Source organism: Schistocerca nitens, chromosome 6 (assembly GCF_023898315.1).
Source record: "Schistocerca nitens isolate TAMUIC-IGC-003100 chromosome 6, iqSchNite1.1, whole genome shotgun sequence".
Classification (NCBI taxonomy): domain Eukaryota; kingdom Metazoa; phylum Arthropoda; class Insecta; order Orthoptera; family Acrididae; genus Schistocerca; species Schistocerca nitens.
The window spans coordinates 40908310-40980398 of record NC_064619.1 but is presented as its reverse complement, the minus strand read 5'-3'; the positions used below and the strand labels follow the sequence as shown (position 1 = coordinate 40980398).

Below are 72089 nucleotides of genomic sequence, written 5' to 3'. Positions count from 1 at the left end.
ACGTTTTAATCTGCCAGGAAGTTTCATATCAGCGCACACTCCGCTGCAGAGTGAAAATCTCATTCTGGAAACATCCCCCAGGCTGTGGCTAAGCTATGTCTCCGCAGTATCCTTTCTTTCAGGATTGCTAGTTCTGCAAGGTTCGCAGGAGAGCTTCTGTAAAGTTTGGAAGGTAGGAGACGAGATAACTGGCACAAGTAAAGCTGTGAGGACCGGGCGTGAGTCGTGCTTCGGTAGCTCAGATTGTAGAGCACTTGCCCGCGAAAGGCAAAGGCCCCGAGTTCGAGTCTCGGTCGGGCACACAGTTTTAATCTGCCAGGAACTTTCACCTTTTCACATGTATCACGTGAGTGCAGATGACAGCTACACCAATGCACTGCCCTTTTATACCTTGTGGATGCGATACTACCGCCATCAGTATATGTGCATATCGTTTCTCATGACTTTTTCCCTCCTCAGATTACTGGAATACGTGCACCTAATATTCACAAATGAGACGCCATTACAAATGACATTTGCTACTGCCTCATACGAAAATAGAGTGTACTCTGTACTGTTCCAACCAAGCGAGCCCTTTCGGCAGCGTGCCAACAGATATTCGTATGTCTAACACGGCAGCTGACAATAAAAAGGGGGTCAACCATGGAGAATACTTATCACCAAAGCTACTGTCTTAAATCTGTGACTAAATTTTCAGACCCCAAAACTGACCGATTGATAGTGCCACGAGCTGTGCTGGATGCAGTGTGGAGTAGCAGTTAGTATAAGTGATTGCCGTGCTGTGGGTTGCCACTTCAAATCCGATAATCAGCAAGTGTTTGTTGTTTAGTATTTACCATTTCTAGAAGATTCTCAAAGTTTGTTCGTAATATTTGCAAATTACTGGGAATTCGACGTGTATGTAAACAGCACTACTTTTCGTCAACGACGCAGTTTTGTTCTGCCTGTATGTTGGTGTCCGTGACATGGAATATTTTAAGAGCTATATATTTTCAAATTGTTTACAAAACAGCCTGATCCACTTCAAAATACTCTCCATTACAACTAATACATTTTCCCCAGCGGCGCTTCCACTGCTCGAAACAAATTTTGTAGTTATCTTTAGAAATGGCTGACAGCTGCTCCCTTGAAACTTCCTGACAGATTAAAACTTTGTGCTGGACCGAGACTTGAACTCGGGACCGAGTTCGAGTCTCGGTCCGGCACACAGTTTTAATCTGTCAGGAAGTTTCATACCAGCGCACACTCCGCTGCAGAGTGAAAATCTCATTACAGCTCCTCCCTTGTTTTTTCCTTGACTTTTTCGATGTTGACAAATCGGTGTCCTTTCATGCCCCTTTTCATGCATGGAAATAAGAAGAAGTCCCACTGAGCCAGGTCAGGCGAGTAAGGTGCAATGAGCGGCGGAACCCTGCCACGTTTAGCTAAAAATTGTGTAACAGAGTTTGCTGTATATGCAGGTATGTTGTCGTGGTGGAAGAACCAGTCTCCTGTCTGCCAGGCGTTTTGACGAATACTGTTGCACAATCTTCTTAAAACTTCCAGATAGAATGTTCGATTAATGGTCTGACCTGGGGGAACAAAGCTCTCCAATTTTTTCAATACTTTTTCAATATTTTTTTTGTTTTGTGCAGTTGATGGACGTCCAGAACGAGGTTTTGTTAACAATCGACTCGTCGCCATTTTAAACTCGAGCAAACCACTGGTAAGCATGAGTTGTTCCCATAGCGTCATCTTGGTAAGCTGTTTTCAACATTACAACATTTCAGCAGAATTTTTACCGAGTAGAAAACAAAATTTCACAGCTGCACGTTGTTCCCTTAATCTTACAATCATAAAAAACGAACCAAGAATGAAACCAAGCTAGCACAAACAACCACTGCAGGTGAACAGAACAAGCTAACAAGCCAGGTCGACAACACAGGCTTAACTGAACCGCCAATTAGTTGAGCTATACAAGCCTAAGCGGCAGAAATGCGCCTACGGTAATGTCATTCCTTTTTTTTTTGGGGGGGGGGGGAGGTATCCCCTCATAAATGCGCTTTCAGTGCTATTACATGAAGCACCTTTCTCCTGTTGAGGACATCGTATTGTTAGCCCCCACTGCAAATAATTTTCAGAAAGTGATAGTAGAGATCATCGGAGTAAGTCTTAATGCAGGCTTTAACACCAATAGCAGTAGCTATAAAATAATGTGCAATGAACACAACATAAATAAAAAAGTTCAAACAAACAATTAAGTTACTGGGCTAGTTGGTACATTTTTTATTGAAGTCACTTGAAGACAAAAACTTGGTTACACACACAAAAAACTGTATTTTTAAATTATATTTTTAAAGTGTCTCAAAAGATAAGTCAACAAACAGCTTGTGATGTCAGTTTTGACTTATGGAAGTCACACATGGAGTTTTAATGCAAAAACCATTCAAAAATTTAGGTTTGCTCAGCGAGCAATGAGAATGCATGTCTTGTATAAGGAAGACAACCAGAAAAAAATGGTTCAGGGAACAGGCTGTATTGAAAGATGTACCTAAGACTACAACGATACACATTTAGTCTGTGGAATAAATGGTAAACAGTCCACAGAAATTCCTCACTCAGTTTCAGGATATAAAGAGATCAGAATGGAAGATGAAGGGGCCAGGCGTATGGATGGAATCACCCAACATGTTTATGAGAAGCAAGTCTTTCGCTACGCCACTGATATGTGAAACATTCTGTGTTTTCTTGCAACGTCAATTCGGGAAATTGACGCTGCAAGAAAACCGAGAATGTTTTACATATCCAACCGATTTGACTGAACAACTTGCAGTTGTGACGATCTGAGAGGGAGGCAAACTTGCCGGGGACATACATAACATGTTGAACAGTGAATTGTGGACACCACAAAGTGGCATGTATCTTGCTGTAATATCTGGCGGCTCTGTGAAGAACCACTGGGGGGCTGATCACCGAATACCAAGCTCTTCCAACACAACGATTGTGTGCTCATGTAAACTTTACTGGCAAAGGCCCTCTCACATCACGAGATGTGCGCGCATTTGCTCGGCCGACACATCGCAAGCGAGCAACGAATAATATTTCTATAAATATAAAAGAACCGTTAAGCTGAAAATTTATAAAAGTACATCGCAAAGCACCCAGTATGAAAGTTACTGTGCGAAAGGCAATATCCTCTAAATTCTCCGTGAAGAGGTTAGCAACAGCTGGAGCTGACAGACTTGCCATCGCAACGCCGTCCGTCCGATAGCAATAGTGGCCGTTGTATAGAAAAAAAGAAGACATAGGAGTGGTCGTAAATAGCTCGACTACGTTACTTACAAAGAACTGGAATACTAGGTCAAAACAGTCTTTTATATGCACATTTCGTAAACAGCGCCACCACATCAAAACTGACCATAATACCACTGTAACTAATTCGAAGACGTTCAATTCGGCTGATAAAATCTGCTGATTTTTTGATACGAAGCCTACAATGTCCAACATACTGAGGAAGGAGTTTGGCTAAATACTTCACCAGCTTCTATATTGATGAACCAATGGCGGATTCGATAAGCCAGAATGGCGTCCCATCCTTGTGGATCTTCGGTAAAGTATAAGGAGTAGTTCGTGTAATTTTAATCCTTTGACGCGGCTGCAAACCCCAGGAAATATTTATTCAGTGGCACCGCCGTGACACTCTCCATTCCATTACACCGTATTTCATGTTCACGTTCAAACGAGAATTAGTGGGCCCTGGTCACAGTTTGAAAAACACACTTAAAACATCTCCGAACCACCTCCGACTTGACTACACACTCCACACACTACTTCATACATCTTATTGAAACGTCTACGCAATCGACACCTTAATCATTTGGAACGAAGAAAAAACCCCAACTCGTCAGATCACACTATACAACTTCAGTTACTACGCAGATTCTGTGTTGTCTGGCCCGTTGAAGGCGTGCAAGAAAAATGTTAAAAGTGATTATATTATAAGGCAGCGGAAAAATATGTCCTGTACACGCTCCGAGATGTAAGAATTCTCGCATTCAACTTTTGTGGTAATATATTTCTGCTCCCTCTCACGGACATCTCTTTATTTTATGATGATGAATAATGCTGTGCATTCGGTATGGCTGATAGTCTTTGAGAGTAACTTAACGGTACTCTATTTTAGGTAATTTAACGTGAAATTTTCTGACATGTTATAGTGCTATGTGAAACTTTAACTTTGATAATGTAGCGTTCACGAGTAAAGCGATACGAACATTAGAGAAGGATGCTTTGTCTCATCAGTTTGTTAAACTGATATATAATCAGTAACACCTGAATGTTGCTTTCTACATTGGTTAATAATCTTAAAACAGTTGTAACGAAAAATATCCTTTCGGCACTATTAATACCTTTCAGTTCAATGCCAAAATTAAATACCAAATTAAGTATAGAAGGGTTCTGAGTTCACAACCTAGTTTAGTCAACCTACCCTTAATTACGTGCTGGTTTTTGAGATTAGAAATACTAACTTCAGCTTTCCTCATAAATGACTAAATGATTACGACTGAAAGGTGTAAGGAGGGGATGGAATGTTAGAACTACCCTAGACAGAGCGTTGTATTATTCAAAAGCAGCATGCAGACTGGCGACTATTCTACATGAGACAAAAATCCAGTTTGACATGTTTTCAGCGCCCATGTTTCATAAAATTATTACAGTTATTAAATGTTGTTTTATTCCTCAGAGATCGTAATTGAAATGAAGTAAGTTGACCGTGCACACAACCGGAGCAAATATGCTGACACCGAAATTGTATAAACTCTGCAATGACATGCAGTTCAATATAGTCACCATCAGTATTGTGATGTTAATGGGAGTTGTCATGACGTACAAGTTAATGAATCATTCTCGGTTGCCAGCCATTAAAATCCACTTTACTCCTCGTCTTGTAAGTTACTGTTACGGTGAAGCATGCCACAGCACCTACTGGTCCATAAGCGACAACGCCACTTGGGATCGGTGATTCGAAGCCCTCACTTTTATCGGCAACAATCAGGCTGAAAGCGGCTATTCGGCGATGCGCGCTCCATTACTTCGCAACTCCCCTGCCATCCGGAAAACTGCACCGTCGCACTCCATTCCATCGCTAACTGTCTCTGCTTCCTACCTCCCCCCTTCTGTAACGTCAAGACTGATGACTTGGCGTACCCTCCGTTCGCACACTCGAACCCACAGTCTGGCTTCTGTTTTCATAACACATCCCACCCAAGCTGCTAGTTCCTCGTTAGTTGAGGCAATGGACATAAGCTTAGGTCTTACACCGGTGTGTAAAATACAGTGGCAATTATGTGAAAGGAGACAACCGACACATATTACTTCTCAGATTATTCAGCTCTAGAACATTCTCTGAAACGTCGTCTCCCATGTGTTTCTTCAGGTTTTCTCGGTCAACACGAACCTCAACATCACATCCTTGTACATTTGACGTCGTGAATATTTCTGTTTATTTCTAGTCATGTAATCACACTACTTTTTATTAAAACTGAATATGAGAATTTTCCCCAGGTGTAGCATTAATTTTTCACATACCGCCAGTGATGTTTGGTTCCTGTGACTCAGTTCTTTACAATACAGGAGTTACGACAGACACGGTCAATTCGACAGATTTTAGCACTTGCATTTTCTTGTAAACCTTGTAGACAAACCAGTTGTTAAAACGGTAAACACTTGATGATTCTTCTGCCAAATACCACGCCCCTGGATGTTTTTGGAATGTCTACTATATTCGAACCTTGGTCTCCCACCACAATGTTCCCCTCCCCCCCCCCCCCCCCCTTACCAACATACATTTCACCTCTGTTACTAAACTGACAATTCCTTCCTGTCTCATGATGTACTGTTTCAGCGGATCCCTTTCTTTATTTAGAGTGTGCCATAAATTTCCTCTTTCTCCAATTTCGGTTAAATACCTCATCATTAGTCACTCGATCTATCCATCCAATCTTCAACAGTCTTGTGTGATACCACATAACAGAAGCTTCTATTATCTTCTTGTCGATTTGCGTACCGTCCTCGCTTCACTTCCGTGCATGACTACTGTCGAGACGAATACCTTCTGTAAGGACTTTTTCCGGTTTAAATTTATATTCCATGTTTACAAATATCTGTTAATCAGCAGTGCTTCTCTTGCAACTCTAAGCCTACATTTTATATCATCTCTACTTCGTGCATCATCAGTTATTTTACTATCCAAATAGCATAACTCATTTACCGCTTTTAGTGTTTCATTTCCTAATTTAATTGTCTCAGCATTGCCTGTTTTAATTCAACCATATTCCATCACTCTTGTTTCACTTTTGTTAATGTCCATCTTATAACTTCCTTTTAAGTCGCAGTCCATCCAGTTCAACTGCCCTTCCAGGTCCTTCACCATCTTTGATAATTAAAATTTCGTCAGAAAAACCTCGAATTGTTTTGTTTCTTCCCCATCAACTTTAATTTCATTGTCAAATTTCTTCTTGGTTTCCTTCATATCTTTCTCAGTGTACAGAGTGATTAACATCTGGGATAGGCAACACAGTATTTCGCTCCCTTTACCAACTACTGCTTCCGTTTTATTTCCTTCGACTCTTATAGTTGTAGTCTTATACAAGTTGTAGAGAACCTTTCGCTCCCTGTATTTTGCATCTTCATAGCTTCAGAGACTGTAGTCCTGTCAGCTGTGTCAAAAGCTGTCTCTAAAATCTACAAATGAATGTAACTTTACCTGTTTTCAGACTCTGTTCTAAGTCGTAAAGTCGGTATTGCGTCACGCGGCTCTATATTTCTCTGAGACTCAGACTGATCACCTTCGCGATCGGACTCAGTTTTTCTATTGCACTGTAAACTGTGTCAGCAGTTTGCGATCATGAATTGTTAAACTGATGGTTCGATAACATTCACACCTGTCGTATTTGCCTCCTTTAGAATTAGAAATGTTACATTTTTCCTGAAGTCTGAGGATATTTCGCCTATCTCATTTACCTTGTACACCACGTAGAATAATTTTGTCATGTCTGGCTCCCTCCATCTCCTCCAGAGGCCTCCTTTCGACTTACCATTAAGTGTCCCATTCTCTAACATTTTCCTAATATTGTCTTCAAGTTTATTTCCCTTGTGTGCCCCTTTTACATATTCATTCCACGTCACAGATTTCCATAATGCTCAGTACTGGCTTGCCATATGAGCTCTTGATATTCATGTAGCTGGTTTCCTTTTCTAGAAAGATCTCTCTAATTTTTCTGTGGGCGCATCTGTCTTTTTCATAGTTATAGAATCTTCTACAGCCTTGAATTTTTCGTCTAGCAATTACTGCTTAGCCACTGTCTTTTGTTCTCGTAGACGTCTGTATTCGTTTCGCCTTGCTTCATTTGCTGCCTTTTTTTATTTTCTTCTTCCGTCAATTAAATTCTACATTTCGGGTGTTATTAAAGGATTTCTACTAGATCTAGTCTTTTTCTCTATTTGATCCTCCGCTGTCTTCACTAGTTCATCTCTCAAAGTTTCGTTTTCATTTCATTCCTCTGGTTCTCTCGATCTTTATTTAATGCTCATTATGTAACTTTCGGCAATTTTTGGCTCTTCTATTTTGTGCAGATTTCATCTCCTTCGTGTTCTACCTTTTATGCAATATCTTCAGTGTGAGTCTGCCGTTGCTGACCAATAATTTACAGTCACAGTTCACATCTGCCCCCAGAAATGTTTTGCAGTCTAAAATCTGGTTTTCCCTTGCTTTCTGCTGTTCGCAGTTCCAACGTAATAAAGCGGTTCTGGCTGAATGTTACAAGGTTCAAAAATGGTTCAAATGGCTCTGAGCACTATGGGACTCAACTTCTGAGGTCATTAGTCTCCTAGAACTTAGAACTAGTTAAACCTAACTAACCTAAGGACATCACAAACATCCATGCCCGAGGCAGGATTCGAACCTGCGACCGTAGCGGTCCTGCGGTTCCAGACTGCAGCGCCTTTAACCGCACGGCCACTTCGGCCGGCTAATGTTACAAGACCTGATCAGTCAGTCGTTCAGACTGTTGTCCCTAAAACTATTGCAAGACGCTGGTGTCCTTCTTCAGAAGACTGGTCTGGCCTCATCACACATACGCCTCCGCTGTAGCTGCAACTCGGTGCAGTTGTCTCTCAGACACGCAAGCCATCCCACCTGGCAAGGTCAATGGTCTGTGGTACGGTAATGAGAAGCACTCTGCTGGGCTTATGTACACCTATATAAACTGAGCAGACAATTTCCACTACCGTACCTTTTCAATCCAATATCAGCACTCAATTGCAAAACTGTACATTTCATACGTCCCATGGTCCATCAGTTAACCTAACATTAAGATAAAGTGGAGTGAATGGCCATACATAAACAATAGCAGAAACAAAAGTAAGTGCTCATTCTAGATCCATTATTTGTAAAGAATGTACATTACTGGCCATTAAAATTGCTACACCACGATGATGACGTGCTACAGACGCGAAATTTAACCGACAGGAAGAAGATGCTGTCATATGCAAATGATTAGCTTTTCAGAGCATTCATACAAGGTTGGCGCCGGTGGCGACAACTACAACATCCTGACATGAGGAAATTTTCCAACCGATTTCTCATAAACAACCAGCAGTTGACCGGCGTTGCCCGCATCTCGTGGTCGAGCGGTAGCGTTCTCGTTTCCCACGCCCGGGTTCCCGGGTTCCCGGGTTCGATTCCCGGCGGGGTCAGGGATTTTCTCTGCCTCGTGATGGCTGGGTTTTGTGTGATATCCTTAGGTTAGTTAGGTTTAAGTAGTTCTAAGTTCTAGGGGACTGATGACCATAGATGTTAAGTCCCATAGTGCTCAGAGCCATTTGAACCATTTTTTGACCGGCGTTGCCTGGTGAAACGTTGTTGTGATGCCTCGAGTAAGGAGGAGAAATGCGTACCATCACGATTCCGACTTTGATAAAGGTCGGATACTAGCCTATCGCGATTGCGGTTTATCGTATCGCGACATTGCTGCTCGCGTTGGTCGAGGTCCAATGACTGTTAGCAGAATATGGAATCGGTGGGTTCAGGAGGGTAATACGGAACGCCGTGCTGGATCCCAACGGCCTCGTATCACTAGCAGTCGAGATGACAGGCACCTTTTTCGCTGTAACGGATCGTGCAGCCACGTCTCGATCCCTGAGTCAACAGATGGGACCGTTTGCAAGGCAACAACCATCTGCACGAACAGTTCGACGACGTTTGCAGCAGCATGGACTATCAACTCGGAGACCATGGCTGCGGTTACCCTTGACGTTACATCACAACAGGAGCGCCTGCGCTGGTGTACTCAACGACGAACCTGGGTGCACGAATGGCAAAACGTCAGTTTTTCGCATGAATCCAGGTTCTGTTTACAGCATCATGATGGTCGCATCTGTGTTTGGCGACATCGCGGTGAACGCACACTGGAAGCGTGTATTCGTCATCGCCATACTGTCGTATCACCCGGCGTGATGGTATGGGGTGCCATTGGTTACACGTCTCGGTCACCGGTTGTTCGCATTGTCGGCACTTCGAACAGTGGACGTTACATTTCAGATGTGTTACGACCCGTGGCTCTACCCTTCATTCGATCCCTGCGAAACCCTACATTTCAGCAGGATAATGCACGACCGCATGTTGCAGGTCCTGTACGGGCCTTTCTGGATTCAGAAGCCGGCCGGTGTGGCCGAGTGGTTCTAGGCGCTTCAGTCTGGAACAGCGCGACCGCTACGGTCGCAGGTTCGAATCCTGCCTCGGGCATGGATATGTGTGATGTCCTTAGGCTAGTTAGGTTTAAGTAGTGCTAAGCTCTAGGGGACTGATGACCTCAGATGTTAAGTCCCATAGTGCTCAGAGCCATTTGAACCATTTTTTGGATACAGAAAATGCTCGACTGCTGCCCTGGCCAGCACATTCTCCAGATCTTTCACGAATTGAAAACGTCAATGGTGGCTGAGCAACTGGCTCGTCACAATACGCCAGTCACTACTCTTGATGAACTGTGGTATCGTGCTGAAGCTGCATGGGAAGCTGTACCTGTACACGAAATCCAAGCTCTGTTTGACTCAATGCCCAGGCGTATCAAGGCCGTTATCATCGCCAGAGGTGGTTGTTCTGGGTACTGATTTCTCAGGATCTATGCACCCAAATTGCGTGAAAATGTAATCACTTGTCAGTTCTAGTATATTATATTTGTCCAATGAATACCCGTTTATCATCTGCATTTCTTCTTGGTGTAGCAATTGTAATGGCCAGTAGTATAAATAAGTAAATATTAAATGAAGCTGGATATGTTGTGGTCTAATGGAACACTGTGAATTTAAAAAAAATCTCTTTATTATCTGTTTAACACACTGAAGATGCTGTAAAGTATGTATGTAGAACTGTAAATGGATCCTAGCCAAGGCTTGACATACGTTACGTACCAAGAATATTGGAGATGCAACCCTTGTGCACAATTTCTGGTTAAGCCACCGCACAAGTACAATTATAAATTTAAAAATTACAGGGTCGCCACCAGCCCAAGCCCTTTCTAACAATTAAGAAAAGACCGAACTGGAAATTATCAGTTCGATTAAAGTAAGAATTTAATTATGAGAATGCAATTTTTTAAAGGCACTAACAAGATGAACAGAATTGTATGTGTACTATCAATGAGCTTGTTTAATTAAATTGATTTTTCCTCCCATGTTTGTTCATCACAAGGAAGCAGATTAACTTTTAAAAAATCAGGGAATAGAAAATTAATTTGAAACTGGCATCAATGTGAAAGATAAAGGACGCGGAGTTTATCTTTTACGTAGCACATTTATTCCATTACTGAATTTGATGCACATCCTATGAATACACATGACTGGTGCCTGAATGAAAAATATAACTAAATAATTTGCCAAAAAATGGTAGAGTAGCGAAATTAAAAAAGGAAAAACAGACAAAAAGGGAAGTGGAACACAATAACTCAATCATTCCATCTACATACCCACGACAGAAATAGTTCAGAGAGATACCTGTCACCATTATGCTCATGCACGAGCTTGTAAAGAGGTTTATCCGATTCGCAAGGTTTGTGTAGTAGATATACGACATGGAATCCGCGCCTGCCGCTTACGACCGGCCGAACTTCAGCACGTGGTAATCTTGATTACGAGTTAACTGTTCAGAAATTAGACATTAAACCAGGCACAAATGTAAGAAATTTTAATGGTGCAATAGCAGAATGTTTTTGCTGTCGCAAAATAAAATTAACTCGGCAAGGCAGAAACCCTCTCTAGTAGCTACTAACTGTACTCACCAATCGCTAGCTGCAAAGTGTCCTTTCTCCACCGAGCTTCGCCCAGCTACCGGTGCAACGGAAGCTACCAAGCTACCAGCGGGGTAGGCTTCCGCCACCAACCTGACAGACAAACCAGACTCAGACTAAAAGGGATAAACCTCTCAGTACAGGTACTGGGATCTCAAGTTGGTCAACCTGTGCTACCCTCCAAACGACAAGCAAACATCACCTGCTCCTAGCAGACGACAATCATTTCAGTGTCCCCCAGAAAAGAAACCCGAAACCACTCGTAAAAACACTCATTCAGTCACATTTACGCACGCATAGGGTAGGGTGAAGGGCAACACGTAATAAATACAGGTCATTATTTCCTATGGAACACAAAAAAAAAAAATCAAACACAATATCATTTAATAAGCCTTAGTTCGATTGCTCAGTCTTTCTGGGAGAGTCAATAAATTAAACCGCAATCAGGCGGTGGACAGAATAGGATGCACAGAATCCAGTGAGACAAGCGTCTATGAAGCGACTCCACAGAGACGTTTCAGTGCATACAAAGATTTGGTGACGTTTTTGAATATAAAGCAAAACAAAGCCATTTTAAAAGGTGAGTAATGGTTATTCTTATCTAGAAGAAGAACAATATTACAACAGTATATTTATGACACTGTCAAAGAGACAAAGTGCTGTGGCGACAAGTGCAACACCATATATCGCGGCGACTGTACTTCAGTCTACGCGAGGCGGAAATTCAAACTGACCAGCTTACTAGCAGATCAACAGCCGGCGACACAAATGGCCGGGCCTTCAGCAGCTCTGAAGTGCTTGTGCAGCCCCGATCTGTGAGCGCAGGCCGAACTACACTCCTGGAAATTGAAATAAGAACACCGTGAATTCATTGTCCCAGGAAGGGGAAACTTTATTGACACATTCCTGGGGTCAGATACATCACATGATCACACTGACAGAACCACAGGCACATAGACACAGGCAACAGAGCATGCACAATGTCGGCACTAGTACAGTGTATATCCACCTTTCGCAGCAATGCAGGCTGCTATTCTCCCATGGAGACGATCGTAGAGATGCTGGATGTAGTCCTGTGGAACGGCTTGCCATGCCATTTCCACCTGGCGCCTCAGTTGGACCAGCGTTCGTGCTGGACGTGCAGACCGCGTGAGACGACGCTTCATCCAGTCCCAAACATGCTCAATGGGGGACAGATCCGGAGATCTTGCTGGCCAGGGTAGTTGACTTACACCTTCTAGAGCACGTTGGGTGGCACGGGATACATGCGGACGTGCATTGTCCTGTTGGAACAGCAAGTTCCCTTGCCGGTCTAGGAATGGTAGAACGATGGGTTCGATGACGGTTTGGACGTACCGTGCACTATTCAGTGTCCCCTCGACGATCACCAGTGGTGTACGGCCAGTGTAGGAGATCGCTCCCCACACCATGATGCCGGGTGTTGGCCCTGTGTGCCTCGCTCGTATGCAGTCCTGATTGTGGCGCTCACCTGCACGGCGCCAAACACGCATACGACCATATTTGGCACCAAGGCAGAAGCGACTCTCATCGCTGAAGACGACACGTCTCCATTCGTCCCTCCATTCACGCCTGTCGCGACACCACTGGAGGCGGGCTGCACGATGTTGGGGCGTGAGCGGAAGACGGCCTAACGGTGTGCGGGACCGTAGCCCAGCTTCATGGAGACGGTTGCGAATGGTCCTCGCCGATACCCCAGGAGCAACAGTGTCCCTAATTTGCTGGGAAGTGGCGGTGCGGTCCCCTACGGCACTGCGTGGGATCCTACGGTCTTGGCGTGCATCCGTGCGTCGCTGCGGTCCGGTCCCAGGTCGACGGGCACGTGCACCTTCCGCCGACCACTGGCGACAACATCGATGTACTGTGGAGACCTCACGCCCCACGTGTTGAGCAATTCGGCGGTACGTCCACCCGGCCTCCCGCATGCCCACTATACGCCCTCGCTCAAAGTCCGTCAACTGCACATACGGTTCACGTCCACGCTGTCGCGGCATGCTACCAGTGTTAAAGACTGCGATGGAGCTCCGTATGCCACGGCAAACTGGCTGACACTGACGGCGGCGGTGCACAAATGCTGCGCAGCTAGCGCCATTCGACGGCCAACACCGCGGTTCCTGGTGTGTCCGGTGTGCCGTGCGTGTGATCATTGCTTGTACAGCCCTCTCGCAGTGTCCGGAGCAAGTATGGTGGGTCTGACACACCGGTGTCAATGTGTTCTTTTTTCCATTTCCAGGAGTGTATTTCCTGTTTCCACCGAAACTAAGTTTGAGCCAGTAAAACAGAAGTGTTACTCGGCAAGAAGACTATTTAGTCCCGTGTCGCAATGGCAGCCAGTAATTCCAGCGCAGCCAGACGCTTCGGCGAGTCCTCGCCTGGACTCCGTAGTTTTACGAAGTCTTCTGCCTTTCGCCGTCACCGTGATGTGAGACGGGCCAAACGGGACACCACAGAATGGACAGAACTTGGTATTCTATTTTGATACGTCTCCTTCATTTGAGAAGTGATGTACTTCAGTCACAGTATTACAAAATTCATTCCTACAGACTTGAAAGGGATTCGGCCTGTAACTGTTACGTTTTGGAACTCAGACTCTAGGAGCATTCACTCAGCCGAGAAATTTTCTATATTTGTTCTTCAGAAGCTAGTTATTAGGTTCATCCAAAATCTGTGAGTTTATTTCTTGTGTTGCGAATAAATCTGTTCAGTTGCTTTACCTGGTGAACTTTTTGTCTGACATAACTGAAGGAATGGACATATCACGAAGTTTGCAAGAAAACTCATGCAAGAGAGGAAATGAAGAGAACACGGAACGCAAGTCACTGAAACAGTAGTTTCACGTTTCAAAACAGTGATAAGTGGCAGACACGACGTCACTGACTCCACACAGGTGGGACGCGGATGTTCTTTTGAAAAATGGGGAGAGTGGATTTCGCGGCAGCAGAAAGCAGCTTGAGCGGTCTGGTGTATTACGGGAGGGGCGTAAGTCTAAAGGCGCTCCTGGAATCCCGCAGCAGGGCTTATGTAGGGAGCCTTGCCCCGCATAATGTAACATCAAAGGGCCGCCTAGCCCTGTGGCGCAGGGCTCAAAGGGCACGGTGGGCTAGAACCCAGTGAGGCTGGGGTGCACTTGATATTAACTCCGCGCAGCACAGCAAACACTTGCTGCAAACTCTGCAAGTCCACGTCCTACACCGGTATAATCCTGCGCTGTGTGTACACTGCGGAATGTCTGGGTACCGGTCACTGTGTACACTTCACCCGACAACTCTGCTTTCACAACTCAGCTGTCAAATGTGTTGACAGAAGTCACGGCGTAATTTTTGCAACTGGCGGCAACAGTGCGTCATTTTTATGGCTTTCTGGAATATTCACAGAACTTTTCCTTCTCAATATCATTCTCGAATACCCCAAGAATTTAGAGCTTTTATTTTATGTAAACAGTTCTAAGATACATCCTTTGTCCTACTGCGACTTGATGATATTCAGGAAGCCAACACTTCTACACCTTTCTTCATGTGAAAAACGTTCGCCATTAATTTTATTCTGTGAGTCTTACTGCAGCCTAAGTAAATTACACCACGGTGAGAAAAGTCAGTGGATAGTGATATGCACATATTGACATGGCAGTAGTATCGTGTATACAACGTATAAAAGGGCAGCACATTGAAGGAGTTGTCATTTGCACTCATGTGAGTCACCCATAAAGGTTTCCGGCGTGATTATGGCCGCCCGACAAGAGTTAGTAGACTTTGAATGTGGAATGGTAGTTGAAGCTAGACGTCATTCCATTTCGGACGTAGTTAGGAAATTTAGTATTTCGAGATACACTGCGTGACGTCTCCTGGCAAGATATTTACAAAATCTGTAGAATGTAAAAAAATAATAATAAAAATAAACATTTATCTGTATTATTATTATTTCATTACTGTATGAATGGTTGTAGATTATGTATAAAATGAAATAACAATTTTTCATTTTTATGTTTGTGCAATATTTATGTATCTATATTTCACAAATAACGTCTGTGTTCGGTGAATGTATGTATCAAAGCAGATAATGAAATATAATTACAAAGATGCTTTTTAAATTGCTCATAAATAATGGAGGTTAAAACATTACTCTCTCTGTCTTCTTGTAGCCGTTAAAGTTGTAAGAGCCTGTGACGATCGCTGGAATGTGTAGGTAGCCTTCGTTTGTCCTTTTATCGAGAAAGACGCCATTGGAGGTTGGTGTTTGTAAAAGATGTGTACTTTCAATTTATGTTGATGTCTTGAATATAGAAACTATTGAAAGTATTACCCGTAATAATTTATTGCTAGCTTTCCCACGATTTCATTCCACATTCTTAGCAGTTTTCAGCACATTAGTAATTTTTCATGACGCAGAGACGTGCAGCGATCGCGGGAGCCGCTGCCGCGGCAAATTTAAATTAAATCGAATGAAAGGCCGCTGCCGCGGCAAATTTAAATTAAGTCGAATGAAAGCAGTTTTCCCGTAATATAGCGGACAGGTAACGCTACATTAAAATTATCTCTTTCACCTTCCTGGAGACTTCAGAGCGAAATTGTGGATTTTATTCTGCCATTTTCAGGTGGACATGGGCAGCTGCTATCATGTTATCAGTTTCGTAAATAATTCACGAGTGATAAAGTTTTACTTGTGTGTGAGCAAAGACTGCTGTGCAAAACCTGTTCTGGCTAATAACATATTAATTAAATTTCATTTTTTTCTGTTTCAGGCTCTCATGTTAGTCGTGGCAGTTAATAGTCTTCATATATTAAAAAGAAAATCCACTGCAACGTTTACGTTTAGTGATCATAACGTACTGGAACTTCTGTACAGGCAATAAGAGTAATTTTCTGTGCATTCAAGAGATGAGTAGCGAAGGGCATGTTTTTTTTCGTAATTAGTTACAGTAATGATACCATGTTCCATGTCTAACAAGCCAGATCAGTGTTATATATAAATAGCTTGCAAATTAAAGATCGTACGTCCACAGCAGGAAATCTTTCAGTGTTGTGGGTATCTCCACATAATAGGTCCATGAGCATAAAGTTAAAATATTTTCAACTGCAGAAACTAATAGCGAAAATCAATTTTATCTGTCGTGCTCGCAACAATAAGCATTATAAAAATTAATTAAAATATTATGTCATTTAAACTGCATATAAAGTAAAAAGGGTGTGCGGTGGGAATTACGCGACAACTGTGTCAAGAGAGATGACATGTTAGGCATTACCTCTCACCATGGACAACGCAGTGGCCAGTGGCCTTCACTTAACAATCGAGAGCAGCAGTATAGCATGAAGTTGTCAGTGATAACAGACAAGCAAGACTGCGAGACACAACTAGAGAAATAAGTGTGGGAAGATATCCATTAGGACAGTGCGGCGAAATCTGGCGTTATTGGACTATGGCGGCAGACGACCGACGGGTATGACTTTGCTAACAGCACGACATCGCCTGTAGCTCCTCTCCTGGGTTCATCGATTGGATCCTGGTAGCCTGGTCAGATGAGCGCCGCTTTCAACTGGTAAGAACTGAACGTAGGGTTTGAGAGTGACGCAGACCGGACAGAGTGATGGACTCAAGTTGTCAAATGGTTCAAATCGCTCTAACCACCATGGGACTTAACATCTGAGGTCATCAGTCCCCAAGACTTAGAACTACTTAAACCTAACTAACCTAAGGACATCACACACGTCCATGCCCGAGGCAGGATTCGAACCTGCGACCGTAGCAGCAGCGCGGCCCCAGATTGAAGCGCCTAGAACCGCTCGGTCACAGCGGCCGGCCTCAAGTTGTCAACAAGGCACTTCGCAAGCTGGTGGTGGCTCCATAATGGCGTGGGTCGTGTTTGGATCGAACGAACTGGGTCCTCTGGGCCAACTGAACCGGTCATTGACGGGAAATGGTTATGTTCAGCTACGTGGAGACCGTTTGCAGCCGTTCATGGATTTGATGTCCCCAGCCAACGATGATTTTTATCGATGACAATGCGCCTTGTCATTGGACCACAATTGTTCGCTCCTGGACAATTCGAACGAATGATTTGGCCACCCAGATCACCCGACATGCATCCCGTCGAACATTTATGGGACGTAATCTAGAGGTTAATTCGTTCAGAAAATCCCGCACCGGCAACACTTTAGCAATTATGCACATCTATAGAGGCAGCATGCCTCAGTATTTCTGCGGGGGATTTCCAGCGACTTTTCAATTCACGCCATGCCGAGTTGCTGCATTATGCAGCAGGATTTTGGAACATACACTCCTGGAAATGGAAAAAAGAACACATTGACACCGGTGTGTCAGACCCACCATACTTGCTCCGGACACTGCGAGAGGGCTGTACAAGCAATGATCACACGCACGGCACAGCGGACACACCAGGAACCGCGGTGTTGGCCGTCGAATGGCGCTAGCTGCGCAGCATTTGTGCACCGCCGCCGTCAGTGTCAGCCAGTTTGCCGTGGCATACGGAGCTCCATCGCAGTCTTTAACACTGGTAGCATGCCGCGACAGCGTGGACGTGAACCGTATGTGCAGTTGACGGACTTTGAGCGAGGGCGTATAGTGGGCATGCTGGAGGCCGGGTGGACGTACCGCCGAATTGCTCAACACGTGGGGCGTGAGGTCTCCACAGTACATCGATGTTGTCGCCAGTGGTCGGCGGAAGGTGCACGTGCCCGTCGACCTGGGACCGGACCGCAGCGACGCACGGATGCACGCCAAGACCGTAGGATCCTACGCAGTGCCGTAGGGGACCGCACCGCCACTTCCCAGCAAATTAGGGACACTGTTGCTCCTGGGGTATCGGCGAGGACCATTCGCAACCGTCTCCATGAAGCTGGGCTACGGTCCCGCACACCGTTAGGCCGTCTTCCGCTCACGCCCCAACATCGTGCAGCCCGCCTCCAGTGGTGTCGCGACAGGCGTGAATGGAGGGACGAATGGAGACGTGTCGTCTTCAGCGATGAGAGTCGCTTCTGCCTTGGTGCCAATGATGGTCGTATGCGTGTTTGGCGCCGTGCAGGTGAGCGCCACAATCAGGACTGCATACGACCGAGGCACACAGGGCCAACACCCGGCATCATGGTGTGGGGAGCGATCTCCTACACTGGCCGTACACCACTGGTGATCGTCGAGGGGACACAATAGTGCACGGTACGTCCAAACCGTCATCGAACCCATCGTTCTACCATTCCTAGACCGGCAAGGGAACTTGCTGTTCCAACAGGACAATGCACGTCCGCATGTATCCCGTGCCACCCAACGTGCTCTAGAAGGTGTAAGTCAACTACCCTGGCCAGCAAGATCTCCGGATCTGTCCCCCATTGAGCATGTTTGGGACTGGATGAAGCGTCGTCTCACGCGGTCTGCACGTCCAGCACGAACGCTGGTCCAACTGAGGCGCCAGGTGGAAATGGCATGGCAAGCCGTTCCACAGGACTACATCCAGCATCTCTACGATCGTCTCCATGGGAGAATAGCAGCCTGCATTGCTGCGAAAGGTGGATATACACTGTACTAGTGCCGACATTGTGCATGCTCTGTTGCCTGTGTCTATGTGCCTGGGGTTCTGTCAGTGTGATCATGGGATGTATCTGACCCCAGGAATGTGTCAGTAAAGTTTCCCCTTCCTGGGACAATGAATTCACGGTGTTCTTATTTCAATTTCCAGGAGTGTATATTGTGTTCGAACATTATGAATTACCACGAAGGAAATGGTCTATTGACACATAGGCAACATGAGTTTAGAAAACATCGTTCCTGTGAAACACAACTAGCTCTTTATTCACATGAAGTGTTGAGTGCTATTGACAAGGGATTTCAGATCGATTCTGTGCTTCTGGATTTCCCAAAGGCTTTTGACACTGTACCACACAAGCGGCTCGTAGTGAAATTGCGTGCTTATGGAATATCGTCTCAGTTCTGTGACTGGATTTGTGATTTCCTGTCAGAGAGGTCACAGTTCGTAGTAATTGACGGAAAGTCATCGAGTAAAACAGAAGTGATTTCTGCCGTTCCCCAAGGTAGTGTTATAGGCCCTTTGCTGTTCCCTATCTACATAAACGATTTTGGAGACAATCCGAGCATCCGTCTTCGGTTGTTTGCAGATGACGCTGTCGTTTATCGAGTAATAAAGTCATCAGAAGATCAAAACAAACTGCAAAATGATTTAGAAAAGATATCTGAATGGCGTGGAAAGTGACAGTTGACCCTAAATAACGAAAAGTGTGAGGTCATCCACATGAGTGCTAAAAGGAACTCGCTAAACTTCGGTTACACGATAAATCAGTCTAATGTAAAAGCCTTAAATTCAACTAAATACCTAGGTATTACAATTACAAACAACTTAAATTGGAAGGAACACACAGAAAACGTTGTGGGGAAGGCTAACTAAAGACTGCGTTTTATCAGCGCAGGACACTTAGAAAATATAACAAACCTACTAAGGAGACTGCCTACACTACGCCTGTCCGTCCTCTTTGAGAATATTGCTGCGCGGTATGGGATCCTTACCAAATAGGACTGACGGAGTACATCGAAAAATATCAAAGAAGGTCAGCACGTTTTGTATTATCGCGATATATGGGAGAGAGTGCCACAGAAATGATACAGGATTTGGGCTGGACATCATTAAAAGAAAGGCGTTTTTCGTTGCGACGGAATCTTATCACGAAATTCCAATCACCAACTTTCTCCTCCGAATGCGGAAATATTTTGCTGAAACCGACCTAGATAAAGAGGAACGATCACCACGATAAAATAAGGGAAATCAGAGCTCGTTCGGAAAGATATAGGTCTTCATTCTTTCCGCGCGCTATAGGAGATTGGAATAATAGGGAATTGTGAAGGTGGTTCGATGAACCCTCTGCCAGGCACTTACATGTGATTTGCATAGTATCCATGTAGATGTAGATGTAGATGCCTGGAAGAAGGAGCTTCAACGCGATATAAGGAAGTATACTATGACTTTTTCCACCTCAGTGTAAACGCATAATTTGTTAAGCTACGGGCGTACACCCTTAGCAGCTCCGTCTAACCCTCTGATATTTCCGTTCTATCCCTCCGGGTCATATTTTGAGTAACAACAATTCAGTATCAGTATGGCTCAGCGCCTTTGCACGAAATTCAGTTGGTCACAACTTCGGTGACTTGCATGTTCCTAACCTACCCCAGTAATTCTAACAAAGGAAAGCTTAACGTGGAATCCGAACATCGCTCCATTCCCGGCGAATCTTCATATCAAAGAGAGGTGAGGCGTACGTTAAACACAGACTGAAATATTCCGTAGCTCGACTGTGATTCGATCCGGTGTCTTTTCGTTTCCCAGGCACGCTCTTCGTCACTCGACAACATTTCTGCTGAACCTGTAGACTGAAGCTGTAGCAGATGAGACCACTTTGTTGCGAGCACAGGTTTGAAGGGTGCTCGTTTTTGTTGAACGACTAATTATGGTGACTGTCACTCTCGGAAGACGCCTGAGAGGTTCTCATCATTACAGTCATCAATAATCTGACATAAATTTCTCAAACAAGAACCATCTTACGTCTCATGCATCACTGCCTTGCGATATACGCACCCAAGGCCCTCCTTCATGTTCCCTGATATCATCTAACCTTGTCCGGTCTAGTGGTCTAGAGGTCAAGTGCGCGAAAACCGGTCAGGCTACGGAATTTATCACTCTGCCTTTACGCTGAACTTCACCTCAAAATGACGTGAGAGGACACATGATTCGGATTCCATGTTAAACTCTAAGCTTCATTCCTCGGTAGGATTTCTGGGGTGGGTTAAGGGCGCTCTAGTCGCAGAAGTGGTGTCCAATTGAAAGAATTCGCAAACAGGCGGCTGAATATGCATCTTGAGGGACTCCGAGCCAGTTATGCCGTATGAACTTACCTCTGCGTTATCTTTTATCTCGCCATGCTTCCAACGTGATCGTCTTGGTCTTTCCTTAGCTCTTGAATCCCAGCAAGAAACCGCCGCGGTGCACTTGCGACGTCCCTCTCACAACCATTTCATTTGCAATTTTGTCATATGATGACATGGTTGGAGACCGTGGCTATTATTTGAAGACAAATGTTGATGGAGTTGAGACAGCAACCAGGCACAAACTTATTTTCAGTTCCTTTATTCAAAGGGTACCGTTACCTGTTTCTAAGCGGTATGATTCATCTTCAGGCGGTTTTCATGCTTTCATTACAACACTTTTTACAGATTTATTACAATTAATCTGTAAGAAACATTGTAATGAAAGAATTAAAACGGTCTGAAGATGAATCATAACGATTCGCAACAGGTAACGGTACCCTTTGAATAAAGGAACTGAAAATAAATTTTTGGCTGGTTGCTGTCTCAACATCATCATTTCATTTGCATTGCGGTCGTAGTAACATCGTCTATTCTAGTCCGTTGTTGTTGTTGTTGTGGTCTTCAGTCCTGAGACTGGTTTGATGCAGCTCTCCATGCTACTCTATCCTGTGCAAGTTTCTTCATCTCCCAGTACCTACTGCAACCTACATCCTTCTGAATCTGCTTAGTGTATTCATCTCTTGGTCTCCCTCTACGATTTTTACCCTCCACGCTGCCCTCCAATGCTAAATTTGTGATCCCTTGATGCCTCAAAACATGTCCTACCAACCGATCCCTTCTTCTAGTCAAGTTGTGCCACAAACTTCTCTTCTCCCCAATCCTATTCAATACCTCCTCATTAGTAACGTGATCTACCCACCTTATCATCAGCATTCTTCTGTAGCACCACATTTCGAAAGCTTCTATTCTCTTCTTGTCCAAACTGGTTAGCGTCCATGTTTCGCTTCCATACATGGCTACACTCCATACAAATACATTCAGAAACGACTTCCTGACACTTAAATCTATACTCGATGTTAACATATTTCTCTTCTTCAGAAACGATTTCCTTGCCATTGCCAGTCTACATTTTATATCCTCTCTACTTCGACCATCATCAGTTATTTTACCCCCTAAATAGCAAAACTCCTTTACTACTTTAAGTGTCTCATTTCCTAATCTAATTCCCTCAGCATCGCCCGATTTAATTTGACTACATTCCATTATCCTCGTTTTGCTTTTGTTGATGTTCATCTTATATCCTCCTTTCAAGACACTGTCCATTCCGTTCAACTGCTCTTCCAAGTCCTTTGCTGTCTCTGACAGAATTACAATGTCATCGGCGAACCTCAAAGTTTTTATTTCTTCTCCATGGATTTTAATACCTACTCCGAATTTTTCTTTTGTTTCCTTTACTGCTTGCGCAATATACAGATTGAATAACATCGGGGAGAGGTTACAACCCTGTCTCACTCCATTCCCAACCACTGCTTCCCTTTCATGCCCCTCGACTCTTATAACTGCCATCTGGTTTCTGTACAAATTGTAAATAGCCTTTCGCTCCCTGTATTTTACCCCTGCCACCTTCAGAATATGAAAGAGAGTATCCCAGTTAACTTTGTCAAAAGCTTTCTCTAAGTCTACAAATGCTAGAAACGTAGGTTTGCCTTTCCTTAATCTTTCTTCTAAGATAAGTCGTAAGGTTAATATTGCCTCACGTGTTCCAACATTTCTACGGAATCCAAACTGATCTTCCCCGAGGTCCGCTTCTACCAGGTTTTCCATTCGTCTGTAAAGAATTCGCGTTAGTATTTTGCAGCTGTGACTTATTAAACTGATAGTTCGGTTATTTTCACATCTGTCAACACCTGCTTTCTTTGGGATTGGAATTATTATATTCTTCTTGAAGTCTGTGGGTATTTCGCCTGTCTCATACATCTTGCTCACCAGATGGTAGAGTTTTGTCATGACTGGCTCTCCCAAGGCCATCAGTAGTTCTAATGGAATGTTGTCTACTCCCGGGGCCTTGTTTCGACTCAGGTCTTTCAGTGCTCTGTCAAACTCTTCACGCAGTATCTTATCTCCCATTTCATCTTCATCTACATCCTCTTCTATTTCCATAATATTCTCCTCAAGTACATCGCCCTTGTATAAACCCTCTATATACTCCTTCCACCTTTCTGCCTTCCCTTCTTTGCTTAGAACTGGGTTTCCATCTGAGCTCTTGATATTCATACAAGTGGTTCTCTTATCTCCAAAGGTCTCTTTAATTTTCCTGTAGGCAGTATCTATCTTACCCCTAGTGAGACAAGCCTCTATATCCTTACATTTGTCCTCTAGCCAACCCTGCTCAGCCATTTTGCACCTCCTGTCGATCTCATTTTTGAGACGTTTGTATTCCTTTTTGCCTGCTTCATTTACTGCATTTTTATATTTTCTCCTTTCATCAATTAAATTCAATATTTCTTCTGTTACCCAAGGATTTCTATTAGCCCTCGTCTTTTTACCTACTTGATCCTCTGCTGCCTTCACTACTTCATCCCTCAGAGCTACCCATTCTTCTTCTACTGTATTTCTTTCCCCCATTCCTGTCAATTCTTCCCTTATGCTCTCCCTGAAACTCTGTACAACCTCTGGTTCTTTCAGTTTATACAGGTCCCATCTCCTTAAATTCCCGCCTTTTTGCAGTTTCTTCAGTTTCAATCTGCAGTTCATAACCAATAGATTGTGGTCAGAATCCACATCTGCCCCTGGAAATGTCTTACAATTTAAAACCTGGTTCCTAAATCTCTGTCTTACCATTATGTCATCTATCTGATACCTTTTAGTATCTCCAGGATTCTTCCAGGTATACAACCTTCTTTCATGATTCTTGAACCAAGTGTTAACTATGATTAAGTTATGCTCTGTGCAAAATTCTACAAGGCGGCTTCCTCTTTCATTTCTTCCCCCCAATCCATATTCACCTACTATGTTTACTTCTCTCCCTTTTCCTACTGACGAATTCCAGTCACCCATGACTATTAAATTTTCGTCTCCCTTCACTACCTGAATAATTTCTTTTATCTCGTCATACATTTCATCAATTTCTTCATCTGCAGAGCTAGTTGGCATATAAACTTGTACCACTGTAGTAGGCATGGGCTTCGTGTCTATCTTGGCCACAATAATGCGTTCATTATGCTGTTTGTAGTAGCTAAGCCGCACTGCAATTTTTTTATTCATTATTAAACCTACTCCTGCATTACCCCTATTTGATTTTGTATTTATAACCCTGTAATCACCTGATCAGTAGTCTTGTTCCTCCTGCCACCGAACTTCACTAATTACCACTATATCTAACTTCAACCTATCCATTTCCCTTTTTAAATTTTCTAACCTACCTGCCCGATTAAGGGATCTGACATTCCACGCTCCGATCCGTAGAATGACAGTTTTCTTTATCCTGATAACGACGTCCTCTTGAGTAGTCCCCGCCCGGAGATCCGAATGGGGGACTATTTTACCTCCGGAATATTTTACCCGAGAGGACGCCATCATCTTTTAATAATACAGTAAAGCTGCATATCCTCGGGAAAAATTACGGCTGTAGTTTCCCCTTGCCTTCAGCCGTTCGCAGTACCAGCACAGCAAGGCCGTTTTGGTTAATGGTACAAGGCCAGATCAGTCAATCATCCAGACTGTTGCCCCTGCAACTACTGAAAAGGCTGCTGCCCCTCTTCAGGAACCACATGTTTGTCTGGCCTCTCAACAGATTCCCCTCCGTTGTGGTTGCACCTACGGTACGGCCATCTGTATCGCTGAGGCACGCAAGCCTCCCCACCAACGGCAAGGTCCATGGTTCATGGGGGTGGAGTCCGTTGTATGATACATTTTATTGTTTTACTGTGCCTCCTTACAAATCTCAAATGCATTTTTCCACTGCACACTGAACAGCCCTCAGTTTTTAACGTTTATTTTTATTAAAGTTGCCTACTTCAGTACTGTTGAGCCCAAACATGTTTTCCACACATTAGAAGCTTAGTTTTAGGATCTTTATTTAGTTTAGCAAAATCACCCCAGGCCATTTCTACGCATCTGTTTAATTCTTTTGCAGTGCCCTAAACACACAAACGCATAAGCTAATTGCATGAGTTCGTTCTCAATCTGTACGACGTTCTTTTGTATATATTCCTCATAATTTACATTATTTTAGTTTTATACCATTATATATCGGACGTACAGCCGGCATAATATTATTTCTTATTCCGATATTTCTGCTGATAACCGTGCGGCCGTCTTCAAGGCGAGTCGCTTGCACAATTAAGACCACTTGACACAATAATGAAGAGTAAATACGAGAATGTCAGAGGTAAAAATGTCGGCAGCAAGAGTGTCAGTATTACAGGGAGACCACGCGCAACTCGGATTTTTGTAACTTTCTATATTTATGGTCCTTGATGTTAGAACTCAGGTATCAATCCAACAAAGTAGATCGATGCAGTTCTCAAAAATTATCGAGAAAATCGACTTTGAAGCTTTTCCCAACCCCAAACTAAGACCGAATTTTCGACAGCCAGAACGGTGCTGTGGTAGAGTATTTTCCCGTAGTGTGTGAGGCCTGGGTTCGCTTCCCACCACTGTTTAGTAAACAAAGTGCATGTTCTATGTGCATAAAGATGAAAAAATTTTATTTGTAATGAGTTTCTGTAACTGAAGTAAACTTCATTAACAATCCTTTACAAAAGATTGGTAATAAGGATTTATATTTGCAATGAGAACTGGATTTTTGTGTGTGATGTGTGATCCGAATTAAGAAGATGTGCATTTTGATAAAAATGACATATGTTTTAATTAGTTTATATTTGATAAATTTTATATTTAAATTGAACTGAAAGAATAGTATAATGACCGAAAAACACTCGAACCAGCGATTACCAGTGTCGAGCGCAACGAATTTTTTTCTGTCTTTAAGCAGTTTTCGCCTCGCGGAAACGCTCTTACATAATGCACCTTTGTTTGAAAATCTGTATCATCTTGGAATCAAATGCGGACTGCCTACTATGGAGACGGCAGTCTACCACAGGCCCACACTGCCTGTCGACAAATCGACATTACTTCGTAAACCCCCATGGTGTTCGTAACATGTAGTATGTGTTTGTGTGGGTGCCTAATGTTCTCTCCGCAATGGAATTCTCATGGCTACTAATTAGTAAGAAGACTCTGCCATTGACCACCTTCACACAGGGATTTCCATAAGTCCAAGTATCGTGTAGCAGGTTTCACTTATGTTTAGAATATCAGATCAGTCGTTCCTATTGGGATGCTACGAGAATGAATCACAACGTGGATACCGTAAATTAATTATTTTCAAAAAAACATGTATAGTGCAAAAAATGTATAAATATGAAGTAGACAATGACAGATTTTACCCTACATGTAATTTAGAGATTGGAAGAACATACGTTTGTTTTTCTTTGGACCTTCTCCCACCCCTCCCCCCTCACCACCACGTTATTAGAACGACCTAAGTTGGCTGATGATGATTAGCGTGAGAAACATATATCCTACACCCTGACTGGTGCTTGCACAAATCGTTCAGTGGGCAAGCAAATGGAACTCAACACATTTAATGTGAGTGTTTTCTTATCCGATGAACCGGGCTGTGCATATCACCTGTTTGAGTACAGACAGCAGTCGTACTACATGGATGATCCGCTCCCTGGGGCGTTGGCAACTGTGCGTATGAGGTATGTAGCGTCCCTGAAATATGCTGTCCACAAACTCCTAGGGCTAAAATTACAAGACAGACCCAAGGTCGAGATATCTATTTTCTCACTAGCCAGGAATAGAAATTTGACGCAAGTATTCTCCCACAAAGAAGCATTTCAGTGTGTATGAGTGCCCACAGAGATCTAAAAAAATCACTATAGTAAAGAGAGTAACAGCTCTGTCACAGAGAAACTACTTCTCTTGTCCCCTGTGTCAAAGTCAACATTTCACAAATTTTAACTGTCAGATTCTCCACTGTAGCTTTTACCAGCGTAGTTTCTTAGTCAATTCCCAGAGGAAACTCTTCGATCGATCTCAGAAGGGAAGTTCTTAATCAATTCCCTGAGGAAAGCGTTCTCTCCACGTTCACATCCTGCTCCCTCCTGGGCACAAGATGTCTGCCCTCAGGCGACAAATCCCAGCACCTATTACAAAAACATCACCTACCACTGCATAGGTCATGAATCTGCCAACCAGTCACGTGGAGACCATACTCCTTTCATAAGATTTTCTGCAAGTTTCTGTTTCCCCTCCTACACCCTTAGAGTTCCGGAAATCAAAAAGGTGTCTCTGGTTTTGGGGAGAAGATTCTTCGGAGCTCAGTTCGCAACTATAGTTTGTGGCTCCGCATTTTTCACACTAAAAGGATGTCCTTTCGCCTTGTTTCATCCATGATGCTCTTTCTCCAGGTATGCTATTCTGAAATTTCTTTTCGTCCCACCAGAGAGCAACTTCCTGCCAGCTCTGTCTGCACTTCGGGGGCTCTGCAGCCTCCAGCATTGTAAACCACTGCCTCCACACACTGCTCTCTCTCAGGGCAGGCCTGCAGAACACAAGTCTCTTCCCAGACCCTCTTTCGGTGATGGCGGCTTATGAGGAGTGCATGTCCCACTTCGCCCTTTCTGTGAGAACTCAGCTCTAATTAACTCCCAGATGCCACGCGGCATTAGCCGAGCGGTCTTGAGCGCTGCAGTCATGGACTGTGCGGCTGGTCCCGGCGGAGGTTCGAGCCCTCCCTCGGGCATGGATGTGTGTGTTTGTCCTTAGGATAATTTAGGTTAAGTAGTGTGTAAGCTTAGGGACTGATGACCTTAGCAGTTAAGTCCCACAAGATTTCGCACACATTTGAACATATTTGAACTCCCAGATATTCATTACTTACAAGGGAACCTCCCCATCGCACCCCCCTCAGATTTAGTTATAAGTTGGCACAGTGGATAGGCCTTGAAAAACTGAACACAGATCAATCGAGAAAACAGGAAGAAGTTGTGTGGAACTATGAATAAATAAGCAAAATATACAAACTGAGTAGTCCATGCGCAAGATAGGCAACATCAAGTACCGACAGAATACAGGAGCGCCGTGGTCCCATGGTTAGCGTGAGCAGCTGCGGAACTAAAGGTCCTTGGTTCAAGTCTTCCTTCGAGCAAAAAGTTTAATTCTTTATTTTCAGACAATTATCAAAGTTCAGGCCCTCACACATAATCAACTTCGCTCTCCAAAATTCCAGGACATGTTCAGATTTGCTTGGACATATGCAGGATTTGACGGTCTACACACGGAAAAATTTGAAAACGTAAAAAACATATGTTTTGACAGAGCACAGGGAAAAGTGTGCGAGTGTGAGACTTTTGGATTGATTTGTTGCAGTTTAAGTGACAAACTCTTATGTTTTCATCACTTTTTTGGGAGTAATTATCACATCCACAAGAAAACCTAATCGGGCAACGTGGAAGAATCTTTTTACCCATTCGCCAAGTGTACAAGTTAGGTGGGTCGACAACATATTCCTGTCATGTGACGCACATGCCGTCACCAGTGTCGCATAGAATATATCAGACGTGTTTTCCTGTGGAGGAATCGGTTGACCTATGACCTTACGATCAAAAGTTTTCGGTTCCCATTTGAGAGGCACGTCCTTTCGTCTACTAATCGCACGGTTTTGCGGTGCGGCCGCAAAACACAGACACTAAACTTATTACAGTGAACAGAGACGTCAATGAACGTATGGATGGATCATAACTTTGCTAAAATAAAGAAAAACTTTTCGCTTGAGGGGAGACTTGAACCAAGGACGTTTAGTTCCGCAGCTGCTCACGCTAACCATGGGACCACGGCGCTCCTGTATTCTGTCGGTACTTGATGTTGCCTATCTTGCGCATGGACTACTCAGTTGGTATATTTTGCTTATTTTTTTCATAGTTCCACACAACTTCTTCCTGTTTTCTCGATTGATCTGTGTTCAGTTTTTAAGGCCTATCCACTGTGCCAACTTATAACTAAATCTGAGGGGGGTGCGATGGGGAGGTTCCCTTGTTAGTACTACAGAAACTGTTAGTACGTGATGCTAGCTAGTATCAACCAACGAAACGATTAGTAATCCGACTGTTCTTCGTAAACAGTGATCTAATAAATATATATCTAAACGAATATTAAGTTTACGGTGGCGAAATCTTTCCGCCTTACAGCTTTAGGATACTTAAGACACTTGGAAAACTTCAAAACTTCAAGTTCAATTTTCTCGAGAATCTGCTTCGAGTGACTGATATTTGGGTAATTTCCAAGAATGATTGCCTATCGAAGTTGGAGGACTGCAAACGATACATATCGACGATGCGATAGTAAATCGATTATGGAAGTCTCGTGGCACGCGTTATAATAAATTATTTGTGATCGTCATTTTTATCAGTTTTGCGTTATTTCTTCAATTCGAGTACATTACGTTCCCGCCATAATTGTTTGTGATTACATTGGGAAATCGACACAGTTTCTCCTCATAGCGAGTGTAATGTGTGCTGCTTCTCAAGTTTCTTCTGCGGATTGCCTCACATGGAAAACTCTAATTCCTAGCATATCGAGTATAGAAAATGATTGACTTTTTTCCGGAAATATGGACTTCTGCCGGACGACGGAAGGAGGGACTGCGTTGACTGTGGTGCTGCTAAGTCTGTGAAACTGCATAAGAGGAGTGTGGACACTGAGATTCCGTTGCAATTTCATTGCGGACTTTGCGGGAAGCGAACCAGCATAAGGAAAAATACGTGGTTCGAGTCCTCTAAATTAACGATTCAGACGAGCGTTATTCTTGTGTCGTGCTGGATGCCAGACTTCGGGTTTTGCCGAGAAGTTTGCTACGTGATAGTGACAAATGACAGTGTGCCAATTGGTGGACCGAATAAAATAGTGGAAGTAGACGAGTCTCATATTGTTAGACGAAAGAATCAGAGTGGACGACCTTCTACATCATATTTCGGTTTTTGGTGGGATAGAAAAGGAGTCACGCAAGTGTGTTGTGAGGGTATTGTCACGAGACAAGGTGACTTTAGTGGGCCTCATAAAACATTTCATACTGCCTGGAACAAAGGTCATCACAGACGGGTTTCAGTCGTACCAGACTCTCAAAGCTGAATGGCTCGAGCACGAATTCGTGAACCACTCTGTGAAGTTTGTCTCTTCAGATGACGCCAGTGTCCATGCCCAGAATACAGAACGGCTGTGGAAGTCTGTCAAGTCTACCATAAAAAGAGAAGGGCGTCCAGGACAGAGGGACGAACTGTATTTGTTCCAGTACCTATACTTTCACAACTTGCGTTTGCAGGGGAAAGTCGACACATGCGACACTCTGCCGATATTCCTGTGCGATATTGGCAGAGTTTACCCTGGGTACGGGAAAAAAGGAATTCTCCCTGCAGGCACAAGACGATAACACCGACAACGATTAAGGAAAGTCGTCTCCTTTCAATTTACAAGTGCTTCTTTAACTCTTTTCTTTTGTCGTTCTGCAGCGACACCTTCCAACATACTCGTAACGCGCGCTACGAGACTTCCATAATCGATTTACTATCGCATCTTCGATATGTATCGTTTGGAGCCCTCCAACTTCGATAGGCAATCATACTTGGAAATTACAGATATTTGAGTTCCGAACTTCATGTACCACATATATATATATATATATATATATATATATATATATATATATATATATATATATATATATATATATATTACAAAAACCAGATTTTCATGTGGTCCTCTTGTTAGACAAAACATTGTGCATCTAATAATAAAAAATAGAAAGCACCGAGACAGCAAATTCCTAGTGCTTGCGAATTACGGGGTTAATAATTAATATGGATGGCTTAAGTTGGAATGCCAGACAGGGAATATGCAGAACAATAATTTCTCTGAGAGTGCAGATGGGAAACCCATTGTTTCCATAATTCGTCGAGTTGGGAACTCCCGTATCGGTCGAGCAGGTTATCTGCTAATTGTATTTCCACGGCTTCCTTGACCACCAATCCCAACAGCACGATACTGTCGGTAGTTTCTTGACTTCCCTGTGGTCCATGGGATGAACAGTGGAAATTTAATTTCTCTCCCCATTAAACTGAAGTTAAATTATTATGACTGAATAATACCTAGTTACTCGAATGGAATCTTTTGGGCCAGAGAAGTAGCTTCCCCAATATTTTAGCACAGGTATCTCCCACACTCCCAGGCATTAATTTAATTCCTGTTTGAATTCTATAAAACAAAATTATCAGGCAGTTGCAGTTCGTAATCATATTCTGGCCGCTTCTTGATATCGAAGTCAGCACCTGGAATAAAATTTCTGTGGCCCTGCAGAATTCCGGCGATCGCCGACTCTGAAAATAATTCTAAAAATAGTCAAAGGCACAATCGTACGCCGTGGGAAAGCCGTCTTCGATGCTATGACGTATTCACTCTGCAGCATGGGAATCAGTGTCCAAGTTCTGTATTAATTTAGGTAAAAGTCCAGAAATTAATGTCTCAAAAACAGAGGATAAACGATAGCGGTGCCGGCTTTACTGATTTCCCAGGATACAAAGTTCGCTACGAGTTACGACACACCAAATAATATTCCGAGCCACAGACTAGAGAGAACTTAAAATAACCAAAGAATTAAACGTACCTTTCCCGTTCATGAAATTATATTTTTCCATAAATGATCTTCATAGCTACATTTCACGATACATCACCCTCTTGTATCAAATGATATGTTATCATAGTTAATCAAATTGCATTTCATAATCAAAATGACAACTTCCAACAATGCCGCTAATTACTGTTCCACTGCGATAATTCTCTCCGCAATTGCTAAATCAGGAGTAAGTAAGTTGATAGTACACGTAATGTTTCACATTATATCCGCAGAGTTTTTATATCACGAGTCAGAGATAATCTCTCTCTCTCTTTCTCTCTCTCTCTCTCTCTCTCTCTCCCTCTCTCTCTCGCGGTCGTAATGAGTTCTTTGATCCAGAGAGTTCACTTGCGCAGTTACGCACCAACATTAGCGATAAAAGAAAAATGGAACAGAAAGAGGGACATAGTACCGAAATACCACGTTCAGCCACTGCAGATTTGTTGAGCTGCAGAAGGGGAGTATGTTCGATGGACAGTCGCATTGTTTGTTCTATGCAGATTTTACCACATTGACAAGGATTTCATGACTAACTGTCTTTCGTAAAAGCGGGTCATCTTCCACAGATCCCAGAACAGCTGCCGTCCTGGCCAGAGGGCAGAAGATCACACCGACTTCATTCATCTTCATTTTTCAAGCAATTTTTACGAATAATTTCCCACAGTCAGTAGAAAGGCCGTAGTATTTATATCTCTTACTCGTGCTCTTCCTGTTATTGATTACAGGCCTAACTTCAAATTCGTTCTCTAAATTTCCGCTAATTTTTGTTGAAGTTTGTCTGGACTAGAGACCACCAGCGCAATGTCAGCAGCAAAACTAAGGTGGTTGAGATACATTCCATTAATATGTTGTCAATTTTCGTTTCTCTGTTTAAGGATTTATAACTTCCCCTGTGGCTCCTCATGGTAGTTCTGATGAAAAGGATCCTCTTTATTTGACTCTCCTTCCTATTCTCGTTTTCTCACTATCCTGATGAAATAAGATTCTGCGTACACTAGCATAGTTAAACCAATTTCTTGTTCCTCTGCGGGTGTTAGTAGGAGGGCATTTGTACCTTGAGGACAGTACATCCAGGAATACGTTATGATTGCTGCTCGGTGTTTCAGTCTAGTGCTCGGGTTTAGAAAAACATGAGACAATGCGCGCTAGAGACAACCATGGTCATTTTGCGATATTTTCTACCTTTGTTGTTGTGAGCCATGAGGTGTGTTTCGTGTAGCGTTTGTAAATATTTTTGGATCTACACATTTAAGTGCTGTGTAACATATAAAGTTGTTTTGAAGATACTGCTAATTCTTCAGTTACAGAATTTACAGTGACTAAAATTCTACAGGGTGACTCGAAAAATGTTTAAAAAATGACGTGGCGCATCGGGCATATAACAGGGATCAATAATCATAGAAACTAGGGGTTGCAAACGCAGCGAGAGAGCGCTACCGATCTCAGACCAAAGCTTTACATCGAGTGTCCTCTTCAGCGATGAGGCTGCGTTCTCAGTCGAGTGTATGACTAACGTTCACAACTTGCATACTTGGGCGGATGTGAACCCACATACTATATGTACGCACGCCTCAAAAAGCAAATTTACCCTTAACGTGTAGGCTAGCATCGTAGAGACTTTAAGTGGCCCGTACATTCTCCCGGAACGACTTGATAGTCGCACGTATCTCTTATTCTTGCGAGAGGTTGCATGGGGGCTTAATTAAAATGCAATGTAAATAATTTTAATTTTTCGTAGCTGTTTGTCCGATTACGAAGTCTCGTACCGGTTGGCCCTGACTAGTATTATTACGCAATCTGACTGCTTAGAACAATAACAAAGAATGAAATGGAAATTTTCATTAACACAATTAATTAATTAAGTCCCCAGCAACTATAAAACCTACGAAACCAAAGCACAAGTGTAACTGTTCTGTGTGTGGAAGTATGACTCAACGTACGCATCTGGCACGGTTCTTCTTCAATAACACAAGAATTTATAAATATCATTTATACTGAAATAATTAAAGAAAATAAGAATACCATAATTACTCAAGAAAACCAGAATTACACTCTAATACAAGAACACAAGCCAGATGCTTTGTTGACTGAACCTGTAATGACGCATTATTTAAAACATGGAAATAATGAAAAATAAATCAAGTTTCGTTACCTTCATATATTGACCAAAATCACTCTCATAATTACAATATATCTCCACACCGACTCGCTATTACCACATCTCAACAAGAACCTTTCAGTATCACATCTCAGCAAGCACTCTCTACTAGCACATCTGAACACGAACTGACTACTACGAGTCCTCGACAAGCACTGCCTTCTAGCACATCTCAATAATGACTGTGTCAGTGGAGGCGGCGGAACAATGCTCTCTAGCGATCTCTGGCGCTGTGGCTCAGTGTAGCCACCTTTCATATGCCCTTCCTCCACGGCTAGAATTTGATAGTATTTTTGCCAGCATTGGTGGTGAAAATACCACCAAATTCGTCAAAAAAATATAGACAAAAATAAAAGATAATATTAATACGTAAATATCATATAACTAGATAAAATTTTGGCTTTGCACTGACCTTTCAATAACCTATTATATAGAATACAGTAAGCAATACAAATTCTTTCATACATGTGACTTTACATAACAGTTTATACAAGTATTATGTGGTTAAACAGTTCAATCAATAGCGTCAGCAATGACGAATATGTGCAGGTAAGAGTCTCATAACTTTCCACAAACAGTAATATACAATAAATCAGTTTATACAAATATTCACATAAACGCTTTCCATAGCCCAAGAATAAGCAGTTGACAGTTCCAGCAGTAGCACCCAGCAATGGTCAACAGGTGCAAATACCAATAAGTAACATTTTTTCAATAGAAGCAGTCCATCAGTGGCACCCGCTATGTTGAGCAGGTGCAGACACCAACAAGTAACACCATTTCAGTAGAAGCAGTCCATTAGTGGCACCAGCAATGTTGATCAGGTGCACACAGCAACAGGTGACTTCATTTCAGTGGAAGCAATCCATCAGTGGCACCCAGCAATGTTGAGCAGCTGCAGACATCAACAAGTAACACCATTTCAGTAGAAGCAGTCCATTAGTGGCACCAGCAATGTTGATCAGGTGCACACAGCAACAGGTGACTTCATTTCAGTAGAAGCAATCCATCAGTGGCACCAGCAATGTTGATCAGGTGCACACAGCAACAGGTGACTTCATTTCAGTAGAAGCAATCCATCAGTGGCACCCAGCAATGTTGAGTAGGTGCAGACATCAACAGGTGACATCTTTTCAGTAGAAGCAGTCCATCAGTGGCACCCAGCAATGTTGAGCAGGTACACACAGCAACAGGTGACATCTTTTCAGTAGAAACAGTCCATCAGTGGTACCCAGCAATGTTGAGTAGGTACACACAGCAACAGGTGACATCTTTTCAGTAGAAACAGTCCATCAGTGGTACCCAGCAATGTTGAGTAGGTACACACAGCAACAAGTCACATTTCTCAGCAGAAGCAGTTCCATAAAATACACTGTCACTGATCACACTGTTCATCAGAGTTTATAAGCAGAAATTAAACATGTCCTAGTGACACCAATATTGTAGAAAAGGTACAAGTAACAGTCCATAATTTTTTTACAATCACTGATCACACAGTTCATCAGCAGAAATTAAACATATCCTTGTAGCACCAATCATGTAGAAAAGGTGCAAGTAACAGTCCATACTATTCACCATAACTACTGAGACAGTTCAGTCATGAACAATAGTTTGAATGCACATACAATTTCTTTAACAAAATATAATCAATGCTCTTACACTAAACATACAAATCATAATAAACACACAAATGATATCAGTTAATTGTCACATTAACTATTACAGTACATAATAACAGTTAACCTATAATATTTGTGGGTGTCAGTGCAAGCCACAACAAACAAGTGAAATAATATTTAGGAGATAGGTTGGGATCGCTTCTCTGGGATTATAAAAGGAAAACACACAAAACACACTCACTCATCTTTCATCCACATTAGTGCTACTGTGTAATTGAATAGTGTTAACTGTGTAAATGCAATTCTGTCAAAATTTTATGTTCATCCTGTGTATCAAGTAGTAGTGGCAGCAATGTATAACAGTCAATAATAGTTAAGTCAACGTCATAGTCATCATGTCAAGACCAATGTTTGCCAAGCCAGATCAAAATGTACGGTTGCTGAACAACTGTCATTGTACCAAGATATGCAAATGCTTCCTCTCTCAAAAAAAAAGTATATACTGCTTGGCGATTTGACAAAGTGTGTGTGTAGGCAATCTTCTTTCTACTTGAGTGTTCTAGTCTGCCATCTTCATCCTCCTTGTTCCATATGGACCAACAAAAAAAAAAAAAAAATATGCTCCTCACTTACTTTACCTCTTATCCACCAAAACTCCAATAATCATCACTTAACTTCAATAATACCTCATTTACCTTACCTCTTGTCCACAAAACTCGAATAATCATCAACTTCACATAATCTCAATACCTCAATAATACGTCTATACATATAAACCTCAGCACCAATATCATTTCACTTCCATAACAACTCTTTCCTCTAGTCAGTCTCCTCGAACAAGTACAGACAAAATCCTAGTGCAACTTCAATTCAGCATCCCATGCAATCCGAAGACACAGTGTCCACACACAACCTCTGTGTAATCCATCTGACCCAAATTTTCTACTCATTATAAATTATAAGATACATTTTGGTTCCTTGTCCATCATTAAATAAAAGAAATGCATACATGACCTCTAACAGACTTAGTTCGAATAACTCTCAGTAATTAAGTACGATTACGGAGTGTGAATGATCATAATATTTCACAGTGTGTACACCACTTCAAGAATCATAGCAGAAGCAAACATGTGGAGTATTTTTTGTGTCAAGTGGCACTTCCTATTTCAATTGCTCACGGAAAACGCAGTGTAATAACTGTCAATGGTCTAAACCTAGTTTTGGTATGTCATGTCGTTAGCTTCCTTCCTATTAGCATACATTTATACAGCTTTCATAAAACCTCCAGCTCATGTGACTTCTATGAAGTTTCTTGTACTAATGTCGTTTATGTCGAATTACTGCAGTTCATTTTCTTATCTTAAAAATATAAGGCACTGAGCGTAAGCAAAACATGCAATAGCGAGTAAATATACCAGTAGAGAACAGAATGTCAACAAGTGGATGCAGCACAATTCTTACAACGAGGCTCTGCCAAGCGAACAATCTATAATTAATACCACAGTGTAACCTAAACTCTATGTTTGTACACAGTATATCAGCATTTCTATATACTAAATTGAAGAGTAGTTATGACAACAAAACAGAAATGTGTAAATATGCAATCCATACGCACAGCAGCAAACATGCCTTACACAATAAACAGGTCATTAGCATCACATCGACATAAGCAAATAAATGTTCATATGTAATCTTAATAAGTACACATGAAGGCGCAAGCAGATAAATCACAAAGTATAACTTACATATCTAACCACATCAGCACAATTAATCAGGTGACAATTATAATTTAAATAAATAAGCACAGCAGGCACATAATAGAAAAATATGACATCAGTGAAAAAGCATAGCAGCCAAGCGATGCATAATATATACAAATAACAACCCTGTTCATTAGTCAATCATTGTCAAAATCAGTTAATGTGCGCAAGCACGTCGCTTCACAAGTAAATTCATAGAACATGAAATTAGCACAAAGTATGAATCACGTAATCGCAAGCAGCAAATTACGTTTAAAGTACGTACCTAAGTGGAATTCTGTTACCTGAAAAATAAGCTCAATTAACCGTTACCTTTTTTTTTTATTTATTACTTTCTTCTTCGAAATGACATTCTTCCTGAAAATTTTCTCCAAAGCAAGTCGTCTTAACGTCGGACACGCACAGAATTTACCTGAAGGTCTTAAATACTTTATACAACCGTATCCTGAAAAATACTGAACGTTAATAACATAATTTATGAAGTCATCATAGCTTTATACAGAATTTATTCGGAGAAATTAGACTGTGTATTTGTTTACGTCTGTCAGTGCATTCGCACTGAGCGCTCGATCAGCTGTAGGCGCGTGACGTAGGAAGCGATTGTTTGCGGTCAACGACTGCCTTGTGCGGCGCGCCGACTGACTGTTGCTTTGAGTATGTGCCGCCGCCAAAACACAGCGCGGTATCCTTGTACTCTCTCCATGTTTACGTAAACTGTTGGTTTCTCACAAGTAGGTCATTCCACAAAAATTTTTACGTTTGATATATGATGTATTCCTTTAGAGCGTCGTGATTTAAGAGTTTCTACTTCAACAGTGTTATCATGAATAATTTTGCGAACTCTATATGGACCGTTATAAAGCAGAAAAAATTTGCGACACAATCCCTTTCCTTTGTGAGACAAACGATGAGACTTAATTAATACCTTCTGACCAACTGACAAAGTTTTTAAACGACCAGGACGTTTAGCTGATTTCTCTCTTCTTGCAGCCGCAGACGCAATATTTCGTAGGACCAGGTTCACAACTTCAGAATGCCGCAGTTTTCGTGAAGGCGGAAAAGGAACGATTTCAGAAATGCGATTTGTCGGTGCTTTATTTTTTAATATCAGTGTAGGCGGTAAAGAAGTTGAATCATTAGGGAGTTCATTCAGAATATTTTGAAAAATATGAAGATACTGATCCCACGTTCTGTGATTCTGATGACAATAAAGACGACACAATTTATTGATTTCCTTCATCCATCTCTCTGAAGCATTAGATTGAGGGTGAAAAAGTGAAATGAAAATTGGTTTAATCTTCCGACGCCGTAGAGTACGAAGCCAAATTTTGGAGCGAAACTGTGATCCATTATCTGATATTACCTTATCAACATGACCAACTTCTTTAAGAAAATGTTTGATGAAAGCATTAGATACTGAACGAGCTGTTGCTTTTCGTAAAGGTGTAAAACACACATATTTTGATGTTAATTCCACTGCTACGAAAATATACGCAAAACCATTAGTAGAACGAACCACTGGACCGAACAAATCGACTGCAGCCATCTCCTTTAATTTCGCTGGAATGATAGGAAACAACGGTGCTCTGTGAGAAACTGTTGGCGGCTTAGCCTTTTGACATAATTTGCATTTGGCAAGAACAGATCGAATACGTTTTTCCATATTACTGAAGTAGCAATTTTCTCGTAATTTATGAAAGCATTTTCTGGGACCAAAGTGCGCATAACTGAAATGTGTAAACGAGGTGTGGCCAAATCATCCAATCTAACAAAGCGTCTAAGAAAATTACAGACATCAAGGAAACTACGAACATCACGTTTTGTGGAAGGCACAGCATAATTACGAATAGCGTCTAGTTTTTCTGGATCAGGAAGAATACCTTCTATAGAAATAATGTGACCGAGAAATTTCACCTGAGAACGACCAAATTCTGATTTTTCCAAGTTCACTGTCATGCCAACTCGTGCAAAAATACGTAATAATGAATCCAAAATTTTGTTGTGCTCACTCCAAGAACGTTTAGCAATAAGAATGTCGTCAACATAAGAAGTAATATTGTCACGAAGATAAACAGGTAAAATTTCATTTAAACTACGAATGAATGCTGCTGAAGATACAGTAAGTCCAAACGGTAATTTCCGAAACTGGTAACAGTTACCAAAGGCTAAAAAAGCAGTATATTTTCTACAATCAGGGTGGAGTTCTATTTGCCAAAAACTTGCGCGCATATCAATCGTGGATAAAACTTTAATTCCATGGAAATGTTGAAGAAGTTCATCTAAATTTTGTGGACGGTCAGTTTCAGGAATAATAATATTATTTATCTGTCTGGAATCCAGAACCAAACGAATTGACCCATCCTTTTTAAGAACAACGTGTAATGGGCTGGTATAAGGGCTGACTGCTGGCTCAATAATGCCCTGATCTAACATGTATTGAAGTTCATTCTTAACCTTGTCTCTGTAAGCCAAAGGAATAGCGTACGTTTTCCCGCGAAATGGTGTGTGTTCTTTTACTTTAAATAAATATTGTAAGCCTTGTATAGTTCCTGTGTGATGACTAAACACTGTAGCATGTGAAGTCAAAATGTGGTGCAGCTCTTCTCTTGCAACGTCATCTGGCACTTCAGCTTTCTTAACCTTTTCATTAATTAATTCTTCGCTATTAATTATATCCTCCATCGCGTCTCTGTATCTATTGTCATTGTCATGAATAAACACACTGTCGTCATAACGCTCAACAAAAGCATCAGAAGTAAGAAACCTTAAACATTTTGTATCTGATTCAGATCTTGCTAAACACTCGAAAATTTTCAAACATTTCGGCATTCCGGCAACAGTCAAATTCACACTTCCTTCTTTAAAGTTCAAAATTGCCTTATGTGCGTTAAGAAACTCCATACCTAAAATAATCTGTGTACTGAGTAATGGAACAATAATAAAATTAGCAGAAAATTCGTATCCTTGACAAATGAAATTTAGGTTGGTCTGTTGTTTAACTTCCACACCTTTTCCAGAAATAGCGCCTCGAATTGTAGTTTTAGAAATAGGTAACACAGGACAGGCAATAGTTCTTTTACATATATGAAAAACTGATTCACTAATGACGTTCAATGGGCTCCCAGAATCTAAAACTGCAGTGAACTTATTCTTACCCACACATACTTCAATAACAGGATGTAAAAATGCGTCTACATTATTTTCCTTTTCATCTAGCAAAATGTCTCTCATGTCTTCCAGGCGTACGTAGTGTAAAGTCGTAGTGTCATTACTTTCTGAACCGTCTATATTGCTGCCAGAAGCCGAAGCTGCTAGTCATTGTCGATTGTTTGCGTCACGTCTTTGATTATTCCCGACATTTCGCGGATCAATTTCTACTATTTCCACTTGTCTCTCTGAATTTCTGTCACGCGGAGGATGCCAATTAGGTCCTTCCTGTCTGTTAGATGCAAATTCTTGGTTGTGTCTGTTATTAAAATTTCTGTTTTCCTGTCTGTCTGCATAACTACTTCTTGTATAATTTCGACTGTCACTTCTGAAATTATTGTTAGACCTACTACCCTGGTTATTTCTGTAGTAAGAGTTTCTATTATTGTATGAATAATTTCTGTCTTGATGATACCGATTACTGTTTCCGTATGATTGATCATTCCGGTAAGAATTACCGCTATTATAATTGTCTGTGTAATCTCTGTTAGAACGTCTGTTATTGTCATAAGGCTGGTATCTATTGTCCTGTCTGTTACGTCTGTCATTCTCAAAGTTACCCAAATAACGTCCGTTCCGATCACTATCCCTTTTCTCTGAAAATGTATTGTAATTACTGCTACTGAAAAAATTACAAGAAGTCCCGTCGTCGTTGTCATACTCAAGTTCTTGTAACAAAGTCTTAAAAGTCTCAATGTCGTCTTTACATCTTCCAGCTAAAGCAATTTGTCTTATGGATTGTGGCAGCTTAGTTAAACAAATGCGAATTAATTCAGTCGGGCTATAAGGGTTGGAAAGGAACTGATTCTTTCGAATCATGTCTTCAAAATATTCTGCTGGGGTGCGGAACTCAGACTGTTTGAAATTACGCTGCATAATAAGACTGTGTTTGACTCTGTCTTGCGTGTTTTCGGACCAATATGCCGATAGAAATGCATGATAAAAATCATTTAGGTTATTACAATCTCTAATGAGTGCGCGCATCCGCGTCGCCGGTTCGTTTTCTAAATATCCACACATAAATTCCAGTTTGTGACTTAGTGGCCAATTTGGTGGGAGTGCATACATAAATTGATCTAACCATGCACATGGATGTATGTCATTCTTAGAAATGCGGAAGATCTTAAATTTCCGAACAGTCAAAAAGTGTTTATAGTCAAAGTTTTCGCCTCGTGGCGACAAAGACCTACCGCGTCTGTCCCAGTTTGAATGTCGATTATTGTCAAGTTCGCGCGCCTGGCGCTCTCTTGTTGCATCCCGTAAATGAAACAAATTATTTTCTTCAAACCCCTCTGGTATCTGTGATTCTAAATCTCTTTTGCCGTCTTTTCCTACGATTTCGCCTTCAATTTGTTTGACTTGCTTTTTTAATGCCTCAAATTCCCTTTTCACGCGTTCATTAAATTTTCCCTGATTTTCAACATGCTTATTTATGTCCTGATACTCTTCGGTTTCTGCAAATGGCAATGGTGCTGTATCATCTGAATCTCTGTCCCCATGTAAACTAAGATTTGTCAATTTATCTGAAATCTCCTCAACTCTTTCCGATAAGTCACCTATTTTTTCTTTCTGTTTACCTACGTCTTCCGTAAGTGTCGCGACTCGGGTTTCAGTGTTGACACATTTGGTAGTTAACTGTTCATATTGTTGTGTTAGGTTATTTAATCTGTCATTTGGTACGGATTCCTCGATTCTCTCAAATATTTCTTCCTTATCGTGTGCACGTTGTAAATTTAACTCTGAAATTTTCTGCACTATCACGCGATCATTTTCCTCCTGTTCTCTATCCTGTTCCCTTTGTCTAATCTCTACTGCAATTAATCTATTATTGTGAGCATTCAAAATCGGTTGTACTTCTTCTCTAATTTCTTTCTTTAATTCATCTTTCATGTTTTTGAAACATGTCCCTAGTCGTGAATCTAACCGTGTTTCCATTGTTCCCATCTCAGTTGTAATTGTTCCTATCTCTGTTTTAATTGCTCCTATCTCTGTTTTAAATTCAGATCGAAACTGCTCCATTGTTCCCATACCAGTTGTAATTGTTCCTATTTGTGATCCCTGTGAGTCTAACCGTGTTGCCAAAGTTCCTATCTCTGTTTTAATTGTTCCCATATCAGTTGTAATTGTTCCTATTTGTGATCCCAAATTTAATATTGCACCCATCAACTGCTCCATATTAAATGGTTCAAAATTCTTTTCGCCCCTAACATTTCCCGCAAAACCAGTTTCCTTCGTCATGGCTGTAAAGCTATTTGTGTTCGATACTATTTCAGAATCTTCTGTCGTTAATCTCGAATTCTGAAAATTTTCTGATTGAGAAAAATTTTGAAATGGTTCTGGACTATTTTCCCTGCTTATTAAATTGTTTTCCACTTCATTATTCATCATACTGTTCCCCTGTGTTGGCGAGTTCGCCATGTCAACAATTTCGTCATTCTGACTATCCATCATTTTTGCCTTTTTCATCGATCGCGTAATCATTTGCAAAACATACAAAACTCGTCACTGTACGAAAATTACAGAGAATATAACACGTTATCACCAACAATACCATTCACACAGAATGCTTCCCTCAAACGCGATTAACGAACAATTGAAATAATTGCACTAAATCGTCAAACGCGTATACAAGGCAACAAAAAAAATAAATTTTGAAAAATACCATTAGAAGAATGCCAATTACCAAATCTACACATGCAATATAGACTACAATTACTAGACTACAAATTACTACAACAATACTACTGTCTACTATTTTTACAATCAGAAGAATTCCAAGGGACGATCCGAAGCAGCGGTCGCCACGTGCATGGGGGCTTAATTAAATGTAATGGAAATAATTTTAATTTTCAGTCGCTGTACTGTCCGATTACGCAAGTCTCGTAAACGGTTGGCCCTCACTAGTATTATTACGCAATCTGACTGCTTAGAACAATAACAAAGAATGAAATGGAAATTTTCATTAACACAATTAATTAATTAAGTCCCCAGCAACTATAAAACCTACGAAACCAAAGCACAAGTGTAACTGTTCTGTGTGTGGAAGTATGACTCAACGTACGCATCTGGCACGGTTCTTCTTCAATAACACAAGAATTTATAAATATCATTTATACTGAATTAATTAAAGAAAATAAGAATACCATAATTACTCAAGAAAACCAGAATTACACTCTAATACAAGAACACAAGCCAGATGCTTTGTTGACTGAACCTGTAATGACGCATTATTTAAAACATGGAAATAATGAAAAATAAATCAAGTTTCGTTACCTTCATATATTGACCAAAATCACTCTCATAATTACAATATATCTCCACACCGACTCGCTATTACCACATCTCAACAAGAACCTTTCAGTATCACATCTCAGCAAGCACTCTCTACTAGCACATCTGAACACGAACTGACTACTACGAGTCCTCGACAAGCACTGCCTTCTAGCACATCTCAATAATGACTGTGTCAGTGGAGGCGGCGGAACAATGCTCTCTAGCGATCTCTGGCGCTGTGGCTCAGTGTAGCCACCTTTCAAGGTTCTACGGTACATCTTGAATTATGTTCCCGTGCCAATTAGTCGCAGCATTCGATTTCAGCACGACGGAGCCACCGCTCATTTTATCTAAATGTATTTGCATTTACATGGTTACTCTGTACATCACATTTAAGTGCCTGGCAGAGGGTACATCGAACGACTTTCACCACAATTCTCTATTACTCCACTCTCGAACAGCGTGCGGAAAAAAACGAACAACTGTATCTTTCCGTGCAAGCTCTGATTTCCGTTATTTTATTATGCTGATCGTTTCTCAATGCGTCGATCGGCGTTAAGAAAATATTTCCGCATTCAGAGCAGAATGTTGATCTACATCTACTACATCTACATCCATACTCCGCAAGCCACCTGACGGTGCGTGGTGGAGGGTACCTTGAGTACCTCTACCGGTTCTCCCTTCCATTCCAGTCTCGTCTTGTTCGTGGAAAGAATGATTGTCAGTATGCCTCTGTGTGGGCTCTAATCTCTCTGATTTTATCTTCATGGTCTCTTCACGAGATATACGTGGGAGGGAGCAATATACTGCTTGACTCCTCGGTAAAGGGATGTTCTAGAAACTTCAACAATTTAAATTTCCTGAGAAGATCCCGTCGCAACGAAAACCGCCTTTGTTTTAATAATGTCCACCCCAAAGACTGTATAACGTCCGTGAAACTCTCCCCTATTTCTCGATAGCACAAAACGTCCTGTTCTTCTTTGAACTTTCTCAATGTATTCCGTTAATCTTATCTGGTAAGGATTCCACACTGCGGAACAGTACTCCAAAAGGGAACGGACGAGCGTAGTGTAGGCAGTCTCTTTAATAGACCTGTTGCATCTTCTAATTCTTCTACCAATAAATCGCAGTTTTTGGTTCGCCTTCAAAAAAATATTCAAATATGCGGGAAATCTTATGGGACTTAACTGCTAAGGTCATCAGTCCCTAAGCTGACACACTATTTAACCTAAATCATGTTTTTTTTTTCCATTTTAAGTTGTTCAGCAGATATGTGGGTGCACTTTCCCGGCCGCTCGATTGGTCACAGTGGACTAGTGCCATCGATACCACGATTACCCGATCGGTCCTCAATGGATTTATTCCTGTGGGGGTATGTGAAGGGCCTTGTATACGGAACACCTGCTACACCGCCGAAGGACCTAGTGTGCTGGATTGTCTGGAAATCTTCTAGATACATCAGGTATATTTGAGAGGGTGCATCGGTCAATGTAGCGTCCGTATCAGCTGCGCCTCAATTTATCTCGACAAAACTTTGAGCGTCTCTTGTAGTTTCGTCCATTTGCAGCATCTGGCTAAACAACTGTAACGCCATTTAGTAGCCTCGGATGGCCTTTGCGACCTCCGGTTCCTATGTGATTACTGATCCTTTTTGTATGCCCGATGTGCCACGTCATTTTTTTAACCAACCTGTGTTGTTGTTGTTGTGGTCTTCAGTCCTGAGGCTGGTTTGATGCAGCTCTCCATGCTACTCTATCCTGTGCAAGCTTCTTCATCTCCCAGTACCTACCGCAACCTACATCCTTCTGAATCTGCTTGGTGTATTAATCTCTTGGTCTCCCTCTACGATTTTTACCCTCCACGCTGCCCTCCAATATTAAATTGGTGATCCCTTGATGCCTCAGAACATGTCCTACCAATCGATCCACTCTTCTAGTCAAGTTGTGCCACAAACTCCTCTTCTCCCCAATCCTATTCAATACCTCCTCATTAGTTATGTGATCTACCCATCTAATTTTCAGCATTCTTCTGTAGCACCACATTTCGAAAGCTTCGATTATCTTCTTGTCTAAACTATTTATCGTCCATGTTTCACTTCCATACATGGCTACATTCCATACAAATACTTTCAGAAACGGCTTCCTGACACTTAAATCTATACTCGATGTTAACATATTTCTCTTCTTTAGAAACGCTTTCCTTGTCATTGCCAGTCTACATTTTATATCCTCTCTACTTCGACCATTATCAGTTATTTTGCTCCCCAAATAGCAAAACTCCTTTACTACTTTAAGTGTCTCATTTCCTAATCTAATTCCCGCAGCATCACCCGACTTAATTCGACTACATTCCATTATCCTCGTTTTGCTTTTGTTGATGTTCATCTTATATCCTCCTTTCAAGACACTATCCGTTCCGTTACACTGCTCTTCCAACTCCTTTGCTGTCTCTGACAGAATTACAATGTCATCGGCGAACCTCAAAGTTTTTATTTTTTCTCCATGGATTTTAATACCTACTCCGAATTTTTCTTTTGTTTCCTTCACTGCTTGCTCAATATACAGATTGAATACCATCGGGGAGAAGCTACAAACCTGTCTCACTCCCTTCCCAACCACTGCTTCCCTTTCATACCCCTCGACTCTTATAACTGCCATTTGGTTTTTATACAAATTGTAAATAGCCTTTCGCTCCCTGTATTTTATCCCTGCCACCTTCAGAATTTGAAAGAGAGTATTCCAGTCAACATTGTCAAAAGCTTTCTCTAAGTCTACAAATGCTAGAAACGTAGGTTTGCCTTTCCTTAATCTAGCTTCTAAGATAAGTCGTAGGGTCAATATTGCCTCACGTGTTCCAACATTTCTACGGAATCCAAACTGATCTTCCCCGAGGTCGGCTTCTACTAGTTTTTCCATTCGTCTGTAAAGAATTCGCGTTAGTATTTTGCAGCCGTGACTTATTAAACTGATAGTTCGGTAATTTTCACATCTGTCAACACCTACTTTCTTTGGGATTGGAATTATTATATTCTTCTTGAAGTCTGAGGGTATTTCGCCTGTCTCATACATCTTGTTCACCGGATGGTAGAGTTTTGTCAGGACTGGCTCTGCCAAGGCTGTCAGTAGTTCTAATGGAATGTTATCTACTCCTGGGGCCTTGTTTCGACTCAGATCTTTCAGTGCTCTGTCAAACTCTTCACGCAGTATCATATCTCCCATTTCATCTTCATCTACATCCTCTTCCATTTCCATAATATTGTCCTCTAGTACATTGCCCTTGCATAGACCCTCTATATACTCCTTCCAACTTTCTGCTTTCCTTTCTTTGCTTAGAACTGGGTTTCCATCTGGGCTCTTGATATTCATGCAAGTGGTTCTCTTTTCTGCAAATGTCTCTTTAATATCCTTGTAGGCAGTATCTATCTTGCCCCTAGTGAGATAGGCCTCTACATCCTTACATTTGTTCTCTGGCCATGCCAGCTTAGCCATTTTGCACTTCCTGTCGATCTCATTTTTGAGACGTTTGTATTCCTTCTTGCCTGCTTCATTTACTGCATTTTTATATTTCCTCCTTCCATCAATTAAATTCAATATTTCTTCTGTTACCCAAGGATTTCTCCTAGCCCTTGTCTTTTTACCTACTTGATCCTCTGCTGCCTTCACTACTTCATCCCTCAAAGCTACCCATTCTTCTTCTACTGTATTTCTTTCCCCCATTTCTGTCAATTGTTCCCTTATGCTCTCCCTGAAACACTGTACAACCTCTGGTTTAGTCAGTTTATCCAGGTCCCATGTCCTTAAATTCCCACCTTTTTGCAATTTCTTTGGTTTTAATCTACAGTTCATAACCAATAGATTGTGGTCAGAGTCCACATCTGCCCCTGGAGATGTCTTACAATTTAAAACCTGGTTCCTAAATCTCTGTCTTACCATTATATAATCTATCTGAAACCTGTCAGTGCCGGCTGCTGTGGTCTAGCGGTTCTGTCGCTGCAGTCCGGAACCGCGGGACTGCTACGGTCGCAGGTTCGAATCCTGCCTCGGGCATGGGTGTGTGTGATGTCCTTACGTTAGTTAGGTTTAAGTAGTTCTAAGTTCTAGGGGACTTATGACCTAAGATGTTGAGTCCCATAGTGCTCAGAGCCATTTGAACCATTTTTTGAAACCTGTCAGTATCTCCAGGTTTCTTCCATGTATAGAACCTTCCTTTATGATTCTTGAACCAAGTGTTAGCTATGATTGTGCTCTGTGCAAAATTCTACCAGGTGGCTTCCTCTTTCACTTCTTACCCCCAATCCATATTCACCTACTACGTTTCCTTCTCTCCCTTTTCCTACTACCGAATTCCAGTCACCCATGACTATTAAATTTTCGTCTCCCTTCACTATGTGAATAATTTCTTTTATTTCATCATACATTTCTTCAATTTCTTCATCATTGCGGAACTAGTTGGCATATAAACTTGTACTACTGTAGTAGGCGTGGGCTTCGTGTCTATCTTGGCCACAATAATGCGTTCACTATGCTGTTTGTAGTAGCTTACCCGCATTCCTATTTTTTATTCATTATTGATCCTACTCCTGCATTACCCCTATTTGACTTTGTATTTATAACCCTGTATTCGCCTGACCAAAAGTCTTGTTCCTCCTGCCACCGAACTTCACTAATTCCCACTATATCCAACTTCAACCTATCCATTTCCCTTTTTAAATTTTCTAACCTACCTGCCCAATTAAGGGATCTGACATTCCACGCTCCGATCCGTAGAATGCCAGTTTTGTTTCTCTTGATAATGACGTCCTCTTGAGTAGTCCCCGCCCGGAGATCCGAATGAGGGACTATTTTACCTCCGGAATATTTTACCCAAGAGGACGCCATCATCATTAACCATACAGTAAAGCTGCATGCCCTCGGGAAAAATCACGGCTGTAGTTTCCCCTTGCTTTCAACCGTTCGCAGTACCAGCACAGCAAGGCCGTTTTGGTTAGTGTTACAAGGCCAGATCACTCAATCATCCAGACTGTTGCCCCTGCAAGTACTGAAAAGGCTTCTGCCCCTCTTCAAGAACCACCCGTTTGTCTGGCCTCTCAACAGATACCCCTCTGTTGTGGTTGCACCTACGGTACGGCTATCTGTATCGCTGAGGCACGCAAGCCTCCCCACCAACGGCAAGGTCCATGGCTCATGGGTATATTTTTAAAACTAGTTTATTACGTGTGGAAGGAAGAGCCATACTTCGTCGGTCGTGTACCGTCTTGCAACTTCAAACGGAAGGAAGTTGTCTATGAAGGAACATGTGGTATTTGCAAATTAACTGAGGTTGTGTAATGGCTTAACAATTTCACCTGTCTTAAATATGGCAACCTGTGTTAGTCTTCAATAACTTCTGTTCCACAATGTTTTTAACTTCAAAATGGATTTTGATAATACATTTACTTAATTTGAATTCACTTATTGATTATCGCTCTGTAGCAATGTTTTTTCTAGTACATCCCTTTCAAATTTCAGTAGAATATTTGTTTATAGGTGCATGACCACGTTTTATCTTGAAACATTTTGTCACATTTGATAAAAATCCTTTCCTACCAGAGTAATTTCTGCAATTACGTGCGGTCTGAGGCGCCTTTTCACGGTTCGCGCAGCTTCCCCCGTCGGAGGTTCGAGTTCTCCCTCGGGCATGGGTGTGTGTGTTGTCCTTAGCATAAGTTGAAGTTGGATTAAGTAGTGTGTAAGCTTAGGGACCGATGCCCTCAGCAGTTTGGTCCCATAAGATCTTACCACAAATTTCCAAATTTTGTAATTTCATAAAAAGACTGCAGCACACAAAAACTGAATGTCATCATTTAAAAATGGAATAACAAAATTTCTGCAAAGTGACCCGAGGCACAACACTGTCTCCTACAGGTTTTGTCAGAATAGAATCACACTTTTTCTCAAGATCTACTAATCCGAGATAAAATGGCCATCGAATTCGTTGTTCCATTGTACAGCTCCTGTCGCAAATTGCAAATGATTCATTGTGCTAAAGTCATCTTCTCCCTTTGCTTGAACAGAATTGAAGCAAGCATACTTCCTTCTGGAAGGTGCGAGGACGTGTTGAAAAGCAATTCCTTCAACTTTTTAACTGAAAACTCTGAACCCTTTGAAATAAAACAAACTTTATTAAAATTTTGTACATCTTTATTTTTCAGATCTACATATTTATTTCTCAACATAGTCATCCCGTGGACGCACATATTTCTCCCGGCGGGAGAGCAGTTTGTTGACACCGTCACTGTAAAATGTTTGACTTCATTGACGGAGCCAGAATCTCACCACTGCTTGCACCGCTACATCGCTATGAAAGTGAAGTCCTCGAAGGTGTTCTTTGAGGTTTGGAAGCAGATGAAAATCGGATGGCGCCAAGTGGGTATTGTATAGTGGATGGTCGACGACAGTGAACTCAAGATGTCGGATTGTTGTAGATGTCACAGCGTTCCTTTGTGATCTGGCATTGTAATGCTCAAGGAGAGGGAGCTGCACTTGTGGACAAACTCTTCGAATTCGAAACTCGATTACTACATGCTGTTTCTCACGCACCATCGTAAGTACGTAGGATACCACTATGTTACATGGTACAATTCGGAGCTATCTAGCGGCAGAGGGTCGGAAATGTTTACATATGAAGAATAAATTTGTAGAATTTGATAACGTTTGTTTTACTTAGAAAACTTTAAGAGTTTTCACATAAAATTCGAAGCATTACTCTTCAGCATGTCCTCGTAATTCCTCAGCTGCCTCCACCGACTACGCTACTTTGGAAATCGACGAAGAGATTGCGATTCTATAGGAGACTGGCAATGAACCTGGATAGGTTTAAATCCTTGGTCAGGGTGCAGACCTTCAATGGTTTACAGTGCCATATGCGTCTAGTAAGTCGGCAGATTCTACTGCTATTACCATACAAGGTTCATAACGGTAGTATGTAATCTTCTTAAGGCCTTAACTGTCAGCGGTTGGACGGCTCAACTTTTACCAGGGTGAAATCAACCTTCTTGAGGTACAAGCAAGGGATAAGTTAAACGTAAGAGGCGATTTAAAATCGGTAATTGTAGTGGTTTATAACGATGAGACGTTAGAGGAACTGATCTGCAACTCACTGAATTGCTCTTTCTTTACGAGTATCTTAAACAAAATCCTTTCAGTGATGAAATTAGGAGGAGGAAGAAAATTCATTTCCTGTATAAGAGAGGCGAAAGAGATCAGCGGTCAGCGGCTTGTAACTTGGATCTGAAATGACATAGTTACAAAACTCTACATCTACGTGATCGCTCTGCTATTCGCAATAAAGTGCCTGGCAGAGGGTTCAATGAACCACCTTCAAGCTGTCTCTCTACCGTTCCACTCTCGAACGGCACGCGGGAAAAACGAGCACTTAAATTTTTCTGTGCGAACCCCGATTTCTCTTATTTTATCGTGATGATTATTTCTCCCTATGTAGGTGGGTTTTTTCGCAATCAGAAGAGAAAACTGGTGATTGAAATTTCATGAGAAGTTCCCGTCGCAACGAAAAACGGCTTTGTTTTAATGATTGCCACTCCAATTCACGTATCATATCTGTGACACTATCTCACCTATTTCGCGATACAATATATTTGTCAGAGTGTTTAAAAATATAATTCTCTTACTCTTCCTAACAAGAACACAGCTTCACATATAAAAGACTTCTCATTCTGAACTGCCAAACCACATAACATCTCACCACCAGCCATCAGGGAGGCATTAAAGTTGTTCGCATCACATTGTTAAAATGCATCACTTCACAAATTCAGCAGTGAGCTGACAAACCTACACATTTCCAGCAACTGTTAGTTGCTTATATCTACCCCTTCACATTCTTTTCATCCAAGAGTTAAGAATAGTAACATTTACAGTTTCTACAGCTGATCATCCTCTTTATATAAGCAGACACTTCCTTTTCGGTTTAACTTGCAGCACTGGGCATAATACGGCTCGGTTTGCCTCATCAAAAACTGTTTTGAGTCCCTTCTGAGTGAGAGCACTGCACTCAGGGTACTTCACTGCATCAATCTCCTTTGCGATAGCTAGTCCCTATGGGTATGTAATTGGTGCTAACTTCTTGTCTTTCGTTTTGCAATTGTGTCTTTGTCTTCCCTAAGATCCAGTTTTCCTCCCACAAGAATAATGGGGGTGGGTGGACAGTGATGTCTTACTTCTGGATACCACTTCGCTCCAACGTTCTAGAAAGACGCTGGGTTCACTAGTGAAAAACAGATTAGGAAGACATCTGTTTGTGGATAAGACAATGGCCGCAGCCTGTCATGATCCTCTTGTCCTGCTGTATCCACTAGACCCAAATTGATGGGCTTCCCATCCACCATCACATTGGCAGAATAGTTGTCCAACACAGCTTGAACACTTCAGACTCTTAGACATGGCCTAACAACTTAAGAAATCAAATTCTTAAGAGAAGAGCAAGAGGAGACTAGTGGCCTTCCATCACTCAGCCAACAAGAATCAAAGAAGGCTCTCAAACAGTACAAGGGAGAAAAATACTGGATTGGACAAATTGTAATATCACAAAATGTGAAGCGAAATTTCGCATTTCAGCCACACACGATAAGTAAAAGAAATGTTTTATTTGAGTTTTTGTTATTATCTGATTAGCCTGAGGACTGATTTCTTGTGCTGTTTTCCCTGTTTCATGTTCACTGTGCGAGACGGCAGTTGAGTGACGTCCATCCGGACATGAATCAGGAAGGACCTTCATACGGGGAGAGATGGGAACACGTGATGGACCCAGGAATAATGTCGAACGTGATCGTTTTGGTCGTCCAGGTGTTACTGTGTCTGGAGGCATAAAGTTGCGTGGGCGTACCGATCTCCAAATTTTCGAACACGGTACACTCAGCAGTCAGCGTTGTTGTGACACTGTGCCCCCTGTGCGACTTTTCAAGAGTGCATTCGGCGCTGACTCCATTTTTACTAATGAAAATGCGCGAAACCATCGAAGAACGCAGGTGCATGAGCTCTGTAAATGGGAGGATACTCGGCGAGTGGACTACCCACTCGGATGGACCATCACGGGCACGACTATATATTTCGTTTTACGAAAAATCTATTTTTTCGTTGGGTTTATTCGTTGGTAATAGTTTTATTTTCTACTTTGATGAAAAAATGCGTTTTTCCCAAAGTAAAACCCACATTACCCAGTCCTTGAGCAGACGGAATTATTCCGATTAGTTATTTAAATGGAAAAGGAAATGAAGCATCTTTCACAGGACATTTCATATTAAAAAGTTAACTGAATTTATTTCTGTTCCCAGAGATGTGTTGAATTGTAGTCAGAGATTCATAGCGTGCCAGGTCGAGTCCAAAAGCTAATGGTGTGTACTTTATCGCGAGCAGAGTGCTGAATTACGACTAACTGAGTTATCGCAGAGTTGGTCTGCTTGCAGACTCCCTTCCAGAGTTTTCCTGCAGATTTACGCACGACGTGAGGCGTGACTTATCTCTGGCTTCCGACCCAATGGCTGCAGCTCAAGCAGACGCGCCGTGGCTCTCAGTGGAGCTAGAGGCAGCCAACTAGCAGTCCCAGCCCTTCTACGCGCAAACATTTAGAAAAGTTCTCACTTTTGAACATGAGATTTACTCCACAACCAAAGAGATGGAATATAAAGATTCCACCCGGGTGGAGGAGGGGGACGGGGGAAGAGGAGATGAGGGGTAATGTCAGGAAGGGCACAAACAGCACTAGCCTTGCCTCAACATCAATGCGGACCCCATAGAGAAAAGGGAAAACGCGAAGGAAAAGAAAAAGACAAAAACTGATATTAGAACTGACCTTTGTATTTACTGATTTTGTACTGCCTTACCCCTTTCGGTCTTTCGCTATTCTCAGAGGCTCCAAATATCTATAACACTATCTTAGCTAAAACGAAAATGAATATTTAAAAAAAAAAAGTTCAGATGTGTGTGAAATATTATGGGACTTAACTGCTAAGGCCATCAGTCCCTAAGCTTACACACTACTTAACCTAAATTACCCTAAGAACAAACACACACACCCATGCCCGAGGGAGGACTCGAACCTCCACCGTGACCAGCCGCACGCTCCATGACTGCAGCGCCTTAGAGAATTTTTCAAACATGCGCGCAAATATCATTAAGGAATGTAGACCAAATACGCTACTGGCCATTAAAATTGCTACACCACGAATATGACGTGCTACAGACGCGAAATTTAACCGACAGGAAGAAGATGCTTTGATATGGAAATGATTAGCTTTTCAGAGCATTCACACAAGTTTGGCGCCGGTGGCGACACCTATAACGTGCTGACATGAGGAAAGTTTCCAACCGATTTCTCATACACAAAAAAGCAGTTGACCGGCGTTGCCTGGTGCAACGTTGTTGTGATGCCTCGCGAAAGGAGGAGAAATGCGTACCATCACGTTTCCGACTTTGATAAAGGTCGGATTGTAGCCTATCGCGATAAAAGTTTATCGTATCGCGACATTGCTGCTCGCGTTGGTCGAGATCCAATGAGTGTTAGCACAATTTGGAATCGGTGGGTTCAGGAGAGTAATACGGAACGCCGTGCTTGATCTCAAAGGGCTCGTATCACTAGCATTCGAGAAGACAGGCATCGTATCCGCATGGCTGTAACAGTTCGTGCAGCCACGTCTCGATCCCTGAGTCAACAGATGGGGACGTTTGCAAGACAACAACCATCTGCACGAACAGTTCGACGACGTTCGCAGCAGCATGGACTATCAGCTCGGAGACCATGGCTGCGGTTATCCTTGACGCTGCATCACAGACAGGAGCGCCTGACATGGTGTACTCAACGACGAACCTGGGTGCACGAATGGCAAAACGTCATTTTTCTGGATGAATCCAGGTTTTGTTTACAGCATCATGATGGCCGCATCCGTGTTTGGAGACATCGCGGTGAACGCACATTTGAAGCGTGTATTCGTCATCGCCATACTGGCGTATCCCCCGGCGTGATGCTATGGGATTCCATCGGTTACACCTCTCGGTTACCTCTTGTTCGCATTAACGGCACTTTGAACAGTGGACGTTACATTTCAGATGTGTTACGACCCGTGGCTCTACCCTTCATTCGATCCCTGTGAAACCCTACTTTTCAGCAGGATAATGCACGACCGCATGTTGCAGGTCCTGTACGGGCCTTTCTGGATACAGAAAATGTTCGACTGCTGCCCTGGCCAGCACATTCTCCAGATCTCTCAGCAATTGAAAACTTCTGGTCAATGGTGGCCGAGCAACCGGCTCGTCACAATACGCCAGTCCCTACTCTTGATGAACTGTGGTATCGTGTTGAAACTGCATGGGCAGCTGTATCTGTGCACGCCATCCAAGCTCTGTTTGAATCAATGCCCAGGCGTATCAAGGCCTTTATTACGGCCCGAGGTGGTTGTACTGGGTACTGATTTCTCAGGATCTATGCACGCAAATTGGGTGAAAATGTAATCACATGTCAGTTCTAGTATAATATATTTGTCCAATAAATACCAGTTTATCATCTGCATTTCTTCTTGGTGTAGCAATTTTAATGGCCAGTAGTGTACTTTGTATTCATGTTTGACAAATTCAGTTTCGTTTTATTTATGAATGTGTCATAGATGTTTGGAGCCTCTGAGAAGGCCGAAACGCATAAGGCAGTATAAAATCAATAAATCCAGTGGTCAAGACTATAATCAGTTTCTGAGTGCATTAAAAATGGCCGCAACATCTCATAAAGCATTCATGCATTTTTCTGCCGAGAAGAAGAAGATAATCTGTGAAGTATACGTGTGATTAGAGTTATACGCTGACCTATTTCATCGACGTGGTAGAAATTAGCTTACCCGGACCTGTCGCTTACTTTCCAGACGCTCTAGTTATTCTTAGTCTAGACTGTAGCTGCTGATTATTTTACCGTCAAAAAGACTATCAGTCACTCGTGTGGGACCCGACATCTCCTTCACTCTCTTATACTCACTAAACAGATGCACATTCTCAGGAAAGGCTTCCGTATTTTTTACGAGAACGGTATCCTGCCAGTTCCCGTCCCCCGGTGCCGACCACCTGATCTGTACATTTCCTTGATTGTCAGATAAATGCCAGAACTTTAAATTCCGCCCAGATGTTACCATTTCAAACACATGATACCTCATTTCCAGGAGGCTGGCTGAAGAGGTGCGAAATTTCTTTAACGCGCACCTGTCCATTTAGACAGAAGTGAAATACACAAAATGAAATAAAAATCATTGTTACATTTAATTTTACTGCATAAATCGGTACGTTTACGTGCTAAGTTTGTGTCTGCAGTTCTCTTCATAAAAAGATTTGACTTTTTACTCTTGGCACCCAATTTCTCTACTTAGGAGAACGAATTGGATACGCAGAAACAACTGGAGGAAACACGCAGTACAAGCCATTGATTCCTCTTTCCATACACAGAGACAGATGCACCCTGTTTGTCCAAGTAGTTTCGAGACTGAACTAACAAAAAAAATGATATAAGTTCAGATGATGGTTTCAATCCTCCGCGTGTTGTACATAAACTCCTCAAACTTGAGTGCGTCGCACAGAATGGTTATACAACAATGTGAAGCTGCCGGGAAAAACGTTCTTTCGGATGCTGTTCAACTCGTGTGTCACCGGAACCGTGCGACTGTTACGGTCGCAGGTTCGAATCCTGCCTCGGGCATGGATGTGTGTGATGTCCTTAGGTTAGTTAGGTTTAAGTAGTTCTAAGTTCTAGGGGACTTATGACCACAGCAGTTGAGTCCTATAGTGCTCAGAGCCATTTGAACCATTTTTTCGTGTGTCACACTGGCCCGAACGTCGGTTATGTTGTCTTATGTTGTCAAGGCGTTGATCCTTCACATGAAGTTCTGCATTTTCCCGTTCTGTGGTGGGTTCGTATTGACCATGACACTAATAATGATTTCTTCCAGAAATGAATTGTTCCCTTTTTGCATTTCAGTCGGTTCGCGGTGTCCAACGTACCCTCCGCCACACACCGTCAGGTGGCTTGCGGAATATGGCTGTAGATGTAGATGCAGACATTGTTATCGTTCATGAGTCAAGGCGTGCGGGACAAACTTTGTACACAATTGTCTCTTTTTTAAAAAATCTGGCGAATGTCCTGAATGCTTGCCGGTTCAAGGCGCTGCAGTCTGGAACCGCGCGGCCGCTACGGTCGCAGGTTCGAATCCTGCCTCGGGCATGGATGGGTGTGATGTCCTTAGGTTAGTTAGGTTTAATTAGTTCTACGTTCTAGGGGACTGATGACCTTAGCCGTTTAGTCCCATAGTGCTCAGAGCCATTTTGAACATGAATGCTTGATTTAGATATGTTGTTCCTTTGAGGTTTTTGAGACGGCAGCGATGGCAAGCAACGGCCTCAGGTCCACTGCTTAACACCGCTGGGTCACAACTGACTGGTCGAATGCACGTCTGTTCTTTACGGTTATTTGTTCAAGCTGCCACCTTAGTTCCTCCTCTGACATCAATCATACACCAGGAATAAAATAAGTCTCGGAACTTTTTGGGCGGACTGTGTAAGACAGTAATCACAGTTTCGGCTAAGGTTCTGAGACACATGTAGCAACTGTGATTCCGTTCTAAATATTCACATCTTATAGCATCACTATCTGTCTGGTTTATGATAAGTTGTTGCAGCTCGTCGATGTACAGAATTTACAATTCTGGCACCACTAGGTGAGGAATAAAATGGAAAGATCGGATGATAAAAGAAGCAGTTAACAGAAATATAACAAAACTGTTTTCCGAAGCATAAAAACACGTTGTCAGAGAAAATTCAAAACGCAGCTCTTGAACGATAAAGAATCTTGAACCGGAAGCAATCACGGAGTGTTCCCTATGAGTGAAGAGACCGAGACGATGTTGGTTGTCATCAGTGAAGGTAGACATAAAATGTAGTGAATGTGATGGTGCGTGTACAGTCACACATTAAGTAGACCAACTCGTCTGTGATTCTAGTATCGAGTTAGGGATTTTAGTGTTATTTTTTAGGAGGCTTTAAGGTATGTGTTCTACAGTAAACTGCACTACACTCATGAGCAGATTAGTAAAGCCCTGAATGATTAAGTTATATTGTAACATATGAATAGTAACAAATGAACCTGTATTACTCAGAAAACAAATTGGAAACACTATCTTATCGTCAATATTCGGTGGAATAAACGCTTACCTAAGGAAAAGGAAATGAATTTTTCATGGCTAACTGTTCAAACTTTCAAACTGTTCAAAATATCGAGAAATTACAGAATGTGTTTGCTTTTGACGTATAGCTATAAGCAGCTTGAAAGTGTGTGTTCCCTCTTGCCTGCATTCAGTGAATCGAGACCTGAAAGAATAATTTAAAAAATTCTTCGTTAAATCACCAAGATCATAACACAGATTCAGAACAAAGTCTCCTCTCATTAAGGCATTTAGAAAGCCCTTTCCTTGCTCTCACATATTACGTCTTACTAATATATCAGATCGTTGCAAGTCATACTCAGAACACAACATCCTTCCAGACAGCAGCCGACAGCTTACCTTTCCACACCTAAAATTAAACTACATGCAAAGAAACAAAGTATTTGCTGGTAATGGTTTGTGATTGTAGCATGTAATTAATGCAGTTAACTATTTGTCCTACCTCACGCATTTATGCGACAAAGTTGTCTGCAACAAAGATGCACACAATGGCAGCATGGCAGCACAAAACTACTTTGGGTAAGACAAGACTTGAAAGAAGTAACTTACAGCAAATGTTGTATATGTATGTTCAGTGAAGGGAGAAATATATGGAAACACCAAGTGCACAATACATTACCGTGACTAATAAGCTGTAGGAAATTCGCTGGCATCCGAAGCAGCTTCCAGTCATCTGGGAATGGATAAATGCAAGTCACGTATGGTTATCAAGGTGATCTTACATCATTCTTCCTGCAGATTACTCGCAAGTTGAGATAACGATGATGGAGGTGGATAGCGATCACACCCACGTCTCTCCAAAGTAGACTAAAAAAGCTCAGTAATATTGAGATCTGATGACTTTGGTGGCCTGGGGAGATGCGACAGTTCAACCTCGTGCTCACAAAAGTTTTAGATGATGCGAATTGTGTGAACAGGGCCCCTGCCGTGTTCGAACACAGCATCAGAAATAGTCAACAAACAGTGCATCATGGGATGAGGGTGATCAGCCAAAACGGTCACATGATCCTTGGCGCTAATGCGACTTTGGTAGATTCTCATAAATCTGTTAATCTCACGGAACACACGTCATTGGGGTTACACTAGAGTCTACACCTTGGGATAAAAATACTTTTAATCCTATTGTCTTTGAAAAATTTACGCCACTTGTACCCAGTATAGTATGCAGCATTGTTGGATAAAATATCTTTTGGTTTTCCCACGTTAGGAATGTAGTCACATGAGGAACGACCAATGATGGCACTGGCAGTAGCAGATCGTATAGCATACAGTTTAACATGCTTGGTGAATAAATCGTAAAATGCAACAACATATTTCACACCACCACTGCTTGTGGGATGTGGACCACATTTCTAAATGTTTACTGGGTAGAATAGAATGCAAATCAGTCTTCGTAGGCAAGTTCAGAGGTTTAGATTTTTGACAGATTGCACATGTTTTGAATATACTGTGGATCTCGAGTCTCGTATTGCTAAAGTAACAATAGGTACTAAGCTTTGCTAGGCACTTCTTGGTACCATAATGACCCCAAATAAAATGTGTGTGCCAAATCAGGTTGCGTTCAGAATCCTTAGACCAAATTGTGGCTTCAGGATGACGGCGATAAAATAACACATCTCAATATATCAAATATCTGTGGGACAGAGGATGGACAGGTTGATATGTGAGTAAAACTCTTACCTTATTCCAGTGGGGATCAGATTTCTACAACGTTGACATATTTCTACATAGGTCGATATAATACTGGTGATATAGCTTATCCTGCATAAGAAGTATTCGGTAATCATTCACATTCTCCAGGTCAGAGTTACACTCATTCAAGTCTTGAGGCAGACGAGACAAAGCGTCGGCAATGATGTTGTCTTTACCCTTAATATACACAATTTCAAAGGAACAGTTTGGAAAGATAAAGCCCAACGTAATAATCTGGGATGTACCAGCTTACAATTTAACAGAAATATGAGAACTTGGTGGTCTGTATAAATTTTAGTGTGCTTACCATACAAATAATAATTGAATTTCTTAAAGGCTCACACTATAGAGAGTGTTTAACGTTCTGTGGTAGAGTATGTGCGTTCACATTCGCTAAGTGTGCGACTCGCAAAACTAGTAATTTTCACATGATCTTGCTCTCCATTCTTTGCAACTTGAAACAAACGACAGCCTAAGCCATAGGATGAGGCATCACCTGTCATACAAAAATCTAAATAAAAATTAGGGTGATCCAAAATATTTGCGGTTACCAAAGCATGATTAATACTATCAGAGTCTTTTTGACACTGGTTAGACCATATCCATATCTGATTCTTTAAAAGCAGGTTCCATAGATGTTCACTGTTTACTAGTTCGTGTGGTAAAAATCGTCGAAAGAAAGAACAAAGACCAAGGAAAGATTTCAATTGCTTTTTAGTTCGTGGACTAGGAAAATTCCTGATGGCGTCTAACTTTCCTGGGTCAGGTCGTAGAACTTGAGCATTAATAATTTGTCCGAGATACCTAATTTCACTGCACGCAAATTTCGGCTTTTTGCGATTAGCTGTCACTCCAGCTAGTGCGAATTTATGTAGAATCTTTTGCAAAATATCAATATGTTCAGACCAAGTCTTACTAGCTATGAGCAGGTCATCAACGTAGTGAGTAACTGATTCAACTAATTCATCACCAAGTACGGTATCTAATGCGGTCATAAGCACGCCTGAACTGACGTTCAGACCAAAGGGAAGGACACAAAATTCATAGGTTCGCCCCCCCCCCCTAAATATAAATGCAGTATACTTTCTAGAATCTGGCGTGACTGGGACTTGCCAGAACGAATTGGTCAGATCTATCGCAGAAAAATATTTAGAATTTAGAAATTTCTGGAGCTGCTCCTCTAAATTCTCAGGTTTCGTGTGAACAGGTAAATAATCTCATCAATTGCACGAGCATCCAAAACAATTCCGATATTCTCGTTGGGTTTCTTTACAAAAAGTAAAGGGCTGCAGTAAGGTGACGTGGAAGGTTCGATAATTTTCCACTCTAACATTTGTTTCAACTCGGGCCACACAGCGGGTCTTTAGGATGGTGGACATTATAGATTTTGCGGAAGAAAATCTGGTGAGGCTTAACTTCTATTTTATACACATATGTGTTGATCACAACTGGTCGTCTGCTATATGCTTGTATATACTTGGACAAAACATCATAAAATTCATTACGTTCATCATGCGTGACAGCTGTGGTACATGTGTCTGTGTGTCAACATCGTCAGTGTCCTGTATTAACTGAATCTTGTACCCTGTACAATATTTATCGTGCTTCAGAGTCGCGGTATTCAGGTCAATTGAAATTTCCCTGCCTATATCTCTAAGTATACATTTACGTTGGAAGAAGTCAATAATGCTGTCCTTCTCGCACCATATACCTAAACCTAAGATGCAATTAGTGACCAGGTTTTGGATGACGAGGAATGGCCATTGTACGATTCCATTACCTACCTTGACTGTCACACATACCTGTTTCTTAACCCTAGAAGACTTATTGCCGACGGCAGTTAAAATTTTGACAGTTCTGTATAGGAAACTCTGGTACAGTTTCAGACTCACACATTTTCTTGTAAAAGTCATAGAGCAAGACACTAACTGCCGCCCCTGTGTCCAAAATAGTAGTAGTGGGAGTAACACCTTCAACACCAGTAGTTGAGGCCATAACAATTTCACATCATGATGAACGACATTGTGTGTTCTCTTGTAATATTTCATCAGACATGTTTTCTTCATGGTTATACTTATAAATAATAATGGTTGCTGTATACACCTGTCAGGTACATGATCATCGTGCTGTTGCAAAGTGCGCGTGTCAAACAACAAATTTAAATTGAAGTCTCCCCCTCCCCCCTCCCCCGAATTGTTCCACAGCCACGACCTGGGGCACAGTAATGAATGTTTCTAGTTTGTAGTGGGTGCAGGTATAGACGGACGTGGAGTATCACTAGTTACTTCCGTAATATTTACATTTGGGTATTGTTTATTCCAGTCTCCGAACTGTGGCGGTCGTTGCGTTTCCATGTTTTGACTCACCTGCGGGTTTGTAGATGCATTCCAGTTCTGAGTTTGCATTTGCGGAGGCGGCAATTACCACTGGCCTGTATTATTGTTTTGCTGCGGTGGTGTCGCAGCGTTTTGACACTGGGCAGCGTAGTTATTGTTACTCCAAATCTGTTACTGTTTGGTGGGGATCGATGGTCTTTTTCCTTTTTTGTTTCTCTTAAAATTTTTGTTACCATTGAGATAACTATTATTACCGTTGTAGTTGCTGCTGCTGTTGTTGTTGTTGCTGTTGCGCGGTCTCTTCTTTGGATTGCCGCCAGCAGAATAAGAAGAGTTATAATTGCTGTTTGTGGTGTGTTGAGCATATTGGTTCTGTTGTGTAGGCCTATAGGCATTTGCAATTTGAAGCGGTTGATTCTGTTGTCTTGCGTGTCCGACGGCAGCCGGCGCGCCGGAATTGGGTTGGCTACCTTACGTATTTTGCCTGGCGCTGGTGTAAGCATTGCAGCAGTTGTTTTGCCGTAGGAACGCTGGTGCTCGTAAAGCATATCAACAGAATCGAGCATTGTGAGAAAATACTCTGCGTCGTTATCTGGGATGTGCAGAAGTTTTTCTTCGATATTAAACGGCAGTCTTGCCTTCAATACGCGGAGAATGTCGCGCATTGCAACCGGCTCGTCAAGGAAATGTCCCATATTTAAATATTTCTCAAAACACCGGCGCAAATTGCCGTGCTTAGGACTGAATGGTTCACGATCCACAATCTGCCAACGAAGCCGTTCCTGTCCAGATTGTGACCAAAATTTAGGTAAAAAGGCTCTCTAAGATTGTTCGTACTTGACGCATCTGTCGTCTTCATTATACGCCCATACAGCTGCGTCGCCTTGGATATAACCGACAACATAAGATATCCTCTTACGGTGACTCCACTTACGTGCAAATACATTTCTGAAATGGTTCCAATGGCCCTGAGCACTATGGGACTTAACATCTGAGGTCATCAGTCCCCTAGACTGCTACATCTACTTCTACATTTACACTCCGCAAGCCATCCAACGGTGTGTGGCGGAGGGCACTTTACGTGCCATTAGCATTACCTCCCTTTCTTCTTCCTGTTAGAACTACTTAAACCTAACTAACCTAAGGACATCACACACATCCATGCCCGAGGCAGGATTCGAACCTGTGACCCTAGTAGCAGCGTGGTCCCGGACTGAAGCGTCTAGAAGAGTGTTTCCGAAGGCTTTAAGAAAGACGACAGGATGTACGGTTCTTTCTTCAGGTACAAATGGCAAAAATTGTCTGTATTTTATGAGGCTCTCCTCTTTCTTGGCATTATAGTAATGTTTAGTTTCAGAATGATTACTGTCGAACGGCAAGGAAAATGTTGCTGATAATTATCACGACTGCAATGCAGTGTGTCACGTCCAGGTGCGTACTGTTGTTGTGAGTACGTAGTGTGTGGTGTGTAGGCGTCATAAATGTACTTGTGTTCACTGCCAAACTGTGTTTTGGCTGCTGTTACCGTCATTGCACACTGGTTGTACGTAATTGTCAAACTGTTTCGATTGCGCAGCGGCAGATTGTGCTGCTTGACTGATTTCGTGTTTGTTGTTATTTATAAATTCCGCCACAGTGTCGTGGACAACAGCAGGCAATTTTTGTTGTAAGCACTCATCAAAATGTTTATCTTTTTGCTCGATCCAACTGTGAAATTCTCTACTGATGCATGAGAAATGGTTGTCAGTGCGTAGTCTTACTTAATCAGAAAGCTGTTTGTCAATTGTGTCAACTTTGCTTTCGACATGGGCAATACGCGTTTTTATATCATCATGCACTGCCGGATAAGATGTAATCTGAGTAACAACAGACTCGCATGTTTTACTGAGATTGTTCACTTGTGTTTAGATACCTGTCACATCTTTATTTATGTTTTCTTGTTGTAATGAAAACACTGAAAATTTCACGTTGGGGTCGGTGACTTGTCCAGTCAGTTTTTTATCTACCTCCTCAACACGGCTACGCTAAGTTTCGTTTGACGTTTTAAATGCAGATAAATCTGATTTAATTTCATAATGTCGTGTTTTCGTCTCGTCATAAGCTGTTTTCAAAGTGGCGTCAATATCCTGTTTATGTTGTGTCATTTGTTTCATTATAGCAGTGAAAAACTGGCAATACTAATTATGTGCAACTGTTCCGCCCTCGCCACGACGTTAGACATAACGTCAGACACCAAAATGTGTTCGGAACAAGATTTAGGCGTATTACTGCTAGACGGTCTATTTTCTAAAATTACGTCACCATTATAGTGAATAATATGTCGCTCGTTAGTATTCGAGGCTACCGTAACGTCACTTTAAATATTTAATGGCATGTCAGAGTCGGATTATGTCTGTGTTTGCACTCTCTGGTTCTCCATATTTGCTAATTGTTTTCTTGTCAGTACCATGCCACACGTAATGTATGACACAATAAAAATTTAAACTTATAAGGGTAATCAGAATAAATGTAGAAATTAATCTCGCTGTGCGACAATGTATGAACAAGAAAATTAATTGTCGAACGCAATGGTGGAATTTTGAATATTAATGGCTGCACGCCATATTACGTCGTACAGAACTAAAGTCAGCCATATTGAGAACTGATAAAACTCTATTGTTGCACTGTATGAATAATGAACATAATTTTGGAAACCGCGATGTAGCTTAAAATCACTGCTACGGAAAGGGAAAATTGTGATAGATCTACCAAGCAAGCTACGATAATACAAGGCGCTTGGGCGAGATTGCTGATGTAAAGATGCGGTGCCTCACCTTGTATCCGCGATTGCACCGTAATTTCAGGTGTCGATATAGAATCCATGTATTCCGGTCCCGTATCCCGTTTGTCGTTTGCAATAAACATGTAACAAAAGGAAGACAATATAGTATATGTAACAATGTGTCCAGACACGAAGTCGCCCATTTAAGTAATTTTTTTTTTTTTGGTTAATTCGTAACTGGACCAAGGCCGTACAATCAGTTATACTAATGAATTTAAGAAAGAAATTGTACACACTCTCGGCGCTTGAGCATGGAATTTTCGTTAAAGGTTCGTCAATGTACTTTTAACCATGCTTTTTCTCTCTGTGATTTCTCTAAAATCGGGATTCATTATGAAACGACACCCGAAGACGACGGTAGATCGAGCTGGACGACTTTTTGCTTAAAAGTACAGAACCTTTTGCTATGCCAAGTCACCCAACAATCTTAGAATGACTAAAGACACAAAATAAAACATACATAGATTAGTAATTACAATATATTATGAAATAAAAACATTATTAAAAGTACACATACATTATGTGATTACGAGTGCCGTTTGGCTGCAACTCGTGAATAAAATAATGAAGTAATGTAGTATTATGGCGGTGTGCTACATACTTCCGATCTGGGCAAGACCTAGAAAACAAAATGTGACTCTTTCGCCGATAATATGACGATCAAATATCTTCAAATGTTTCCAGTCTCTGCATACAATATTTATACAGCCGTGGACTATATCTATGGCTCATTTTTTTTTATTTCATGACTTATAATTACCTTTTCTGTTAAGATAAGCTGAGCATGCAAATGTGCCTTTAAAAAATTACAAATGAACCTTTAAAGTGAAGGTCAGACTTGTCCAATTTTGGTAAAAATTATTTTCTACATACTTTAAGGTGGAATTAAAATTTCGCTTTACATTTTCATTTCAAAGAATTATATCTGATCACATCCTGTTATTAATTTTGCATTGATGGTATCAATTTTTACGAAACTGCCGTTGCAGAAACATTTTGCTGATATTTATTTCACTAATTCTGCCTGACATTAATTCCCGCCACTTTTCCATTATGAGCTCTAAAAGTCTAGTGACGATTGAACTGGGACTCCTCTATCCCATTGTGTGCAGTGAACTGCGGCTGCTAGTTGGTGGAGTTAATAAAAGTGAATGTTATTTAAGCGTGAGCGATGTTATTGAATTCTGTGAACGTTGTTCAGTTAAGAGATGCCTGAGTCAGACAGCAAATACCGCTAAAAATCTTTTGCTAGTGATGATATGCTTTCACTTGTTTGCCATTACTGTTTTCTGACGCATTAGCCGAGCCTCATGTGGATGCAGCTGGGTTTATTACGTAATCTACATATTCAATATTTTATTTGCTCCTTACATCATTACTTTTTAAATCATAAAACTACACTCCTGGAAATGGAAAAAAGAACACATTGACACCGGTGTGTCAGACCCACCATACTTGCTCCGGACACTGCGAGAGGGCTGTGCAAGCAATGATCACACGCACGGCACAGCGGACACACCAGGAACCGCGGTGTTGGCCGTCGAATGGCGCTAGCTGCGCAGCATTTGTGCACCGCCGCCGTCAGTGTCAGCCAGTTTGCCGTGGCATACGGAGCTCCATCGCAGTCTTTAACACTGGTAGCATGCCGCGACAGCGTGGACGTGAACCGTATGTGCAGTTGACGGACTTTGAGCGAGGGCGTATAGTGGGCATGTGGGAGGCCGGGTGGACGTACCGCCGAATTGCTCAACACGTGGGGCGTGAAGTCTCCACAGTACATCGATGTTGTCGCCAGTGGTCGGCGGAAGGTGCACGTGCCCGTCGACCTGGGACCGGACCGCAGCGACGCACGGATGCACGCCAAGACCGTAGGATCCTACGCAGTGCTGTAGGGGACCGCACCGCCACTTCCCAGCAAATTAGGGACACTGTTGCTCCTGGGGTATCGGCGAGGACCATTCGCAACCGTCTCCATGAAGCTGGGCTACGGTCCCGCACACCGTTAGGCCGTCTTCCGGTCACGCCCCAACATCGTGCAGCCCGCCTCCAGTGGTGTCGCGACAGGCGTGAATGGAGGGACGAATGGAGACGTGTCGTCTTCAGCGATGAGAGTCGCTTCTGCCTTGGTGCCAATGATGGTCGTATGCGTGTTTGGCGCCGTGCAGGTGAGCGCCACAATCAGGACTGCATACGACCGAGGCACACAGGGCCAACACCCGGCATCATGGTGTGGGGAGCGATCTCCTACACTGGCCGTACACCACTGGTGATCGTCGAGGGGAGACTGAATAGTGCACGGTACATCCAACCCGTCATCGAACCCATCGTTCTACCATTCCTAGACCGGCAAGGGACCTTGCTGTTCCAACAGGACAATGCACGTCCGCATGTATCCCGTGCCACCCAACGTGCTCTAGAAGGTGTAAGTCAACTACCCTGGCCAGCAAGATCTCCGGATCTGTCCCCCATTGAGCATGTTTGGGACCGGATGAAGCGTCGTCTCACGCGGTCTGCACGTCCAGCACGAACGCTGGTCCAACTGAGGCGCCAGGTGGAAATGGCATGACAAGCCGTTCCACAGGACTACATCCAGCATCTCTACGATCGTCTCCATGGGAGAATAGCAGCCTGCATTGCTGCGAAAGGTGGATATACACTGTACTAGTGCCGACATTGTGCATGCTCTGTTGCCTGTGTCTATGTGCCTGTGGTTCTGTCAGTGTGATCATGTGATGTATCTGACCCCAGGAATGTGTCAATAAAGTTTCCCCTTCCTGGGACAATGAATTCACGGTGTTCTTATTTCAATTTCCAGGAGTGTATATTACGTGACAAAATGTATTTTTTTCCCTGTTGACACGATATGTAAAGTCAATTAAATAAGAACTTTTAAGCCAACGATCTCTAAAGAAGAATGTATATTATTAATAAATCGAGCTTGAGAGGCTACCATTCTTCTACGTTATATAACATTTTAGCTGCGCGGCAGAAGCAACATGTAAGTCCTCTGTACTGCCTGCTTATGAAATAATAAGTCACAGTTAATTATTCTCTTAATATCGCAAGAATATTTCCTTGTAAATACCGAAATCTGATAATCTTAATTCCTACATTATTTTAGCGTACGAAGTTTATCAAACTTTCACGGCCGAGTGTCGCTGGACAGTGAGGGCAGACAACCAAAACCCGTTGGCCCGAGGCATAACGATTCTAGTGCTTAATAACAATTTGTGCATATAAGATAGCGTGTTAAAATATTTTTAATTCCTCAGTGACCGATGTCGACAGCTGTGGCTGTCATCTTCGGATCTGCGATATACTAAGAAAACAACAATACTATGACAATCTGGGCCGGCCGCTGTGGCCGAGCAGTTCTAGGCGCTTCAGTCCGGAACCGAGCTGCTGCTACGGTCGCAGGTTCGAATCCTACGTCGGGCATGGATCTGTGTGATGTCCTTAAGTTAGTTAGGTTTAAGTAGTTCTAAGTATAGGGGACTGATGACCTCAGATGTTAAGTCCCATAGTTCTTAGAGCCATTTGAACCATGACAATCTGCATAACTGTACACCAGTATACAAGTTTAAACAACCACACTGGTATTCCAAAGACTATTTAATAGTCGTTATAATGACTCACTTACGCCACCAGTTACCAAGCGAGTAGCCGCCCATCGAAGCTTCCATTCCACGCCTCCTCGGTGTTTGCTGGTGGGCAGTGGCTGTAACGGCTCCACGGACGATCCATGCACATATTTCCACAAGGAGTGTAAAATATTGTGATCTGGTTATTATGTATTTGTTTCAGCTTGTATACCGGTGTTCAGTTATGCGGATTGTCGTAGTAATATTCTTTCCCTGTTATATTTATAACGATATGTTTACGTACTGTGTATACATAAACATACAGTTATAAATGTCCCCGTTCGTAGTCGCTAATTATATCAATATGTTTACTTTTGTGCTGCAACATATAGCTATAATCAGCGGTGGAAATATATTTGCGAACGCCGACAGTGTGCGGCTGTTTCTTGTTGGATCGTCTGATGAGTCGGAAGTTGCATTGCAGAGGAGAGTAAATGCCGATTCAAAATATAATTATTGTTGGATAGCTCAACACGAATGTCCTAAGGGACCGTAGATTATCATGCATTTACCAGTAGAATATGGCGCGGAGGAAATATTTCGCCGCATGCAACTTCCGTCCGCTTTCGACGAAAGAATTCCTGACTGTGAACACTCTATTTGGCAGAAACACAAAGAAAATTAAATAACTTCATGAAGGAGTGAGACATAGATTCTATACTAAATAAATAGTCCATGCACCAGTCCCATTTAACTCTGAATTTATGGCAATTAATAGATGAACTTACACTGCAATGAAGGATTTAACATGGATGCCGTTTTGACTGCCACTTCTCTTCTCGTAATGAAAATAATTCCTTGGACGTTTTCACACACACGTCGCACAATAAATCTACTGCTATGCAGTATTGCACTTTTACTTTACACTAAAATAATATTATTTTTAACAATAATAATACGCCGGCAAGACACGCGCGTCCGACACAAGTTACAAGAGACAAGAGAAGAAAAAATGAGTAACTGAGTAACTGTTAATCGAGAATATCTCATACATCAAAAGAATGTGTAAAAGTGTTCTTCTTCTGTCCGTTTTCCGCGCCGCGGTTTTCAAAGTCAGTAACTCACTGTATCTCTGACGGCGCTTCGACAATAAACACGTTACGTCACAGGTCGTTCACCTTTTACATTATCGCAGCATTATTTGCTAACTGTACCTGTTGCCGAGCGGCTGCTCGATTAGTGAATGATTTAAAATGATAAGGCAATCACATAATGTTACATATTGTAGATCCGAACATGAGAGGCAGATCTGTCGAAATTGGTCACGGAGGAAATAAAAATACTTCCTCACGCAATCTTGTTTGCAAAAATGCTTATTTATCACTAAAGATCAGATCACACCCGGTAACGTTTTCAAATTATATAATCATTTCTTTTCAGCGATGCGAATAATTAATAATATTTATTAATTTTTGAGATATGAAAGGTTGCTTGTAGAAGGTATTAATGCCGATCATAGGCCACAAACATAATCACATCGCTGTTGGAGTATGCCTTCTTGATGTGGCATAAATACGCAGGTGGTATTTTTAATCATTCGGATTTTTAGCGCCACTTTGTATGATGCAAAGAAGACTTATGTACTTTTAAAAAAACATGGCCATATTTTGTGGAAAAACAAAATGTGGATGAAATATGTCCACTTCTTGTATTTGAGTTCCAATCATCCACATTTTATTCGTCCTTTCACCACATGAATTTCTGCAAGAAAACACAAAAAGTTTAATGACAAACATTATGTGCACACACTGCGTTCGATTAAGAGACGTCAACACCTCAAAGTATTTTGTACATCAATCACAGTATCAAATAAAAGCTTTACAAGCTTTGTAAATTCGAAGGCTGTAACATTATTGACTAGTGGAAAATGTTTGTTTGTGAACGAAAACATTAATTGTGAAGAACATATCTGGCACGTATATACTGTGAGAATTGCAAAGGAGGGAAGTCTAGGATTTAAACTCTTTACGACGTCGTCATTCGAGACGGAGTACATGCTCTGTTAGAGAAAAGTTGGGGATGGAAATTGGCCATACCCTTCAGAGAAAAAATCCCAACCTTCGCATTAGGCGATTTAGGGAAATCAAGCAAACCACGGAAAACCTAAATCGGAGTGACCGGATGGGATCCGAATAACTGTCCTCCCGAATACAAGCACAGTGTCTGACTTACCGCCACATCGCACAGTGTGAGAAGTACCGTGAGTGTCTGAATGAATAGTATGTGCATGACCAACAGTAATATCACAAACTGAGTTCGCCTTGATGCAAACACTGTGTTATTTGTTTATTTCTTTATTATCCCCAACTAGTTTCGGCGACGAATATCACCACCATCAGTGGTTTTTTGAATCTTATTTGTTGTATGCTACAGCATGTTTTCAGCTATTATTGGCGCTGTTTGTGACATATTTTCTGTGCTCTTTTTTCTGTTGCCGTCTTTTTTTTGCTTAGCGACCATGATGTCATGTTCGTTGGATGATGTGTGGCTGCTGTTTTACACAGAAAAACAAAACTTTTGCACTTTGTTTCTGATCCAGAAAATATGTCACAAACAACGCCAATAATAGCTTAAAACATGCTGTAGCATACAATAAATAAGATTTAAAAAAAAAACCTGATGATGGTGATATTTGTCGCCGAAACTAGTTTGGGATAATAAAGAAATAAACAAATAACACAGTGTTTGCATCAAGGCGGACTCAATTTCTGACATTAGTGTTTTTCTATGCAAACACGGGCCAAATGGATGAGTTACAAGATAATATTATTATGTGCATGACGTTTACCTTTGGGAATGTTTTGTTTTCTCACGAAAAGTTGCACAGTCGACGGCTGAATGAAACAATATCATTGGAGCACAAGTAAGTGCTCATATTTCATTCACTTCTTGTTCATCATAAATCAGGTACCCTGGTATCGTTCACAGAACTCGTCCCAGCGTAATTTATAGTGGAGGTAACGGCATAAATATTTTCACGCTGTGCGTGAGCGGAGAACGTGCAGCGGAAGCTGTTGAGCATGTAGTAATCACAAACATAACCGTCTGAAGATAGTCGTAGTTGCAGTAAACTGGTAATGGGCGTCAAGTACAGCTTCTTAAAAGTATTTACGGCCGTTTGTGGTCTCCCTCGGCAAAATTTAACGACGTTGAATGGTCCCCGCACCGTATAGAGGGTGTATTGACCCGCAAGAGAGGGCTGAAGGAACTCTTGTGGCGAGGGGTGAGGGGTTGCGGCATCCCCTTGATCCCGCCGGCCAAGACTACGGCGGGTGGGGGAAGTGGCGGGTGGGGGGGGGGGTGCGCGCCTCGCAACGTCATTTCCTCCCCCGCAGCGCTGCGCCAACCCCATCTCCACCCCACCCCCTAGAGCACGCCGCACGCTGCTGTTTGCGTTCCGGAGACCGCTAATTGGATCACATTTAATATTTACCGACTCTTGGCGAT

At 42.1% G+C, this 72089-nt stretch overlaps 1 pseudogene; it reads right to left on the bottom strand.

The window, feature by feature from the left end:
• Positions 1-51751: 51751 nt before the first annotated feature.
• Positions 51752-68672, bottom strand: LOC126262773 (ras-related protein Rac1-like; annotated as a pseudogene).
• Positions 68673-72089: the final 3417 nt, after the last annotated feature.